At 39.7% G+C, this 72,089-nt stretch overlaps 2 protein-coding genes and 1 long non-coding RNA gene across 4 annotated transcripts in view; 1 reads left to right on the top strand and 2 right to left on the bottom strand.

The window, feature by feature from the left end:
- Positions 1-19,884: 19,884 nt before the first annotated feature.
- On the bottom strand, positions 19,885-35,586 carry cfdp1 (craniofacial development protein 1). The gene is made up of 7 exons (XM_034141060.1): positions 35,254-35,586; positions 34,347-34,473; positions 33,719-33,959; positions 32,596-32,705; positions 28,420-28,542; positions 22,147-22,305; positions 19,885-21,214 (listed from the first exon to the last, which is right to left on the bottom strand). Exons 1-7 carry the CDS (start codon positions 35,321-35,323, stop codon positions 21,124-21,126), a joined length of 921 nt encoding a protein of 306 aa, XP_033996951.1. The 5' UTR covers positions 35,324-35,586; the 3' UTR covers positions 19,885-21,123.
- A 20,210-nt stretch (positions 35,587-55,796) lies between these two features.
- On the top strand, positions 55,797-63,365 carry galn (galanin/GMAP prepropeptide). Of its 2 annotated transcripts, XM_034141890.1 has the most exons (7): positions 55,825-55,862; positions 56,015-56,095; positions 57,389-57,443; positions 59,827-59,898; positions 61,873-61,953; positions 62,259-62,330; positions 62,984-63,365. In XM_034141890.1, the coding sequence occupies exons 2-7, from the start codon at positions 56,015-56,017 to the stop codon at positions 63,043-63,045; spliced, it is 423 nt and encodes a 140-aa protein (XP_033997781.1). In that variant the 5' UTR covers positions 55,825-55,862; the 3' UTR covers positions 63,046-63,365. The 2 variants fall into 2 exon arrangements, with proteins under 2 accessions (XP_033997780.1, XP_033997781.1); XM_034141889.1 differs by lacking the exon at positions 59,827-59,898 and having other exon boundaries at positions 55,797-55,862.
- Positions 63,366-71,380: 8,015 nt separating this feature from the next.
- LOC117491274 overlaps positions 71,381-72,089 on the bottom strand; it is a 3,164-nt gene continuing 2,455 nt past the window's right edge. The window contains exons 2-3 of the long non-coding RNA XR_004556761.1: positions 71,589-71,649; positions 71,381-71,500 (exon numbers count right to left, since the gene is read on the bottom strand). This is a non-coding gene — a long non-coding RNA (uncharacterized LOC117491274). The remainder of the gene's footprint in view (positions 71,501-71,588; positions 71,650-72,089) is intronic.

The following is a 72,089-nucleotide window of genomic DNA, read 5'->3' as shown; positions in this document are numbered from 1 at the left end:
AATTACACTTCTTGGTTGCGTAATGGAAGTCATGTAAGCAGCTACCATTTAGGTTGCACTTGTAAACCGGTACTACAAAAATAAGTTATATGTGTACGTTTTTTCTTACTCTTCAAGTATTGTAACACTACAGTGGTGCCGAAAATAAGCTACCGGTAATTTTATGAATGAGTTAGTATCACACATTTATGTCAGCTATATACCTAACTAGCTAGGTAAACAGCTAGCTATAGCTAGAGAGCTATCATGGATTTGTGGCGCCAAATGTTGGTACTAGCTAGCTAGCTAGGTAGATTGCTACCTAGCTGATGCGATCAGGGGCGCCGTAAGGGGGTGAAAGGTTAGGACGATTCTAAGGGCCCGTGACTGACCCGTGACTGACAGGGGCCCAAACTATTTTAGAACATTAAGAAAAAAATGTTTAAGTAACCAATGTGATTATCTTTTCATGGGGCCCAAAATCCCTGGCGGCGCCCCTGGATGCAATCATCCCTTCTGGTGAGGGCACAGGAGCCGTGTGCGATTTGAGACAACACTATAGACGTTTGGAAATCACACATGTACTGTATTTGCATTCGCATGCTGTGTGCTAAGGGGGAAGTAAGGAAGTAACCAGCAAACGTTATGCCAATTGCTGAGTGAGATATCAAGAAGAAGGAAGAGTGCATGAAGTGAGAGATGATTGATTAGAAGAATAGGGATGCATAACAAGGGATGAGGTAAAAGGGAAGTAGTGAAAGGTGAGTGAGAAAGTATCTGCAGGGAAAATGACATCAAGCCCTCCATTTTTCAGTCCGAGCTCAGTAATATCCACCTCTTCACATCATTAATCCCTCTCCGTCTTCCCTTTCTCCTCCATCCATTTACCATTTCATTATCCCCCTCTCATTCCTTCCTTCCAGTTCTTTCTCCTGCCCCTCCCCTCAATACTTCTCCCTCCGCTGCCTTTCCACACTGTGTAAATCATCCAATCAGGCCTGATGTAGAGCCCATCATGACACAGGCCAGAGGTCAAGCGCAGACAAACTGGGATGAGGCGTGCCGGAGAGAGAGGATGGATGGAGAGAGGGAAAATGGCCGTATAACCGGAGGTATTCAGGGATTCAAAGAGAAAATGAGACTCTGCACAACATGAGATTCATGAAAATCTGTGGTTTTCCTGATTGATTAGGTTGATTCGTTTTTTGATTACTTGATAACTATTCAGTCAATTCAAATGTAAGAAAGTAGTCAAAAAATAGAATTTTCAGTTCAGTTCCCTGGATTACTTGACTATAGTTGAGATCAGAACATGTCTTCTATATGGGTTATCACAGACTGGAATATGTTATAATTTAGTCTGGTTTCTGTTTTGAAATCATTCAAATTGTTTGTATATATTGTAGCACATAATGACACCAGATGCTATTCATTTTAAATAAAACACAGTTTTAATTCATTCATTTAGCTTATCATTGATTTTTCTAGCGACGAACGTAGTATGAAACCCTCCATGATATTTTTGTGGCAATGAAATTGAAATAACCTCTTATATATATATAAAAACTTTAAGAAACTGTTCAGATTTGACCATAGCACAACAGGAGGGTTATGGAAAGAAATAACTAATGTTGAATATATCGACTTATTCACAGTACCTTTGAAAAATATATAACAAACTGATAATAATCTGAGGATTTCTACTAAAGAAAAATTATCTTTTTTAAGTCGTTACCATTTGTAGGCCGGGACATCTCTGCGGCTCAACAATATTTCTATCAAAATGTATTTTAATACATTTAGCACTATTTCAATATTGCACTTGCCATAATTCCAATTTCCATAACATTTTCATTTATTATGCAGCCATAATCAAAACGGGCAAATGCTTTTTTCATGTCATGTCGTATTTTAAATGGGTCATCCAATAAACAACAACAAGTTAGTTGCATTTTCTTCTGTCTAAGTTGAAGCTGAAGGGCGGCGGTGGATGAGAGAGCAGATGAAGGAAGTTAAGGAAGGAACTAGATGAAGGAAGCAGGGGGGTGACGGAGAGGTGAAGGGCAAACAGAAGGTCAAACAGCAGGGAGAATGAAGCAGAATGCTACCTCTTTGATTTTCCTATTAGGCAAGCTAATGTCTTTATAAATGTATATCTGATTCAGGTAATGCATACAAAAAAGCCCTCAATATTTATACGTGTAATATTTGTCATTTAAAGTATTCATGAACAAATGTTCTATTAATTGCAAGTCTTTAACATTTAAATACAGATATGAACCCATGTGTCTGAAATAAAGGTACATTGAATTAAGGCATGCAGTATATGCATTCAGAAAGAATTACACTGTAAAATATATGATTCAATAAGCTTTTCAATTTACATAAACCTTTTATAGATTCCTTCCAACAATCAGAGGGGATGCTATTAAAAATGTTAATCCACCCTTTAAATGAATGTCAGCAAGACACACACACACACACACACACACACACACACACACACACACACACACACACACACACACACACACACACACACACACACACACACACACACACACACACACACACACACACACACACACACACACACACACACACACACACACACACACACACACACACACACACAGACACACACACACACACACACATACATTAAAGCTGCATTTAATGGAACACTCAATATTATAAACTGCCTCATTGCACAAAACGATCATTATAGCCAGCAGGGTTTTGCAAGCGTTGTTGATCAATGGCAGTTCACTATGACTGAGCTAGGCTAGCAGTTTCAGTTGCTCTTAGTATTTGTGTTAGGCTAGGCTAAAGGCCCAGGCCAGGCGACGCGCCTGGTTACGGCAACATCGTGTGTTTTGGCGAGGGATACGTTTCCATGGAAACGGCATATGGTGAGATGTGAGATTTGGCGTAGAGCTGTTGAGGCATGTACCGGTGATATACAAGTGAAGATTGGGGGACGATCGGACCGTGTAAATTGGAGTTACAGCGACATCGTGTTTTATGGCGAGGGATGCGTTGCCATGGTAACACCACATTATGTAACATCAGATTTTACGTAGAGCTGTTCAGGGCCACAGTGTTAACCATCATGTGATGTTTGGTGGCGTTCTGAGCATGTCAGTTGGAGTTATGACATCATAACACAGGTGTTTGTGTTATGAAATACCTGTGCTTGAGCCCAGAGATCAAAGGTTTCCATGGTGATGTGCAGTAATCAGTGAGAGGAGAGCCTTTCCATTGATCTGAATGAGAGATAAACCTCTTACATGTGAACGTTTTGTTGAAGAACCGTAGCAGATATCTGTGAAATTTCAACGCGTGAAGCGTCTCAGGACCCTGACGAGCGTCTGAGTCTGCTTTTTATGTACTTTCGGGTCAATAATGTGGTATTTTTGGCAGTTTTACCAAAGGTGTGCAGCTGGTGCTGTGATGAAAGATGACGCTGCATTTACAATGGGCCTTAATGGAGACACGTTGAACGTTTTTGTCACTTCATGCCCTCAAGAGGCATTTTGTTTAATTTTTCTGCTTAATTTTTATTTATTTTTTCAACGTAGGAGAGTTTTCTTTTACGTTTTTCATGAAAAATGATGTCCAAGGAGTGTAGGGTTTGGGAATTATGGCAGGTTTAAAACATTGGGCGAATTTCAAGCACTCCTCCACTCTGTTTTGAGATCAAAGCACTCTGACGTAACGAGCTGCGCAATACACACTAATGTTAAAATCTGAAGAAGGCCTCTTTGCCAAGCTCCAAACTAAGTTAAATATCTCAGAAAATATAAAAGATATTCTGAAGAACAACCTAGCTGAAGGTCTTGTGATCATTTTAAAGTTGGAATGAAGTCTCTAGCTGAAAGTATGTGGAAGGAGAAGCATTTGGCGCAAGGTGTAGGTAAAAGAGGATTTGAAGGTTCCTCCCATTGAGTTACATTTTTAAAAAAGCCATTTGAAACTTTAGAAATATATCAGATGTTAGTAGTCTTTGAAATTCTTCAATAGCATAAAAACACATTTTGATAAAGATCGCTAGAAATTATTTTATTTATTTATTGTGACCTAGCAGTCTAATGGACAAACTACCCATGGAGACAATTGTTTCTAAATGACCTGTGTGTGACATTGTTGTACTGCAATATTGTTTCTTATCGACCACAGCTCCTTTTGACAATATTCTAAACTAGCATTAGCGTCCAGTAGCGGATGTACTACAGAAGCAATCCACATGAGCTACTGCTGCCATGTTTTCAGAGAAAACAAGTTTGTTTGAAAAAGAGAAGAAAAGCTGGGGGTCATCAGCATAATTCCCAATATGAAGAAGAAAAGGAGTGGGCCAATGACGGAGCCTTGTGGAACCCCTGTATTCAGTGACAATTTATTAAAGATGTGTCTGAAAACACCAACGTGTTGACACAAAAAACTCACATATCAGCCTCAGGTAAACACAAACACACAGTGCATGTATGTGCATATGTACACACAAGGCATCACACTGATGCATGCTCAGCTAACTGTAACAGTCGGCTCACACCCTGCTGCCGTACCTGACACTGTTCCAACTGACAGACAGTTTACCCAGAAGCAACAAAGTGTGAAATGTGCTGATAGTACTGACAGCTCTGCACCTCGATGTCTCTGTTTTATACACACACTGCTATCCTGCTCATGCTCTGCATATATTACCTGCCTCTGTCTAACAGAAATACCAGGAATTCTAGGCTTCATCAGATGCTCAGTGGAATGACAAATGTTTCACAAATCCAGATACTAATATTGTGGAGTTGGGGAGGAAAGGTGCATCTGTAGCTTTCAGCTCTTAGTATATTTTCATATTTTATTCCAGTTTATGATTGGCTTAAATGTGTTTTGTGCTTAATGCTTAGCAGAGCTGCTTCAATAATAATTATCATTTTGCCTTACATTTATTATCTATGTGCTACAATATATCTAAATTAAATTATTTTAACTTTCTGGCAAGTTAATATGATACAATCCACTCTCTTATCATATAAAGATTCACAGTAGGGTAACATTTTCTTAGAAACAGTGTTTATCTCCAGGTAAATGTCACACATCTCACACTGAGTTAAACACATACACACAAAACTTGACTAAAGCCAAGCATTTCATATTGTATTTTGGCCAATTTATGATAATTAGCTCCATATATAATTGAAGTTATATGTGATATGAGAATTTAGGGTGGCAGTAGCTCATTGGGATTGCAATGGATCAGTCTGCAGGAGCTTGGCTTTGGAACCGGATATCCACTAGTTCGTGTCATCGTATTGACCAAAATAAAACATTTAAAAAAAAGTAGGGGCCAGGGGCCTCATTTATAAAGCCTTGCGTAGGATTGACGTGGGAAGGTTGCTTACGTAGGACAAAGCAAATAAATACGCACAGACATTTTCCGATTCATAAAAGACTGCGTACCGGCGCAGGACTTGCGTACGGCACATCCTACGCCGGTTTCCCTTTATAAATCACAATCAACTCGAAATGCGGCGCAGCTTTTGCGGGCTTCACGTAACGCCCATATTTGCCTATATGAAGAAGATCGCAGGAAATGACGACAGAACAGCTAAAAAAGACATCTCAAACCGTCAGATTTTGGTTATTTTGGGGAGGTCGAGATAAATCATATTGTTTGGTTGATGCAGTTTGAACCAGAGTAGCAGCATGGAGGTCGGATCGTCACCAAAATAAATAAATAAGTGGTCCAAAAAAGGTTAATGACAAAAAAAATACACATAGCCTAACCTTCCTCATGCAGTGTAAGTAATGATATCCTTCTGTTTACCGCATCATTTATGAGAATACATTTCTTAACAAGAGAACATAATCGAGGGGTGATCAATAACATTTCCGTATTTATTTATTTCTCCAAGTTATGTTTTTGTGTGCACTGAGCAGTCTCAAACAGGCGTTTGTTTAATCATTTTAAGATTGGCTTTAATCAATTTGTGAAAATTAATTCTTCATATATGATAAATGAGAGGTAACATTCTATTTATGGTATTATTTCTACATATTTCTCTCCATTCTTCCTTCTGCCAACGGTGCCGCAGTTTCTCGTCTCTCCCGTTTTTGTGCTTAGTGCGTACGCATGGGTCAGAGTTTGCGTGGAGGACCGCACATTTTCCCGTCAAGTTTGTTTTTTATAAATCGCAAACATTGCGTAGAAACTGGTGTACGCCATCTTTTGAGTGTACGCACCGTTTATAGATGAGGCCCCTGGCCAATAGGTTTTTGAGCATGACACCGTACCACAAACTGCTCCAGGGCTCCGAAAAATGGAAGCACCTTTGTTCTAACAGCTCGTTATTATTGTTTATGCATGTATGCATTGTGTACATAATGTGTATCGGTCCTGTTTGCATGTGCATTTAAACTGTAAATGTATAACAACAACAGAGTGAAAACTGAATTTCCCCTGGGGGATTAATAAGGTATGATTTCTTCCGAGGTGATGGCTGTCATTTAAACAAATATAAATAAACTAAAAAATAAGAAGCTTACATAATGTAAACCAATCATATATTATTAACAGCCACTTCGCTGCCTCTGCCACGAGAGCCGTGCTGCAATTTCACTGAGGAATGATGAGAAGGAAAGAAGAGAGTTGCTATATTTTGTATATTACTTTTGCATGTCATGTTTCCATATTGTCTTGAAACAGAGACAATTACCTTGTGTGATGTTAGCTTGGTGATCGTGCAAACTCAGCAAGTAGTAGACGCAGTAAAAAAAGGCTGCTGAAGTCTCAGATTGAGACAGGTCAGACCTTCAGTTTGGATTCTGCTTTCTTTCATAGTTTTGTCCATCATTTCTATCAGGTCAAACCGAAACTGAAGACTAAACATCCCTCAGTGCACAACTACAGTAAGTACAGTACGTCAGAGTTGAAACAGGAAGTCAATCTGTAAACTGTGCTGGATGTTTATAACAGACACTTAACTGTTTCCTTTCCTTTTTTCATTCCAGTTAAGCTGACTAGCCGGATTTGTAAGCAACATGTTTTAGTGAGGCTTCGAACCTATTTTTAGTGATGTCACCATGTTTCAAGCTGTTATTTTGATTGGTTGATATAAGTGATGGGGATGAATGACCTCAAGTTACAGTACAATAAATCTGAATTATCCTAAATATATTAAACAAAATAGTTTTCTTCTTTTGTTTTTACTGTGCCGGATTGTTGTATATGGGCTTATTCATCTCACTGTCCTTACATCACAATGTCACTGAAAAAGCACACGGCTCCCGATGTGACTGAGCGGACCCTGCTGTTGCCCCTAGCAACTCTCAACCAACGTGAAGAGCTGTGGGAAATTGAGATGCAAGGTGTGTGTGTGTGTGTGTGTGTGTGTGTGTGTGTGTGTGTGTGTGTGTGTGTGTGTGTGTGTGTGTGTGTGTGTGTGTGTGTGTGTGTGAGAGCACTGAGATGGAGGAAGGGGCTTATATCTCTAAGCAGCAATGATTAATATTGAAGTGAAATGCCTTACAATTGCAAATACCCACACATACCCACACATACACAGACACACCCACCCACACACACACACACACACACACACACACACACACACACACACACACACACACACACACACACACACACACACACACACACACACACACACACACACACACACACACACACACACACACACACACACACACACACACACACACACACACACACACACACACACACAGCACTAGGAATGCACTGGCTAAGCAGTCCCTGTACATCGCCTCAGGAAACCCCACCTATCCTATAGCAGGGTATTTGAAGGTGGCATTTGTTAGTGTGTTTGTGTGTGTGACAAGCACAAACATAACGTAGCCCAACATGGTGACACACAACACACACATTTAGCATTGTAAATACTAAACCACAATCAGCTAGGATGAACACACACACACACACACACACACACACAAACACACACACACACACACACACACACACACACACACACACACACATTTATGTATGTATTTATGTATATGCCCCGCATGCGCTTATTGAATGAGATGCATGAATGATTGTGTCTGAGTGCAGACACAATCACACACATGCACACACACCTGAATCATGCATGCATGAATGTAAAAACTGTTTGCCTGCATTACATTTTAAAACTGAATTTATGTATTCCACATGTGTCCATTTAGAGATCACACAAACGGAGGAGGCAGAGAGGAGAAAACACACAGTCAGCATGACAAGCACTTAACCTTCTCCTCTGTGTCCTCTCACACACTCACAGTGGACACGCTGCTTTAAATAATCCACACACCCTTCAGTGTTCAAATTGAATCAGCTCAATATTTGTGTGTTTTTTTCACCTTTTAAATAAAATATCCAAACATGATTCTTTTTTGTGAGACAATACTGAACCGTAATGTTATATTTAGATTTTAAAATGTTGTACACATACACTGTTGATTAATAGCTTGATTAACAAAAACTCAATGATTCTAATTAAACATGTCGTAAGTTTAAAGTGACTATCTTTGGGACTACAGTTGACAAAACATCTAGTAGGCTTCAGTGAAGGTCATTTAAAACATTTTCTGACATTCTATTGGCAGATGATGCCAGTAACACATTATTACATATGTGTGTGAAACCCTGAGACTGACTCCTCTCATCAGTATGGTGATTGAATGTCAAATGTGTATCAGATAACAGTGAGCTTCAAACTTTATAAAGTTCAATCTGAATGTTAATGTATTTTTTAGAGGCCATATTTTGCTTGTTGTTTGTGTGCATGTAAATGGTCTGCAAAGGCTCAAATCCCACACACTCCCCTCCTGCCGGAAACGCCTCCATTGGACTCCTCGGTTTACTTCCGCAACATAGTGACATCACTATGCAACACTCACGCTTCTATTCGCTAGCGCTAAAACACATTGATTTGTGATAGGCAGGACATCTCTAAGCGGTTGACCAATCAGAGCAGACTGGGCTCTGGTTTCAGACAGAGGGTGAAAAGAGGTGCTGCAGCACAGGCAGTATGAGACGAATAAAGAGCTTTTTGAACATTAAAGCATGGAGACATGTCCCAGGAGAGACACTACATACAAATATGAACCTGGAAATTAGCAGAATAGGGCCCCTTTAATGTGTTCTGCTTTGAGCTTGTGAAATCAGATTTCTCGCTTCCAATTCTATAAATATCTGACCCAGCCCTGCTCTCTACTGCTACAGTAGACATGTGTGTGTGAGTGTTTGTGTGTGTGGTTTTGCACAAAACACATACTGTTTCTTTCCCCCTGTTTGATCAGAAAATTAAACCATGCTCAATTGAACATGCTCCAGAAACACACACACACACACACACACACACACACACACACACACACACACACACACACACACACACACACACACACACACACACACACACACACACACACACACACACACACACACACACACACACACACACACACACACACACACACACACACACACACACACACACACACACACACACACACTCTGTTTCTAGGAACAAAACTGTCATGTAACATGTGCGTCATGGAAAGCACGGCTGTGTGTGTTTGTGTGGGATGTGACCAGGTGAGAGGGATCATGGGAACGGTTGCTCAGGCAACTAGGATTCCACTGGCTAATATGCAGGTGTGCTGATGTCACTAGTTTAAGTACAGTTGACAGAATAAGGGAGCAGTACATGGAAACATCTGCCACACACACACACCAACAGTGACCCCACTATCACTCAGGTAAGTAAACAGTAAACACATTTAGAATTATTTGTTTGTAACCATGTAGCTGAGCCAACACTAGCACCATGAAATCTTATACCGCAGCCAAGAAAAGAAAGGAAACACCTCGTGTCCTGTACTGATATATAAAGGTCCAATCCAAAATTCCATTTATTATCAGAGAACAACTAAATTAACATTAGCCGATCACTGGCGTATTATACAGCAACAATTTGGGAAATCACGGCAATGGCAATCCATCCAAAGTTGTTGAGATATTGCCGTCCATGGAGCCTTAAGCATGACTTAACACACCAACACATCGAAAAGGTCCCTTATGCAGAAGCTCTGACTCCAATAGATAAAAGCCAATAGGTGATTAGTATCAGATCAGCTGATTAGCCGCTTTGCCGTACTTAGTTCCCAGCACTTAGTTCCCCCATGGAACTAAAGAGCAGATCGCGTTCACATCGGAATAAGTCCCTGAGGGAAGATTACGCAAATTAAGCCGCTGACGTCACTTCTTCTTCTTCTGATTTGGGTTTACTGGCAGGCCGCAAACAACTTCACGGTGTATACTGCCACCCGAAGTCCCCGGCCGGAAGTCCCTGGAGTAGGGGACTGGCTTCAGTAGAAGCTGCTGGGACTCCTAGCAGCTTCTACTGAAGCCTTCCGAGTAAATCGCCAGAACGCCGACACCTCCTCATCACTCCACCGCTCCCATGTTTTCTTTTGTGTTGCCATAAGTTATTCTCTCTCCGTTGGTGCGCGGGGCTAATGCTAATGCTAATAATGCTAATGCCAGCAAATACAATGGCGGCTTCACAAAACTTTTCCGAGTTTTATGGGGCGTGGTTTGCAATTCGCCCAGCCAATCAGAAATTGGAACTTTTTCTCCCCAGGAAAGTACCTGAAACTATCGGAACTAAAAGGTAAAAGTACGGGGAAAAGTACTCCGGTGTGAAAGCACCTATTGATATCACTTGAAACCAGTGATCAGGGTATCCCTAGCCATTTTTGGCCAAATCAATGACCAATTAGCGCACTTCACAAGTTACAGAGTGGTGCAGTGATCACGTATTTTCAACGAGGTAACCGGAAGTGGTTCAATGCTAAAATTCTGCACCATTCTATTGCCACATAACTAATGGAAAACAAACTGAGCACATACTGTGGAACACAATGATCCCAGTGGGGCTATAGTGTAGATTTCCTCAGAAACTACATTGAAATATTTCTAACCACTTGTAGTAACAGTGTGTTCAGGACATCAAAATGAACAATCAACATTTTACCACTGAGATTTCACAAGCTTGTGGAGAGAAGCACCCAGCTGAACATTTGCTTATATATTTATATCCAAACTTCTGTGAGCAACACACAGCAAATTCTTTGGAGAATGCAGACCTACTTAATGTCTGCCTGCCGGACTGAAAGCTGTCAGAGAAGATGGGAGCTGTCTTAAAATACGCACACACACACTTTCCCCCTGTTTGATCAGAAAATTAAACCATGCTCAATTGAACATGCTCCAGAAACACACACACACACACACACACACACACACACCACACACACACACACACACACACACACACACACACACACACACACACACACCACACACACACACACACACACACACACACACACACACACACACACACACCACACACACACACACACACACCAAAAATAGATGCATCCAATTAGGGCTGAACGATATATCGTGTCATGGCGATAACCGCGATATGCGCATGCGCGATATTCACATCGCAGGGACGTGCAATTTTATTATTATTTTTTATTAATATATATTTTGTTTTTTCATTTTGTTTTTTTAGGACGTGCGATATTAGGTAAATTAAATCAAACACGTCATGTTACAATTATTTTGCTGCTTGCTACAAAAGGAAAACTTGCGCGGCTCTCATGTCAGGGGTACTTGAGTGAGTGACATGCAGGCTCTGCATGCACAGCAAACCACCAATCACAATCATTCTTGATCAGATCACAGCAGGCCCCGCCCCGCTAGTTTGCAGACCATCAAAAGACCGGTAAAAAATGAGCGAGGCACAGGAGGACAATACCGGCGAGAATTAAGATTTACTTCCAAAAAGAAAAGCAACATCTGCCATCTGGAACTATTTTGGATACAAAAAGGTTCTTCTCTTCTTCATTCACAGATGAGCCCCCTTATTTGAGGGTAAGCAACATGCATTATCATGACATGTTAGATCATGACTTAAGGTATGATGAGTCAACCAGTTAAGATCCAGACGTCCGTGACTAAAATCCTTCATCCGGTTAAATATAGTTAAAAAAAACGCAATATATATCGCAGGGGAAAAAAATATCGCAATGTCAGTTTTTTTCAATATCGTGCAGCCCTACATCCAATACATTTTGGGTGCATCACTTTTATGAAACACAGTTTCTGCCTTTGCGTTACACAATCTCCCGCTCTGTGGCAGGATCACACATGCTTTGCTTGAAACAAACCAACACACAGACACACAAACACACATATCTTCAGTGTGCCTCATGAAATAGCAGGAGGCAGCAGGTCCATGTGTGAAAGCCAAGTTTAGCAAATCAGAACACATCCTGCCATAGAGAGCGGGAGCCGCCTCTGCACCTTCCACACGGCATCTCACATGAGTGGAGACGACAGCCATGGAGAGCAGCCACATGCACACCCACTGCTCTATTTCCAACAATAATCAGTTACACCTCCATTAAAGAGACAGGGTCGACGTTAACCCATTCAATGCAGGCCTTGATAAAAGAGCAGCAACCACCACAGACAGCTGTCAGTCAACCAAACACCTGAAAACATACCTGTCTACGCCTTAATATCTTAATATATTAGTTTTATAGGGCCAGGGTTTACTAGCTATTATTGGAACTACAAGCTATGGCCAATACAATCCAAGGACAAAAGATGACTGCATGTATGGAACGGTTTTATTGTTAAGGGTGTGTCTTGGCCATCTTATTAGTATAGGGCAGTGTTTCTCAAAGTGGGGGGCGCAGAGGCATGACAGGGGGGGCGCGAGAGACCAGGAGGAAAAATGGTTATAAAACAAAAATTGAAATAAAAAAAATAATCATAATTTGGAAAATTATTGATTCGAAAATAATATGATACAGTACAGTACAAGTACGCCTGGGTCTCTGTGTTTCATTCAAGCTCTGCTCTGTGTGTGTGTGGCACGAGCCATTTTGTGTGCGAGCGAGAGAGAGAGAGAGAGCGCACCGGTACCGGAGATCGTTGTTAGCTTCTGGTGCTAGCGAGCTACGCTAACGGATATAAGGAGCTTTTTCCACAACAAGGTAGAGGAGAGTCCTCTCTTGTCAGACTGAGAGACTCAGTGAACTAAAGGACTCTCTGAGTGTTTTTAGATAGTTAACTTCAGTCTAAGTTATCTCAGTGGGTCTCAAACCGTTTGGTCACGATTAATGTAAACAATTATTTCCGAGGTACACGTTTATATGATCATTATAGTTATAAAAAAGTAAGAGAATAAATGAAAAACAGGTATGAAATACTATATGAAAGTTTAAAAGGGGAGTGATTTGTAAAATATCCATAAAGAAAAAGTAAATCTGTTTATAGTTCTGTTTCATATGGGTGTTGAGAGAGGTATCCATAGATCTCTTTATTTTGCTCTCAAAGTGCACCAGATTGATGCATTTAACTTCAATATTTAAAAAACAAATCTTCCCGGGGGAGCTTGCCCCCGGACCCCCCTATGTGAGGTCCACACACCACCTATAAAAATAGCACTTTACCCCTGCTTACACCTTTATGCCGTGAGCTGATTATCGAGCCTTCATTGTAACAGTCGTGGGTACACTGTGTATTTGCGTGGGGAGTGTTGCAGTAGAAAATTCCACTGTAGCGACCGGTACATTAATGGGAAACCCTAAATGTTTGAGCACCCTCTATGAAACGTCAAGCTACCCCACAGCACCCCCAAAAGAAATCTCTGGCGCCGCCACTGAGCCTGCAACCCCGTTTTGAAGAAATGTGCAGTGCAAAACAGGCTCATTGCAGCCACTAATGCTGCGATAAGACACACTTTTTTGCCAAATATCAGCATTTTCTTTCTTTTCATTTTTTTGCACAGATTGCAAAGTGGCAAATTGTTATAATTTATTGTTCTAGCAAAGGGATTGTATAATTGTATTATGTATTTATTTTTTTGAGCACACAGACTTATGGAGCATTGTTTTATTATCACTGTTCTAGCAAAGTGATTTTTTAATTTTTTTTAAAGGAATGCTCACGTTCATATCGATGTATTTTAATAAATGTTAACTTGGCCCATTACGTGACTATTTGTGTTGGGGGGGGCCCGACTTTTTTTTTTCTCCAAAGGGGGGGCCTGACAGAAAAAGTTGGAGAACCACTGGTATAGGGTAATAAATATATTTATGACACTGCTAAGTTGAATACTTGATGATGATTGGTCAATTTCAGCATTCTGCTTTCAGCTATTTTTCGCTAACAGACCGTTGCTGAGGAGAACAGACCATTGATAAGGACGCTGCAGTCTAACAATCCGCAGAAAGATGTCTGTTCAATTGAACGTTGCTGTGGCAAAAAAAAAACACTAGTTTTACTCCATCAGGAAAAAAAAGAGGAATAATTTTTTATTTTTTATTTGTATATTTGTGGAGAACACAAAACAGGTTTCAATAGTGGCAGAACTGTCAGAAAAAGAGAACAAAAACAAAAAACTGCACAAGGGAAGGAAAGAGGTTAAAAGACAGAGAGCTGGGCATCAGATAAATCAGCAGAAGTAAACACCATAGGGAACAGCAGAAGAAGACAGACAGGAAGTAAACACTAAATTACACTTCGCATCAGGAACCTGCTCGTCCTATCTATGTTCTTTTTTTCATTAATACCCAGCTCTCTGCACATTATCCCTTGCTTAATCAGGATAATGTGTGATATCTAAATCATGTCCAAAATATACTTAGCAATATTTCATTATGTGAATTATTTACATGCCACTAATTGCAGTGCACAGCCATGATACCTATAAAAGCTCCTGTTCTAGTGTTGAAGATAAAACTTTGAATGTACTTTTTGGCTACGATTGAAAGTACAGATTTAACTAATTCTGACAGCATAGTACAAGAAAGATTTAAAAGCATGTAGGACAAAATGGAAAGTGCAAACATGCAGAATTCACTGTGAAATCCCAATGAAGATCTCTAGCATTAGCAATGAATCAGCACATCATAAAAGCTGTGCTCATCTGCTTGTTAATCAATTATTAACAACCAAAAGGACCGTGCTAATCATCAGTTATCAGATCTTGCTAGCAATGTCAATATTGTGCATGCCAAAAAATTGGAAGTAATACAATAAATGCAAGCCATTGCTCATGTGTACACACACACAAACACACACACACACACACACACACACACACACACACACACACACACACACACACACACACACACACACACACACACACACACACACACACACACACAATCAGGGTCCTCCAGGCAGTTTGTGAAACAGATCCTCAGGAATGTAATAAAGCACAATAGCAATAATTTCCTACAGCATTTGCAACACATCTGAGATGTTGTGTAAAAGCAACATGACATGAATCCATCCCTAACACACAGTATCATCAGCTGTCTAAAAGTGTTGACAGGCCGGCCTGCCGAGAATAGCTCTGGCTCTACACAGGCAGAGACTGTATAAAGGTGCTTACACCAAAGAGCCCTCACTAAACTGGCACATGAAGTGGAAGTACTCTGATCCTTTATTTTAGTAAAGTAGTAATACCACAATCTCAAAATACACCATTGCAAGAAAAAGTCCTGAGTTGAAAATGTTATTTATGTAAAAATATAAAGGCATCATCACTCAGCAAAGTGTATAAAGTATCAACAATTAAAGTAAGAACTATGCTAAAGAAAATGTACTAGTCAAAAAGTTAAAGTACGTATTATGCACAATGACCCATTTCAGAATAAAGTACAGAAATATTATCAGCTCAATGAACTTCAAGTGTCAAAAGTACTCGTTATGCAGAATGGCTCTTTTCACAGTATTATATTTATTATGGTTATTATTTGATCCTGTTGTTATACATTTAAGAGAATGTTAGCAATGTAGTTGGTCAATGTGGACCAAATTTAGATAATATAATTAGTGTAGATTAGTAGTAAAGCACTGCATTATCAGCATAGCATGTGTAAAATGTACAATATTGGCCTCTGAAATGTAGTGGATTAGAATAATAAAGTAGCATTAAATGTAAATACTCAAGTGAAGTACAAATATGTAAAAAAAAGTACAATACTTTAGTAAATGTACTTAGTTACTTTCCACCACTGTGTATAACTGGGTGTGTGCTGCATTGAATAATGGACGTGTTAAGTCTTGCTGTGCTGTGTAGACAAATAGTCTCTAGTATGAAACACTTGCGGACATACAAATAAGATATGTTGGGAGCCCCAGGGCTGACATACTCACAGGGACAGACATCTTGCTGCTGCTGTCACTCTCTGGCTTTCAACCGCACGGTGGTCCTTTTCCCAAATTGCTACTTTTCCACAAGAACGAGGGTTTCTTCAAGTGTCAGTCCTGCTTCAGCCAGTCCATACTGCACCCTGTGTGAGAGGCAAACATCCAGCTGTAGGGCGGTGTGTGGCTCTATGACTTCAGAGAGCTAGCATATGTCTCATCAGCAGAAGCAGCAGTGCGGCCGCCTGAACGTGCAGCACAGCCGGCTGTCTCTCCTCCGTTATGGGGTCTCCCGCCTTCCCTCTATCTCAGCCGCTCCTCGCTTCGTTCACGAATTCCTTCACGAAACCCTTCAGAAATGGTTCAAGAAAAGCTTGTAAACGACGAAGCGACGAGTCTGGAGGTCAAGCGACTTCCACCGTTGTATTGACAGCCAGTCTGAACCGTGAGTGAGGCCGGAGAGAACCGCCTCTGTGCCGCGGTGTGCTGCCGCGCGTGCCCCCACAGGGATGATCCAGTCCAGCCTTAAAGAGACCGCCTGCTAACCCGCCGCTACCTACACGCATACACTCAACATCCTGCACTTAAAAACCAACTGCACGGTCCCCCCTTAAAGGAACACATTAATGTGTTGCATGCTCATGTATTACTCTTGATTTATATTGCAGACAACTATTTTGCTAATGTATTTAGGGGATTTGTATCACACTACACTATGGATTATGGATTATATGCACAGAATAACAGTACTACCCTAAACATGATAGGGGAGACTGGGGACGGATGAAACACTTTTTGCATTTCTCTCAGTTTATCTGAGACTATTCGGTCTAGACCGGTATATTTAATTTAAATATCTGCTTATTTCCCATACCATTTATAAAGGATAACATATAACATATCATTCAGTATTTGTCTGCAACTGACCCTTACCCAGGGGACAGTTGCAACATGTTTAAAATACATTACAATAGTTGTAATGAAATCATTATTTCACTTTAACATTATATCGTTTCCTTACCACCCAGGTCACGGAAGTCAACAAAACTATGATTCCTACTAAGTAAATTAGGATACATTCATAAAAGGTCACAACAGTATCCCATAAATCTGGTTCAGGGAAAAAATGTTTCTGTAACGCTAAAACAACTTTTTTTTCAATATGTGCAGCAGCAGTCATTATTCTGGCATGTTTCTGGTTGGAGGAATAAGACCTGTTGGAACCGTCACCAGTCTCCTGTACAATAAAAGAAGAACACGTTTTCACAAACAATCTAAACATTTAAATATGAAATAATAGGCCTATACTATAGGTTTATAAGAAGGGGTGAGATTGACAACTTTAAAGAGAGTATATTTTTAACAATCACAGCCAGTGGTTTCATTAAAATGTTATAATCTATTAGCAAACTCTTGAAAATGGACTGAACTTTGTGTTCCACCAGTTTTTAAAATGGTTAGCTGTGATGTTGATTTGCGTTACCTTCTACAGTGTCTGACATTTATTTACAGTATAAATGATGAACTACCTTTAATTATTTTCTATTCCATCCCATCTTTCGACGTGGTGCTGTTGTTTGTAAAGTCAATGTCTGAAGTTAGTTGCATGTTTCTGCTTATTTTAACAATGTGTCCCAGATTCATTTAGACTGACACAAATCATATTGGGTTATTAATAATCCCTCCTCTGATAACATGCAGGAGTGTGAAATCAGTAAGTCATTATAATAATTGGAGTATCTAGATAGGTTGTCAGAATGATGTGTGGTATAAATAGTTGAGCCTATACTGCTTTCTGTGTGTGTGTGTGTGTGTGTGTGTGTGTGTGTGTGTGTGTGTCTCTGTCTGTGTCTGTGTGTGTGTGTGTGTGTGTGTGTGTGTGTGTGTGTGTGTGTGTCTGTGTCTGTGTGTGTGACACATCCAGGCTCCCTGCTGAGGGTTAAATAAAGGCAGCTATTCTCATTTCTATTTGCCCAGTAACACCAGTAGCTACATGCAAATGTGTACTGGAGTCTATAGCGCCTACAAAAAAAAACATGAAAGTCAAAAAACAATTAGAATTACAATGTGGTTCAATAACAACATGTGTCCTCTATTAATACAACACTATCACCGATAGTATTTTTGTTGACAAACCCGAAAGTTAGCATGGCACAGGGTCTCTCGATAAAAATCTATTGGATTTTTCAATTGGATTTCTGAATATTGCAGAAAATAAGTTATTTGACAAACAACATTTTATGATACGTTATGTTTAGCAGGATAATCTCCACATATTAACATCACTTTTATGATTTGTGTAAATGCAATCACCAAAAGTAAAAAGCTAAAGTTAGACCATAAACATTTACATGCCAGTCGCATGGCCACGCGTCACCACGGCTAAGCTAAAGGTGGCTAATGTTTGTTGTTAGCAGCCGCCCTTTTTGTGACACAAAGATGCTACGGAAGTATACGAATGGAGTATTTATTGGCCTATTTTATGTCTTAAAACAAAACTTGAAATTCTCTTCAACTTGTGATAACCACAGGCTTTATTTCAGGCACTTAACCAAAAACACTTTCAAAAGACAGAGAAGGGAACCAGATGTCGTAAAATGCTGACTCATTTCCAGGTTTTTAGGAATCATTCCTGCACCACTCTATTGCACTTTGTCTTAATTGGCAGGTGTGGTTCTGACCAACTGTGTATCTTTGGGTTGTGTCATAAATGATCAATTACATTTTTTTATTTGATGCATGTCTTATCAAGGAAATGAAACTGTCCAGTGCACATCAATCCCTCATAACTGATGGTCTGTATGAAACCCAAATCCACCTCTACTGCGCTGGAACAGGTTGCACACAAAAGAGATTTAGTGAAGCTATCCCGTCTCTATAAATAGTTACAGCTTCATGTTAAAATGATCATCCCTCTGGCTATCACGCAAATAAAATAAAACATGAGGCAGAGGTCGCAACATCAGTTTGCTGATGTAGTGCTCATATCCTATAGTAAATCCTAATCTGCTCCAACTGGAACATATTGCACCTTGTTGATTGTTTCCATTATTATAAGAGATTATCTCCACCGGTTGTTTATAGGAAGCCGTTACAGTGAATGACCTCTGCTGAGATGTTTTGATTGGAGTGGACTTTTAGTGTCCCAGGATGATGTAAATGCTGTTTCAGAATAAAATGATGACACAAGAGATGCCTACTACTACAGATGCGTGGGAACAAATGTGAGGGTAATCTCTTGTCAACCATAAAAACCTGTGTGTATGTGTGTGTGTGTGTTTGTGTGTGAGGAAGGAAGGAACAGTAATGTAGTTAACCAAAAGCCTTTTTTCATTTTACCACACTAGAGGCAATAAAAAACAGACGTAGACTTACTTTGGTTAAAGAAATAAAATGTCAGGACACCTTACAACAAAAAGGCTGCGTAACATGTGTACTTATATGGAATTTTAGAATATTGAAGAGTTTTGGTTCTTTTTACATTTTACACAACTCATTTTTATAATTACTCATTTCATTATGTCTTATAATTCATTGTTGATCATTTCGGGGTTCCATATGTGATCTATGGAAGTCAGCTTCACACTTAGAACAGAGACTCTTCACTTTCTGCAAGCAACTCAGAAAAGAAGAAAATCAACCTGCAAACTTAAAATGTGTTTATTGAATATCTAATATTTACATGAAGAAACAAGATGTCCTCCTCTCAACACTCTCTGTCCTTGTGTGTTCCTAAAAGACAGATCGGCCCCTGAGGGACAGGAGTCAGTGTGGCCCTCTCATCTGATGGATAACAGGCAGTTTGATTGATCACACCTCCATGGTGGTATTGATCAGAAATACAGTGTTCTGTACAGTGTCCCCAGAAAGATGGTCACCTGTGTGCATGAAACCACGTGGTCATAATGTCAGTGGAGCAGGCAGATTCAGTGTCCCATGTTAATAAACATTGAAGTCCTCCTTAAGATCCTTGTGATTGGATCTCAGTTTTTTTGCTACAAAATGTACTCTCTGCTAGCCTGGCTAACTAGAATCATGGTACTTTTTGTTAGAAGGTAACATAGCCAGTTTAGAAGCACTGTGCTAGCTTGGCTACCAGCGTCAGTCACTTGGCAGTTGTCCCTCAAGAGTTGCTGTATGGATCTACTTTTCCTTTGCAGAGGAAGAAACGGCCTGCAGAAACTTGACAAAGCAGGAAATTGTTATAGGGTTATAGGTGACTTGTCAACCATTCATCAGGATGTGTCACACTACCCTGTACAGATGTCCTTCAGACCTAGCTGAGATCTGATACATTCTGATTGCAATGTGTGGTACATGATTTTACACCTGTAATGTTTTCTCTGATCCTGGTAATCCAGATTCCCTCACTCGTTATTACTGAAGTTTCACACAACATAACAAAACCTAGCCACAAATCCCATCCATTTACTCAACCTCATGTTCAGTTTCTACTTAAGTAGTAAATCATCTGGATGTTTCTTGACCTCAGACTTCTTTTTAATGATGTCACTGTGATCCAATACCTCAGCAGTTAACGTGGTGAGTAGAAACAGAAAAAAACAAATACATTAAACCAGAATTATTCTTTAACCCCAAAACTACGTCCTAGTTGTAAAACAGCCCTGTGTGGATGACAGGAAAGAGTGACCACTTTCAGAAAATGCCCTTAGTGTGAAGGTTTGAAGCTCTAATCGGCTCCCACAGAGATGGAAGAACAAGAACTCAGCAACCCATCGTCCCACAAACTCAGCCTAATAATATCCGTCCTGAAATAGAGTGGAGCCACAGCACCGGTTTGAGCTCACTTTACCCGGGAACAGCAAGTCTGTCATTAGAGAGAGAGAGGAACATCTGCTCCGCTCTGAGGGACTGTGTCATTGTTTCACGTTGCTCTGTCGCACTGCTTTCTCTCTCTCGAACTGCCGGTGGTCGACGCGGTCCAAGAAACTCTTCCGCTCCACATACCTACACACACACACACACACACACACAACATTAGACCTACTTTTGTCAGAACAAGCACAAACTGGAAATGGGTGTGTTGGTGTGTGTAATGACTTGAGTTCCTGTTGTGTCTAAGTGTTTTTAAATTAGCCCCCATCCGTATGCTTGGTTGGAAGGTAAGTTACAAGTACATTTTAAGTATGTATCTGTGTGTGTGTGTGTGTGTGTGTGTGTGTGTGTGTGTGTGTGTGTGTGTGAGTGTGAGAGTGTGTGTGTGTGTGTGTGTGTGTGTGTGTGAGAGAGGCACAGAATGGCAATTAACAATTTTAGTCTAAATTTCAAGCTACTGTACAAAATGTTTTAACGATACAGTACACTATGTTTATATGTTCAGTAGATTGGTATTTTAGAGAGTATTCTAATTGATATTGTATATTTTATAATGTGTAGATACTCCTGTGAATATAGGTATTGTTTACTTGTTTTAAAGTTGATTCAAAAAATAAAAATGTTTTCAAATGTGTTTTATTTGTATTGTATTCTTCTTATTTTTTAAGTAATTTTGTAGATTGACAGTCAAAATGCTGCATAGACAAAATTATTTAAAAAAACTTGGGATAAATAAAGTATCCATCTATCTATCTATCTTAGCAGTGCACAAGGCATAGACTCATGTTACTTATATTATTATTGAGCTTTTCGGGGACTATTGCCTCGTCACATTTATAAAAAAATTGCCCCTTCGCAATTTTCACCAACCCGATTAGGCACTTTAATCCAAGATAATCCTAGTAAATAGATACTCTTGAATTGAAATGTAAGTTTTATTTTAATTGTTCACAGGTATTCCTAAGCCTTTCTCATCTGGGAATTCGTGTTGTTCAGAGATCGTATCTGCCTGTTTTACACTCTTTGACCATCAGAGGGTTTTTCGTGCTGTGAGGGTCTCTTACCCCTCTTTTCCACGGTTGTGGATGGCCAGCTCCTCGGTGATGCCTTCCTCCGATTTAAAAGCGTCCCAGTCCATCTTAGACTTCTCCAGCGTGCTCATCTTCAGTTTCTTTCCGCCCAGACGATTCATGATGCTCGACATGCCTGCAGGCCGCTTGACACTGCACACACAAGGAGGGGGGGGGGAGGGGGCTTTAGACGTTCTGCTACACATGTTCAAAATCATGCTAATGAGATCAACAGAGATCAGAGGAAATAAGAACCATGTAACACTTTAACGTTTTTTTTTTTAATATACATCAACTGACACTTTTAAATGGCCTCCGACTCACAATGGACCAGCTTGATCTGATCAGCTGTAGTGCCTTTTTTATATTTTGTGAACAAAAATCCATGCTGCCATTTGTAATAAATATAAGATTTACTGTTAAACCATCATAATGAGGCTTTTTTTGAATGAAGACTAAAATGTCATAAGTCAAAGATTGTGTTATGAAGAACTCTGTCAAATACCAATCAATAAAGACATGCAGAGATACAAAACAAACTAGCCCAGCATCCAAACATCAACTGAAGTTTAATGAGATACAATGTTCCACTCTATAGAAATGCTGGTATTCCATGCTGCACAAACACACAAACTAACAGGTCTTCCATAGAGTGGTGCAGGAATGGGTCCTCAAATGCAGAAATTACCGAGTTGGCTTTGGTTTTCAAAAACATGCTTCTGGTTAAATGCCTCAAATAGGGCTGTGGATAACACACGCCCAGGAGATTTTTCACGTTTTGTTTTACGATAGTAAACACACAGGTAGATACTCCACTGGTGAATATCTGAAATGTCTATGTGTCATAAAAACAGTGGTTAACAAGTGACTAAATGGGACCACTAAACGTCATCATGGCGAATATAGCTCTTTAGCTTAGCGGTGGTGACATGATGTCATGCGACCGTGATGTAGTTCATTTATAGCTGTTGCAGTGTTATTTTTTTTTATGAGATCCATTTGTGGCGGACGATATTTAATTGTATGGGAAACACTGTATTGCATTAACTTCCAAATACATTACAATTGTTTAAATATGTGGAGATTATCCTGCTGAACAAAATGTGCAAGTATCATAAACGTTTGTTTAGCAAAGATCTAACTTTCTGCAATATTCCAAAATCAAAAAGTCAAATCCAATGTATTTTTGTCGAAGGAGCGCTTTTGATGCTTACTTCCTTCTCCCTAATCTTAGCCCCTTAAACCTCACCATCACAACTTAACACCTAACTCAACTGCTGCAAAAAAACTCAACTAACCCAATTCTAAGCTGCATCTTAACCTTTTGCAGTGCTGTGAAGTAGTGTGAACCGGCCAAAACGTCTTCAAAGGTCCTTACTAGAACACACACACACACACACACACACACACACACACACACACACACACACACACACAACACACACACACACACACACACACACACACACACACACCACACACACACACACACACACACACCACACACACACACACACACACACACACACACACACACACACACACACACACACACACACACACACACACACACACACACACACACACACACACACACACACACACACACACACACACACACACACACACACACACACACACACACACACACACACGTCAGGTGGGCTAATTGAAAGACTCACTGCCCTTTCACTTACTGGATTGATTTAATGAGATGGGCTGTAAATGTCACAACAAAATGGAACGGGTCTGTTAAACACTTAAGCCAACTTCTATTAACAAAATGTTATTAGATTACAGACGTTTGCTGTATAAAAATCTATTCTGCTGCTCAGAAAATAATATTTTTGTATTGTTTTCAGGTTGCCTCATGACTTTCCCTCTCACTGATCACTGCTCGTCGCTAACACCGCCAGTCTTAAGATGGCATACACTCTGTCCTCAAGTGATGTGATTTATACAGTATCAGAGGAGTCTCTAGAAAAAAAGAAGAAGCTATTAATCACTTTATGAAAGCATAATGATGTTCCCCTGGAGACCACAGCAGACTGGGCTTTTCATTTACTGCTGCATGACTGGACACAGACGTCGTTAATTACTGTGAGCCATTTAAACACCGCTCATTTTGGCGTTCCACAATTACATACAGCCACTCATAGTAACGTGCTCAAGTTGCAGTGTGAAGCTCCAAAGTCCAAGTTTCCCTTTATTCTCCCTCATATCAAAGGTCTTTCAATCATTTCACATCAGGCTGAGGCTTCCTACCTGTCCATGAATAGACCCATAAATTAAAATAAATCATAACATATATAAAGAAATGAATTCATGTTAAATGAATTATATAAAGAAAGTATTTTCTAGCTAATGTCCTAATGTAATACTGTGTTTTTCATCAATTATCCCTGACACAACTTCCCTTTTGTCAACCTGTTGCAGTCAATGAATACATGTTGAATAGTTTTAGCTCCTGGATCTGACTCCAGCATTCGACACTGTCGACCATAACATCCTCCTTCAGCGCCTCAAACACACCATCGGACTCTCTGACTCCGCCCTGAGCTGGTTCCAGTCCTACCTGTCTGGAAGAACAGAGAACGTCTCCTTGGGAGGTGCGAGGTCCCAGACACACCCTGTCACCTGTGGTGTCCCTCAAGGGTCGGTCCTTGGGCCCACTCTGTTCACCCTGTACACTCTTCCCCTTGGCCGTGTCATCAGCCAGCATGGAATATCATTCCATGCTGGCTGATGACACACAGCTATATATAAAGACTGACCCTATCCCACATGCTTCCTCACTGTCACCATCATCGTCACCGTTCCCATCAACATCCCTTAACACCTGCATTGAGGAGATAAAGGCTTGGATGCAACAAAACTTCTTGCAACTTAATAGCTCCAAAACAGAAGCTATTTTAGTTGGCACACCAAACCATGTCCAGTCATCCCCCATAGCCCACATTACCTTTTCTTGCCAAAACATACCCCTCTCCACAGCAGTTACCAACCTGGGTGTAAGATTTGACAGACATCTGACCTTTGACACCCACATCAAACACCTGTGCAAAACCTCCTTCTACCACCTCAGGAACATTGCAAAACTCCGTCCCACACTCTCCCTGTCAGATGCAGAACAACTGGTCCATGCCTACGTCTCCTCAAGGCTTGATTACTGCAACGCTCTCCTCATTGGGACTCCTAGCGGGAGCCTTCAGAAGCTCCAATATGTACAGAACAGTGCCGCTAGGATCCTGATGAGGGTGAGAAAATACAACCACATCACACCCGTTCTTCATTCCCTCCACTGGCTTCCTGTCTCATTCAGGATCGAATACAAGATCGCACTACTGACCCATCAATGCATCCACGGGAACGCTCCTCCATACCTGAAAGAACTTCTCACATCTCAAACCTCCACACGCAACCTCCACTCCACAACCAACCATCGGCTTCGCCCCCCGAGGACCAAACTCCGCACAATGGGGGATCGGGCTTTCTGTGCAGCTGCTCCTCGCCTGTGGAATTCCCTCCCAGACCACCTGAGGACTCCACAGACCACCTGAGGATTCCACAGACCACCTGAGGACTCCACAGACCACCTGAGGACTCCACAGACCACCTGAGGATTCCACAGACCACTGACGCCTTCAAGAAAGGCTTAAAAACCTTTCTTTTAAAAAAAGCTTTTGATTAAACTTTTTGTTTATTTTTGTTTGTTTTTATTATGCCTCCTGTAGCACCTTGGGATTGCTGTTAGCAATGAAAGGTGCTTTATAAATCGAATTTATTATTATTATTATAGTTTATTACAGCACGTGCATGGAGGGGCCTTTCTATGGAGTGTTTGAGTTAATCCTTTGAGTCCTGAGGCCTGTACGACGAAGCCGGTTCAACATAACCTGGATATGTTTTGAGTTATCCGGTTTAACTAATCCAAAACAAACTCGCTCTCGCTAAGCTGTCCTACGACGCTGGTTATCAACTCGTTAACTTAAGCCAGCTTTGCCCTATCTAGTTAGGTGCGCGTTCACATAAAAGGGGTGGGTATTTGGAGCATTCGACCAATCACAAACATGGACAAGCGTACTGACAGCGCAGCGTCATACTTCCTGAATGAAAAGTGAACTTTAATATTAGACAAATATGAAGACGTTAAACTTTAAACATCCATGACTTAAACACTTTACCCAGGATAAAAGCCACATAGCTGCAGCTGCAAGGTGAATACAGCTGGTAAAAGAAAAAGTGTTTGAATGCGTACATTAACAGGTTTATGAAATCACTGCCCCGTCCAAGACACGAGTGGATCTGACTTTAATTACATTTGACTCGAGTGTTTCGTCAACTTAATGTGTTGCTTAAAATAATACTTCTGCATACAGTATGTGACACTGTGAGTGTTGCACGGCCAGATACGGCTCAAGAAGCTGACTCAAATAAGGAAATATATGATACATTATGATGTGATATGATATGAATGATAATGGGACACATCGACGTCTGCACTCACAGTGCCGCGGACTGTAGGCTACGTAATGTTACTCTGATCCGGTTACTTATGTCGTGGCAGATATTTAATTAAGCTTTCTTAACGCTAATGTTATAATAGTCAGATTGCTCTGAAGATGGGAGGGGATATTCTATTAATTTTCACGTTCACACAGTCAGTTGATTTTTGCCGGCCGTCTTTCCTGCAACGGCAGTTTTTCTGTATTTCCTCTATCCTGTAATATGACTTGATAGCTTTAAACTCCGCACACGGAGCTCTGATTGGTCAGCAGGCGGTGCTTTCACTGAGTTGATCTCTTAGCCTGCAACCTAACCTGCTCCGGAGCAGGTTAGCCGCTCAGCATAAGTTACCATGGAGATCTAGCCCGCTAAGAAGTGAACCAGCGTCGTAGGACCGGAAACCCAGAGTTTTCCCTGAAGTTAGCTCGCTAAGCGAAAATCCGGCTTCGTAGTACAGGCCTCCGCTCTCAGATGGGTAATGACCCTCTCTTCCCCTGGGCCCCTTCTCCGTCTTCTACCTACGCCTACACGTTTCTGAATGATTTAAAGATGTCTCGCTGGTTCACTTATATCCAGAATTCCTGCCAAGTTTTGAGCATATAGTCCTTTATTCGTTTTTGTATGTCAGTTAACTTTCATTTGAGTGATTGTTCAGCCAGTCTACCTCCTCATTTCCCGAAGGAAGGAGATTTAAAATCCCTTACAATGTGATCTGAGCAGCAAATGCACCTTTCCATACACAATATCTTCCTGCATGACTTTCTTTTGTTAAATAAAACATACAGAGACGTCCCTTAGTGGCCAATAGCAGACGTGTTTGCAGTTTTCTACAGAACAACTGATCCAAATAACATGTAGGAAGTATCCTCTCTCAGATCCTCAGCAGCACACGGCAAAATGTAAGTGTTGGCGAGATAATTAAAAACGCAGATATGCAATTATGCAGGTAGTAAAATGAACAATTCCAATAATTGTAGTTACATCTTGTGTAACATCATGCCATAGAATAGATGGTATTTTAGAAAAAGTAAAAAACGAATGTGTGTTTAGTGCTAGACCCTTCTGTAGCTCAGCACTACCAAATTCCAAAGAATCATTTTGTATTAAGGCTCAAACTGGTTGCTTCAAATGATATGCTTATATTATGTTTTAAAAGGCCTTTATCCTGCAGTTTGGAGATGTCTAAATGTGAATGTGTTAGGTCCAACACAGAGCTAAACATAATACTAAAGGAGGAGTTCACTTTCCTTTTGGAGAGTGAGATGAAAAGTTGATGGATATCTTGTTTATGTCTGTGTGTTGAGTTAGGAGTTGGAGCCAGGACGTGGTTAGCCTAGCTTAGCATAAAGAGTGTGTGTGTGTGTGTGTGTGTGTGTGTGTGTGTGTGTGTGTGTGTGTGTGTGTGTATGTGTGTGTGTGTGTGTGTGACGCTGATGGCTCTTTCCCATTTTACACGCAGCTGAGATAAACAGGAAATAGCTTTTGGACACACTGTACTTCCTGTCTGTTGGAAGATGATTTCCTGTTTCCTGTCTGGGGTTTTGGAGGGAAGATATGCCCTTTCCCAAATGATTTCAATTGCCATGGCAACGAAACGTCATAACTGAGGTAGAGAAAAGGCACACACGCACAGAAACTGAGTAGAGTGTAGCTTCAATAACACAATATTAAATGTGATTCAACCAATCCTGGGGCTCTTTTAGGCAGCAATCACACGTGTCAGTGTTTGGGGGAATGCTGTATGTACAGATGTGAGCGTACCTGGGGCCAGGCAGAGGGGGCTGGCTGCCGCCTGAGGTCTCCTCCTCATCTTCTTCGTCCTCCTTCTGGCTCTCCAGATACATCTTAGCTTCTTTGGAGTCAGCTGATACCACTTTATTCACCCTGACAGAGGGAGACAGACACACAGCGTGCTCAACTGTTTGCACATGAATAGAAGTAATACAGTATGTCTATGGAGCAGTTTGAAGCAGCCAGTATATGATGGTGAAACTAGCCTTACTAGCTCGGAAAAACCCTGAAAACTAAATCAAAACAGGTCAAATTAGGGACTTTGTGTCGTTTTTTTCTTTTGTGTTGTTATTCTGGCTGTCAACGTTAACACTCTGGAATCACCTGGAAACCTTAATGTGTAAAAAAGTTCAACCCCAACTTCATCCAGTAATACCAATGAAGATTTTAACCATGAATTGCATGGTAGTGAAAATGCAAAGAAAGCAGACGATGAAGAATGGTTACTGCACTTGTTAGCTTTACATGTAGATGTGTTGAAAACAGAGTAAAGGAACTTTTTTCTAAACATGCTTGAGGTTCTTGAAGTGCACAAGAGTGTGAGATAGTGGACAGTCTCCACTGTAGGAACAGATAGAGCTGCAGTACGATATCAATCTGTGTAGCTCACATTATACACAGGGGGAAGTGTCCATGCTGTAACTAAGTGTCTGAATTTTCTTACCAGTTTGACGTGCATTTCCTTATTACAACATCAAACATGTTTAGATTTTGACTCCCCCCAAAATACGGGTAAAAACAAGTATTTTAAACTTTTAACCATGATTAATCCCTAATGCAATTATTTTTCATTGCTTTACATCTCCAATTATTTGTATTCTTAATATCTGACACCCATGTTCTACTCACACGGCATACTGACCAATCCCACAGTCAAGAAACTAGGTTTCATTTCTCTGGTTTTAGTAAGTTTACTTATTTGTATGCTTGCTCAATGTTTTGTTAACCCCTTACTTTTAGTAAAGCACTTGAATCAACTTTTAAAAAGTAGAGAAAAAAAGTCCACTAAATTTAAATCATAGTCATTATGTTTGAGTGTATAAAAGGGCAACAATTCAGAGTCTATTGAGTATTAGATTCCTCACAGTTGAGGGGAAAATGTGGAGTTTCAGTTTCCCATTGTGCTCCAAATGATGAGCTATGAGAGGAAATCTGCTTAGGGATGCAGAACACTTTTTTAATTTAGCAAGTAAACTAGTTTATATAGAAAGTTGTTGATAGATTTGGCACTTCTTCATTCAAATGTGGATTAATGTTACTTTTTTAAACAAATTAATATATAGAAAGGGCATATTTTTTGTCATCAATATAACTAATCTACACAGCCCATTCTGCATCTCAATCCTCTCCCTCTACACATGCTGTACCACACACTCGCGGTCAGAGGAAAACATGTGTGTGTGTCTCACTGTGGGGTTAGATAGGGAGGCTATATGAGGAACAACCGCTGCATCCTCTGGGAACATCAGCTCTGCACAGACTACACCACCACTTGCATCCATCATGGCGGCACTAAAAGGCTTTCCCTGTTATATATGCTAATTACATGCAGCCATAATTACACAGAGTACACACTGAGTCTCGTCTCAGGGAGGGAACAGAAACCTATGGGAGTCCCAGAGAGCTGAAAAGACACGAGGGCCACCGCAGTACGGATACTCTTTGAAATATGTCAGTACTTGCAGACAATAGCCACAATTATTTCATAGAAAATCGATGTTCAGACATAAACTCAGTACAATGTTCACTTCAGCAGCATTTATTGTGGCTCTGGGGATGTTTTGAAGAGCAATCTGTTTCAGTAATTACAGAGCACGAAGCTTCATGCATAATCATCCTTATGAATTATTATACCCAGAGTCAAAGCTGGTTTCTGAGTAAAGACCGCTCAGATGTAAACATGTAGGACGGGACATTACATGCTCCACATTCAGACTGCAGGGGCGTGGCTGTCTGTGGGATATACAGTTTGGTTCTGTTACACAGTAATAATGAAACTGTTTTGATGGGAACATACAATCTCATGAGCTAGGATATTTACTTGTGCCTGGTTAAAGACATGCAAACTGAGTCTGTTCCAGGACCTTATTTAACTGTTCATTAGCAGCTACATATAATTAAAGATATTAGTGCTTGCATTGTAAAGTCTGCCCTTAGATGCATAAGTGGGTCTTTTTTGACCCGGTGAGGTGGTTTTCTTAGAGTATCTTTGTAATTACATTTCATATTCCAGCTATTCCTCAAAAAACATGTTTGGATATCATGCCATTCAAATTTGAAATTTGATACATTTTAAGAAATTGTAGTTTTCGTATTACTACCCCAAGCTTCCATAAGTGGGTCTTTGTTGACCCGGTGAGGTGGTATTCTTGAAGTATCTTTGTAATTAAACCTGCATGCATTTTCTATGGAATTCTTTTTTTTTTTGTAAAATAAATGTCTAAAATTATAAATAGTGAAAAATTAAATATAAAATATTTCTAGTGTGAACCAAAATATAATACTAAATATTATAAAAGTGATTTTTCTTAACCAAAATGCCAAAAATGGCATACAAACACATATTATTCTAATACGGGTCCTTTTTGACCCACTTATGGAAGAGTGTAGGGTCCAGTCACTCGTGCATCTAAGGGTTAACAACATGTTTTATAGGGGTTAATTTAAGTCAGTATTATTTTTCAGATCACCAAGCAGTAGTGCAGGTTATTGTACACAAATGTGTGCTAGGTAATATAAATAGGACCAATTTAAACACAGTAACTCTCAGTGTCACATCTACATATTAAAATAAAGAATGCATGTTTCTAGCTGCTGGGTATTTCAAACACTGTGTGTAAAATGCAAATCCACACACGTAGAATTGAAAGCCACAAAGGCCTTCTTGTTAATGTGTGTTGTAAAGGTGATACAAATATATTCACAAATACTTATAATTGACTTGTAAATCAATGTACTCCCGACTGTGGGGCGACTGTGGCTGCGAGGGAGTGACATCGCCTTGTGGGTTCAATCCCAGCCCGTGCAGTCAACATGTCGATGTTTCCTTGAGCAAGATACTTAACGAATGAATGAGGTGTGAAAGGGTGAATGACTCGTAGTATGTAAAGCGCTTTGAGGGGGTGGAAAATACATGTTTTCAGAGATTTTTGGGGGATTTTGTGGGTGGTATTTTTGTTTTAATTTGCAGATCCGTTTTATGTTAATAAACTTTGTTTGTGGAAAGTGTTTTACATTACACACGGATTGTCCATCAAAGAATGTTAAGACAATCCTCCATAATGACCCAGTGTTCTGTGTGGTACATCTAAAAATGAACGTGACAGCCTATGAACAGACAGAATGAACAACACACTGATGCTGTATATAAAGTTGGGCGCAAGGGGGTGGGTGCAGGGGAACTGTTGTATTACACCAGAGCCCGGTCCAGTTTCTTTTTTGTATATTATGATGGTATTAACACTATTGGAGATTGATGACTAGACATCATGTTCTTTCTCTGATGAGATATTTTCAACCTATTCATTCATGGATGGTTATGATCCATTTGAATCATCATACATTAGCTGAAGGTGTTTAATGTCTGAATGACTGTAAAAATAAGCCTTTGTAAGGGGACACATACTGTAGTACTGCTATGCTTTCACAGAGTTCACGAGGTTACGTGTGTGTTTGGCACCGCCTACTGGTCAATGTGTAAATAGTTAAACCACTGAGACTATCAACATCATTTATAGAATTGTGTACAATTTGGAGATATCTGGTTATTTACAGAATGTCAGGAACTTGTATTCACTGTAGAAGGTATATCCTTCATCTACTACATTATAATTAAGTTTCAATTTGTTGGAGAGATATCTACCGAAATTAGCATGCTAACTGACTAGCCCCTGCCCGTTCACAATGAGTGAAGGTTGGCCCGTCTTATTACTGTCCTGCCACAGCCAAAGTAACTGGATTTTCTTTTTTGTCAGAGCATTTGATTTACTAAATACTCAACCCAACCTAGCTTTTTCTGTAAACTTTAAAGCTCTGATTTTATTTTTACCAAATGTAACTATTTGGCTCATCTTCCTACAAAATCTCTGTGGTTTATTAAAAGAACATTTTAAGTCTTAAACTGTTGATGAGTGTTCAGAGGCATACCTTACTTCTTCTCCAGCGAAGTCAAACACTTGGGTGATGGTGACTTTAGCAGGTTCAGGAGCTTTGGTGTCTTTACTCGAGGGAGCAACCTTCAATACTGAGGAATCCTCCTGAGGAGGAATACAAAGCATCAGTATATGGGAGGGACAAGGATGAGACACATAATCAATGCTTTACATGTGATATTGTTATGCAACTTTTTTAAGTCATATCCTAAGTCAGGGGCCGGAGGAACGTGGAACAGACCATAAAACCACCACTTTGTTTCCCTCTCTATTTATCCAGGTTTATAACCATTTTAAACATGGCCTTCTGTGACTTTATTTAGTTAGTTTATGTTTAGTGTATGTACACAACAAACTATGAACTATGGTGTGTGATAGGAAATATGGAGAAGGGTGAGCATTTATTATTACAATTTATTTCAGACGAGTTCTTATTTGTAGAAAAAGCAAGCGGCTGTTCTAGACCAATTTTAGTCGGGGGGGGCCGTGATGGGGGCTGTTCTGTATGAGGGTTGCACATTAAATGCAGGACAAAGGAGAAAAAGAGCATCTTCTAAATGTTAACATTTTTAGTTCAGCATAAAGTCATGCTGCACAAAAGAAACATAAAATACCATGATTGGTGTTTGTTTCAGTTACAGAATTTGCCTCAGTAACTTAGTGAAGAGGTATTTAATGACATCATTAAAAACTATTTCCAATTACTTTCATACGTGACACTGTCATAGACTATTATATCTGAGGGGGGCCAGAGGGGGGTCCAAGCTCAGTGTGGCAGGGGCAATGACTGGCCCCTGTTGGCCCCAAATTAGAACCGCCCATGGTAAAAGCCTGTTACCAATTCATGAGGAATTATTTGATTGTTAATCTTCTGTTTGGCTTCATAATGGTTGAAAGGATGATCAATATTGTTTCACCTCAGTTTATTTTATTTTTTTAATGTTTGTTGTGTTTGAGAGTGTGTAATGTGTGTTTGACTGTGTTTAGATTAGCTAATGCTGATTCTTATAAAGACAATATAAGACAAAGCACCATGTGTAAGTTTGGTTAGGAATTGGGTTTGAGTGTTAACCAATTCAAAATTGGTACATTCTTGATTGGGTTTAGGATATATTTACCTTCTGTGTGGAACCGGACTGAGCGGACTGAGCGGCCTGAGCGGCCGGTGCGGACTCTTTGGGTCTGGTTCCAACGTCAGACAGGAAGCTGGCCCACAGGTCATCAGATTTCTTCTTCAGTTTGTCCTCAGCCTTCGGCCCTACCTTGGTGAGTTGTTCCACCTCTTCCTGTGGCCGCTCCTCTGCTTCTGCTCCGTCCCCCTCTTCATTATCTATTTTCAGTACTCCTTTCTTCCTCTTTCTATAAAAAGAATGGTTTTCATCATTCACATCATCTTTTTAGTAGCAAATAGGGTATTTATTTATTTGTCTGTTTAATATAAGATATAAGTGTGCTGAAAAGTACTAAATGTGGTTAATTCAATCAAAATGGCGGACATTACTGCACAATAATTTTAGATGCTATTTAACATGCCTGCTGATAAAATGCTGCTTATCCAAGATGTTGGAGTTGTGGAAGTTGTGATGTGGAAAAGGAAATGGAAAAAATAGATCCTAAAAACGTGTTGGACTGCTAATTGACCCTTTTGGCTTTTTTTTAAAGATGGATATGGAAAGTTTAGCCCTTCATCTGATATCATTCCGTCATTATTTATTTCATCTTATAACTTGTTTATTATTTTCTCACCTCACACTGATGTCCTTTTTTATCCTCTTCTTCTTACTATCGCTGCCATCATGTGGCACAGTATCACTCTCGTTCAGAGGGTCTTCCTTCTCACACTCATTAAGGTCATCCTCACTCAGGTTATCATCTGAGAGAACAGGAAGCAGACATGAGAAGGAAAGAATGTGAATACACAGATCAATAATGTAGTTTATTAAAAATTAGCAAAATCATATTGTTATGGTATGATTTAATCATGTTATCATTTACCCTGTAATTAAAGCTTACACAAATAGTTTGTTTGATTTCATGTTATGCAGTTTATTTGCACAGTTCATTTTTGACATATATTATATATATATATATCAATAATTCTGTTTTAATTACATTTAATGTATATGTTTGCATTAAGACCATTGTTTGTGGTGTGGATATTATACGAGGTTATAATATGTTTAAAAAATATATAATTTAATGACATTTTAACTAAGTTGCCATTACAAATTCTGTACCTGAAACAAACACAAACATGTTTTTTTTTTCTGCGCTATGACTTTATACTGAACAAAAAACACAAATCTTGAACACTGTCTCACCCCCCCTGATTAATAACTCGCCCCAACATGGCCCCCAAGGAAAATTGTTCTAGAACCGCCAGTGGTCTTTAGACTCCAGGTGTGTACTGGAAGAAATTCAGCCTTTTCAATTCATGTCCTTATTCTTGATGGACTTTAGCTCAAAGTCTCTACACAGCGGTGTTATCGTTTTAAAAGCGTACCTTTTGCTAGTTATAGCTAATAGAGCTAATTAAATCTATCTTATATAAAAAGTCAATTAATTAGCTACAACAACTAAAACCACAACAGTCCTCCTCCATGCGGTGTGTACTACGCTTCTGATAAAGCGCAGCTTTGTTTACCGCCCTAACCTGAAGGGACGTAGTCTGCATCTTCATTAGACGAGTATCCGTCAGAGTCGTAGTCATCGTAGTCCATCATTTTGGAGAAGCTTCAGACTGATAGTGAAGTCAATAAAGAGGGCTACCCGCGACAGTGGGTTTGCTACTAGCTTACTTCCAGGGGTTACGGAAGTAAACCTAACCGGGTTTAAATGCCTCCTTTCTAGCAGAACTACCGTTTTAATGTTGCTCTTTTAGAGCTTTAATATATTTAAATACATTTAGTGCACGATATGTATGAAACTGGGTACTACAGTTAGCCTTTCTGAAATTGAATGTGAAGACAACGGAAAGCTCAAAGGCTCAAAATGTTGGACTGTTGCTCTCTTCTGTTGCAGCGACCACCAGGCGAGTGTGTCTGCATCAGCGCCACCTGCAGGGGGGGAGGGTCAATACAACAATAATATCAGCACAGCGCCAATCAGTCAGCCAGGATAAGATTTATAGGCCTACGGTACTGTATAGTACTTGATAATAATGGTAATAATCTTTTATTGAACTATCATTTCAGGTCTCTCTTGAGAATGAGACCCTGTGTCTCAATGAGATTTTACCTGTATAAATAAAGGCTAAATAAAAAAATAACTTCTGCTTTCCGTCCACTTTCCTTTATTGTATTAATAAAGCAATAATGTCAAACAGTAAACAGCAGGACAATAACAGTAAGGCCAGGGATAGATTTGATTAGATTAGGTTTGATAACATGAGATTAGATTAAATGTATTTATAATCCCAAAATGAGAAATTGTTTTTTCAAAGCAGCATGTTAACATGGCATTGCACATAAATAGAAACAATTCAAAAAGAAACATAAAGAGTTTATATATACAAATCAACAGTAAAAACACAGATACTCTACAGATACACAATATAAAATTAACAGAATCAATTAGAATACTATAATAGACCTAGCCTCTAGTTAAAACAATAAAAGCTTTGAATAGTATACACATTATGAAAGTGAGAAAAGTGGTTGCAGTTATTTAAATTAAATGTTTTTGCAATGGGGTAGAGTGTGAGTACAATATATACAAATTGTTTAAGGTTATTGAAAGGAAAAAACCTAGTGGAATCTGGGTAAAATGAAACAATTAAAGAAACGAAGTATCCATTATGATATAACAGTTTGTTCAGTGTCCTGTATTTTGCAGCGGATGATGGAAAAACCTTCTTCATCAGTTTATAAGTCTCGCTGGTGTCCCCCTCTCCAATATGTCTTACAACCAGCAGAGGAGGCTCTCTGGTTAAATGAGCTCTAATAACCTGGAGTGAGACAACACACAGATACTTACATCTTCACATCTGCTTTCATGGATATTATCTCACACCTTTTTTGAATGTAGGCTAAAAAATATATTATTTTCATAATTGATAATTTGTTGACTATTTCTCCATCGTGTGACATATGTTGGATCAGAAAACAGTAAGCAGTATTTTTAATGTAATGTTAAGACAATGAAAAGCAAAAATATTTTCCCTTTTGAAAAGCTTAAACAAGTAAAAGTTAAAATTCCTTACTTTTTATTCAATTTAACACACCCACATACAGACACACACTCACATGGATAATGATTTTTTTTATTGATTAGTTTGTTGATAAAATAATTAACAAATTTGTGTTATGATGACACCCTAAAAACGTAGTTAACACAAAAATCATTGCCATTCATACCATCATTGACATGGGGGCGCACAACGCTAATCTTTACATAGAATTTAATGCGTTGCATTATGGGACTCTTGGCCGACTGAAATGTACATTCCTTTGTGGGAAATATTTATACGGTAATATATACTGTATACAATAAGATATTACTTTAGATCAAGTCTGAAATTTGACTTGTGTAACAGCAGCCCCATTTGCATCATTAACAAGGACAGATATTAAGACACAATACAAGAAAAACAAACATTTAACATAAAATCACAATCACTGAGAGAAACATGCTCAAAGACCCTTTGGCGTGCATTTGACCTGGGATTTTGCTGTTAGAATGGACTGGTGCAAGTGGTGCATGAAGGAGTGCTTCAGTCTGACTTTATTAAAACGAGGGACCCTGTATCTCCGATTAGATGGCAACAATTCCTATTCACAGTTCAGAACATGGGTCAGAGGGGATTTTGTTGGACAGCCTCACTAGGTTTTTATGTTATGCTGACTCCAACGGGTTGCAACCGCTGACTCATAAAGTCTCTGACACAGTTGACCTACAATCTTTGAGCAGATTTTCAGCTGGTGGAGCAGTTTTGATTTAAAGCAGTCGACAAACATTTGTACCAAGTGTATTGCAATACTGTAGAATAGTCAGCATTACAGACGTAAAGAACAACAGAATAATTAGTCTACTCGCCCCAAAAGACCTATGGCGGCAGAAAAATCAATTCAGTTTTGTCCTTTTGCAGAGATTTTTAATTTTTAATTTAACCTTTATTTAACCAGATAAAAGCATTGAGATAACATCTCATTTTCAATGCTGACCTGGCCAAGAAGGCAGCAACGTTACATAACACATAACACAAACATATAAAATACAGAGAACACAACTAAGAAAACAAAAGACGAAAAAGCAGCACATTTGGGACAGTAAGAAAGGTACACTACTTATTACTGTAAGAGCAGCTGGTGATAAGGACTTCAGACAACTTCAATTTAAAACATGCTATTGAGACAAGTGCCGTCAGTTTGAGGCCTGATTGAAGGTCATTCCAAGACCAAGGACCATAATAAAAAAGACTCCTTTTTCCAGCCTCAGTCCGCACAGCAGGAACCTGGAACCGTATCCAGGCACTGGATCTGAGGTTGTAAGAGTTACAAACTGGGGCAAATCTGGCACATATGTAGAGTGGAAGCTTACCTAAAATGGCTTTATACATTAATAAAAACCAGTGCTGCATCCTACGCATAGTAAGTGAGGACCATCCAGTTAGGCTATACAGTGTGCAATGATGAGTCCTATAGGGTGCATTTGATATATAACGCAGTGCAGCATGGTAAAGTGGGTCAAGTTTGGCCAAAAAAGTGGGACAGGCAAATCTATAAATGGTATCACCGTAGTCCAGCTGGGACAGGAATAAGCCAGAGACCAACCTTTTACGGGATGAAATTGAAAAACAACATTTAAGTCTGAAAAGGAAGCCAAGAGTGAATTTCAATTTCTTTGTTAGAACTTCAATATGGTGTTTAAAGTTCAGATTACTGTCCAACCAAAAGCCCAGATATTTGTAGGTATCGACAAACTCAACAGAGTCACCATCAAGGGTGTTAGATCAGTGGTTCTCAACCTGTGGTACGCGTACCACTGGTGGTACGCCAGCTCCCGCTAGTGGTACGCGGAGGAATCTGACATACAAAAATATTTTTTGAAAAAAATTAATATATTTTTTAAAATGTTATTTAACCAGATGAAAACATTGAGACAAAATCTCATTTACAATGCTGACCTGGCCAAGAAGGCAGCAACGTTACACGTTCTTACACATAACACAGACATATAAAATACAGAAAACACAACTAAGTAAACAAAAAGACGAAAAGCAGCCACTACATTGTGCACATTTGGGACAGTAAGGTACACTACTTATTACTAGAGAGCAGCTGGTGGTAAGGACCTCAGACAACTTCAATTTAAAACAGGCTACAGGGACAAGTGCCATCAGTTTGAGGCTTGATTGAATAACATTAATTAAAAAATCATACTATCAAAATACTACAACGATTTGACAAAAAACAAATCTGGCGTTGCTAATGACGACCATACTACCCGTGAACGATTAGCGAACGTTGCAAGCAAGCTAAAGAAAGAAGAAAGCTGAATGATGCTGTGAGAGGTACAGAGGAGAATATTACCAGCGAAAGTGAACAAGTGAATGAGGACGACAGTCATCAACCGAGCACAAGCGCAGGCTCCGCCAGCAACGCAAAAGTGATATGCACAGTAACAACGCTGTGATGGAGGAGAGAAGTGACTCAGGAAGAAGGCATTTGCTCAAAGAATGGAGAGAAGGCTGTGACCGAGGTCAAAAGCTGAAAAAGCACACACACTTGTCCTTAATTGTTATCTTTTTTCTTTTCTAGAAAACATCAGCAGACTGAAGATGAGCTATCAGCCCTTAGGCTCATCTGCTTCCCAAGAGGACATTTTCTGTTACAATGTAGGTAGTTGCAGGAGGCCTACATTCAAACTTTGGTATAGGAAATGACATGTGTGTACAGTTGTCATTTGTTGTGTGAGAATAAGTTATTATTTTGTTCTTTATATTCTCGCTTGTCGTGTGTGAGTGAGTGATGAGTGAGAGAGAGAGAGAGAGAGAGAGAGAGAGAGAGAGAGAGAGAGAGAGAGAGAGAGAGAGACTGCCCTTTGTACATGTAGCTGTGGCTGACAATAAATTATGTTATTATGAATACATTTGCCTCCGAGTCCTGCATGAACTGTGCATAGACTGTACTTTAACATTGGTCATATGGTGGTACTTGGAGAGCCAACTATTTTCTCAGGTGGTACTTGGTGTAAAAAGGTTGAGAACCACTGTGTTCGATAATTAATATGGTCTTTCCATGACAGCAGATCATTACACCCAAGTATTTGTATAAAATTATACTTTTTATTTAAACAATATAAAGCATAATAATCACACTTGACTCAATTCACACTCCCCAGTAAAATGTTGTAGGGTTTTCCTAGTGTAGGGTAGATAGGTACAGAGGCTGTGGTTGATGCTGTTTTCTGCCCTGCTTTGGCCTATCACCATTTAGTTTAGTGCGTTTACTTTGAATAACCAATACATTTCAAACTACCAACATGTCATATTCATATTCTGTACAAACTGTAAATTCCACTGAGACAAATGTAACTTTTGTGATATTGGGCTATATAAATGAACTTTGATTGATTGATTGATTGATTGATTCTGCCAAACTGCTCATTGAGGCTCTCATCATAAGTTTTTGCCTGTGATTTAGAAGTCCAAAGTATGCTGAGCCATCCAAGTATGGCGCCATTTTAGCAGTGACATTAGCGCCCACCTTCTCCCGCTCAATCCACGTAAGGGCAAAGAGGCGGAGCCAGAGCGGGCCTGGCTGCTGAAACACACCCACCGAGCTAGCAAAGGCTAACAAGCTACGCTGCTCACCATTGCTAGTCGGCTGACCTGCAGTCTGCTGCTCCCTGTTCCTACACTTTACTCCCAAAACAATCACATAAAAAAATCAAAACAATCAAAGTGTTAATCTTTCTGTGCTTCTTAACTTCCCTACCCTCAAAATTGAGAGCAAATAAATCTACAACAAAGCTTACCAATATACAAGAGACAACGAAATGTAAACAGTCACACTCTTCACTTTCTCAACCAAACACAGGAAGAACTACGGTGTCTTTTAATCATTTTTACGTAAAATGTTAATTAGTACAACTGGCAATGTCAATAAAAGTGTACGAAGGCACCAGACTGGCAGGTTGCTTTAGGTATAGATGCAAGCAACAGAAGCGTGACTTCTAAAAAGAAAAGGGAAGAAGGTTATTATAAATAATGGGATAATGTGACTGACCATATACAGGCACACTCAACTGAGTGTGTTTCTGTGTGTCTGAGTGTGTATGTGCATATGAGTCACCTAATTATGTTGTTGGTTGTAACACAGGAATAAATTGTTGGTCGTGATTCATGATCAGTCCAGGACAAAAAGTGACCAACGATGGCGAGAAGCAAGATAAGGCGTTGAAACTCTTAGACTCCAAAAACCCCAAAATAAGGTTTTAGGACGAGATACTGTTAGTAAAAATGTAGTAGTGGGTTAGTCACTAAGTTTGAATTAATCACAGTTGCCGATTATCGTATAAAGGAAGGACACAGAAAGTGTATTAGACAGTAAAGCTCATAAGAAGCAAAGAGAGATGTTCCCACAAAGAGCAAGGGCCATTATACCTTCTGTACCTAAATAACACATAATTGCCGTGTCACAATGTAATGTGTTCAGATGGCTGGCGTGAGGCTCCATTTGAAGATGACCTAAATGAGGAGTGATTAAGTGTAATTTGCACATATTATTAAAAGCTGGAGGTGACAGAGTGGTGTTCGTCATCTGCCGCATGGGTTTAGTGAGAGCACGGCCAATTAGCTCTGTGATCAAATACAAACCAACGCTAAAGGCTTGATGTTTAGTTTAGTTTTATTGAGATGACCATTAGCTGAAAGAGAGCTCAACGATCAAACTCTGTTTCCTCCTCTCAAAATAATGAAAGTAACAGTGAGGCTAAAATGTGTTAACAAACTAAATAAACTTTGAATAGGACTTATTAATGTCGCAACTTTTTTACACAAATTAAGTTCAATATGTTTGCATTCAGAGTAACCACAAATCACAAGAAACGGATGAGGTAATCATTTAAACGGTTGAGACTTAAAGGTCCCATGTCATGGCCATTTCTACTGATCATAATTCCATTGTTGAGGTATACTAGTATAGATTTATATTGTGCAATTTTCCAAACTCACATTGGTTTCTTATAGCATGTGTATTCCAGTGACGTGCGGTGAGGTTCATGGCTGGTGAGGCACTGACTCACTGAGTCAGATTTACAAATATTATATTTTGACCTTAATCGAAATATTCGGTTATTTTCAAAAGCTTTTTTAGTCTGATGCTTCGATTAATTTTAAACAGACCGTTCAACAAAAGGATACCCAAAATCTAAATATTGGATTGTTCTTTCTTAGTAAGATCCCATTTTCATTACAAATGTGGTCTTACCTTGACTTGAAGATGAAGTCCATGCTATCCTTCTGGACAACAATCTCTGTTACTTTTTTGTAAAACTCCCCCTTATCTTCCTGTAGTTTCAAAAGTCTAGTTTGTTGTTTGCGTCTACCGTCTCTGCGTAGAATTACAGTAGCAACAAGAACCTGTGGGCTCACGTGCGCCCCCTTCAGTGCGGCAGAGGTTATGGCTGCCTCCCCTGGTGCTTTTTTCATTGCCGTTGAGACCAGCGAGCCTAAATATCATATATACGTGAAATAAGTTATTTAGAGACTATGGATGGCGAGGATAAATGTAATAAAGGGATCTACAAACATTACATTGGTGACCTACAGTGAGATGGTAACAGGCATGCGCTTAGGGCCCGCTTTCCAGCCAGTTTCTGTGGGGTGACGCATTCTGAGGTGAGGCAGATCTCATCTGTGCCTCACCTTACCCCACAGTAACTGGCTTGAGCGCGCTCACAAAATAAGTGCCCGTGCTAAATTAGTGCCCGTGCTCCAGCAAGTTACTGTGGGCTTACGAGAGGCAGAGCTCGTCCCTGCCTCACTTCTCATCGCTCCTGTAGCGGAGTTCGGCAAATTTGCTGATTTTGACTATAAAAAGCGATTGGAATCATACATAAATCACACTTACAACACAGATCAGTGGAGACATTTTATTATTATTACTATTTAGTTTTTCTTTAGTTGTTTTTCCGTTACATTGGAGTATGACAGGTGAGGCTCTGCCTCCCCTGCCTCCCCTGACTGCACGTCGCTGGTGTATTCACTCTCTGTCCTAAACGGCTTGTTGGAGCTCCTGCGAGCCCAGTGTGCTCTGATTGGTCAGCTCGCCCACTCTGTTCTGATGAGTCCACCACCGTTACAGCGGAACATCAGTGATTATGTGTTATAATGGCGTTAGCAACCAGAAAATGACACCAGCAATGACAAACAGATGAGAATGCTGCTTGGGGTCTGGGTGCCGTGTTGGCGGGACGTTGCGGGGCTCGCTGCTGGAGCGGACAGTGTGAGCTGGCTTGCTGGTGTTGTTTCCTGGTTGCTGCGTGGGGTCTGCGGGATGGCGGTACACAGCGAGGCCCGGCCCAAGCTCGGCCGGAGCACACACACAGACCCGCAGCCTGGCTGTGGGTCTGTGTGTGTGCTCGGCCTCGCCGTGTCCCGCTGTCTCAGGCTGAGTCCAGGCTGAGAAATCCGTGGAGCTGCAGCTGATAAAAATAAGGCTGGCTGAGTGTGTGTGTGTGAGGAGCTCCGCGGATTGGTCCATTTGGACCAATTGGTCCATTTCGATCGTTGTTACGGCACAGGGTGTACTTTGAGGGTTGTGTGACTTTGCAGACCGTTTACATGCATAAAAAGCTACTGTACATAACACACAAGGGGACGGGTAATAACCGGAAAAGCATGACATGGGACCTTTAACTTTAGGGAGTGAACAACATCAGTCATTAATGTGAATGTTCAGTATCAACTTATCTTTATGTAAGAACTAGTTACAAACACAATAATATGACTGCAACTGGCTCCAGAACAACAGAAGGCGGCTTCACAATGTCTTTGTCTGTCATAATTTTTGGATTTAAAGAATGGCTTTACACAGACTTTCCTCACACCAAGTGGCTGGTGTGCCAAACAAAACCAAAGGGGGAGGTTGGGAAGAAGAAGCAACAGAGCACTCCAAAAGCCTTTTTCTGTTCATGAGAATCATTTAAGTGACACTAACTAAACTACTAACTAATTTACCAACTAAATGTCTCATTTACTTACGAAATTAGGCTAGTTGCTCTCTAGCTAAACTATTTTCTAACTAGCCACATTAAAAGCTAACGTTGTAAATAACTATCTAAAAACTAAACTGCTAGCTCCATAGCTAAACAGCTAGCTGAACCAATAGCTCACTGATGAAACTACTATGTTACTAACTAAATGTCTAGCTCACTAACAAAACTACAGGCTCACTATCTACATTAGTAGCTGACCAACTCAACTATGTTACTAATTTAATGTCTAGCTCCCTTAATAAACTACAAGCTAACTAAATGGACTACTAGCTAACTAGATATTGTTAATCCATTTCTGATTATCATTTTTAAATATATACAGATGTCTTTTTTTCCCACAGCTTCCGTTGAGTGCAGCATTTATAATTGCTACTTCTATAGAGCCTCTACATTTTGAATGCATTTTTCTTAAAATAATTTTTCATGAAAATAAATGCTTAACTATTGGTAGCATCTATAGGCCACCTTCTTCACCTGCAGAGTCTTTTAACCACATCATCGACACTATCAACTCCATTTCCTGTGGAAATGAAATAATCTTGCTTGGTGATTTCAACAAAAATTGGTTGGATAAATCATCTGATAGAGAGAAAAAACTTTTCAGTAGTCTAAATGTTAAACAGCTAATTAATGAGCCAACTCGTATCACTCTTAGAACCCAATCTCTGCTTGACTGGATACTGGTGTCACACCCTGACAGAATCTTAAAAGCTGGTGTCATGTCTGATTGCTTCAGCGATCATTCAATTGTTTATTGCGTATGGAAAATCAAATTAATTAAACTGCCTCCAAAACTAGTCAAAATCAGACAATATAAAAAATGGAATGTTGATTTAGTTATTAATGATGTTGTTGCCCTTAATTGGGACATATTTCAACTAATACCTTTTGTACAAGATGCTTGGGATTTTCTGCATAAAGAGCTCACTGATGTCATGAACAAACATGCACCTGTGAGAACGGTTAAGGTCAAAGGTCAACATCTCCCTTGGATCAATTCTGAACTCATCAGTCTCTTTAGGGAAAGGCATGGTCGATATATCGACATTCAAGAACTATAGCCGATTGGGAAGTATACAGGCATCTTCGAAATCTGAGTAAAACCAAAACCCGAAATGCTAAATCCAACTACTATAAAGAATCTCTCACATCGGACTTTAAGAATCCCAAGCAATTTTGGACTAAAATTAAATCTATTTTAAATAAATCAGGTAAACATTCTATTAATAAAATAAGAACTGCTGATACAATAATTCATGACCCATTATCCATTGCCCAAATATTTAATCAGCATTTCGCTAATGTATGTTCCACACTACTATCTGACTCCTATTTGTCGACTGGTATTTCTAATAGTAATTCATACTGCAACAGTTATTTTTCTTTTAAGAAGATTCTACCACACGAAGTTCATAATGCTATCACAGAATTAAAAGTGGATGGCAGTGCAGGACTCGATGGTATAGAAAACAGGTTCATAAAATTAACGTCACATATTCTCATGTACCCACTTGCTGATTTGTTCAACCTGTCTTTGTCCACCTGTGAGTTGCCGACTATTTGGAAATGTGCACGCATCATTCCACTCCATAAAGGTGGTGATTTACTTGATACAAATAATTATAGACCAATCTCTATAATCTGTTCTATTTCCAAAGTTTTGGAGAAAATAATTTATAATCAACTGTCACATTATCTCAATACTTTTATCTCCGGTTCAATCTGGCTTCAGGCCTAATCACTCCACAACAACTGCCCTACTTACATTTTAGAATGACTTGTACTCTGCGGCAGATGATGGTGAACTCACAGGCGCCATTTTATTGACTTGACAAAAGCCTTTGATTTCGTTGATCGATATCTGCTCTTGGATAAACTTAAAAACAACAGTTGCTTTTCTTGATGCGGCTCGGCACTTCCATAATAAGGAGAAGAAAGAAAGAGGAGAAGTTGATTTCCAGGACACAACAAAAATGAATGAAGAACTCACACAATAAGCAGACCTGATCCGGCCCGATGTCACATTGAGGATAACACTGTTCAGTAACACATGCTCGTCATCAAACAGAAATAGAGTTTTAATCGGAAATTTCTGCTGTTTTTTCCGTTCCTGCTTTTGTGTGGGACTGCGAGAGTCTTCTTAACACCTCTGATGGATTAAAAGTATGTGTATTGGTGTGGATCCCAAGATGATCCCAGCCTCTCTAAATGCTAATGATGTGTGTAGGTGAGTGATCTAGCCCTGCTTTAGACCAGCAGGGAAGCACGAGGACTATAATTGACCTACAGCTATTAGGCCTTTCTCATTCACTGCAAAATAATCACAAGGACCAAGCAAGAGGTTGAATTTTAGTTTCCTATTTAGCAGATGTATAACCTGAGTAGACCTTCCCTAAGCACCTTACAATATGCGTAATTTGTACATTTTATGGACACCCTCAGCTTGATTTGAACATCAAAAAGAATGGTTTGATTGGGTTTTATTTTGCAGTTCTCCATCAGTCCTATCCGTAATCACAACATTGTTCTTTGTAAATTGTAAATCTCTTATATTCACATCACTAAAAATATTGTGATGGGTTAACTAACCTCCAGTTTAGACACACTTATTTTAAGCGGAAACAAAGTAGAAATGTAAAATAATATACCTAACTTGTTGTTATTCAGATCAACCAGGGGCCTATACTATGAATCTAGTTCAACATATCCTGGATATGTTTTGAGTTATCCGGTTGACTAAATCCCAAAAAACCCCGCTCTTGCTAAACTGTCCTACGACGCTGGTTATCAACTCGATCGCTCAAGCCAGCCGTGTCCTATCTAGTTAGGTGCGCGTTCACATAAAATGGGTGGTATCTGGAGCAATCGACCAATCACAAACATGGACAAGCCGCGTACTGACAGCGCAGCGCATCATACTTCCTGAATGAAAAGTCAACTATAATATTAGACATATGAAGAAGTTCAACTTTAAACATCCATGACTTAAACACTTTATCCAGGATAAAAGCCACATAGTTGCACCTGCAAGGTGAATACAGCTGGTAACAGAAAAAGTGTTTGAATGCGTACATTAACAGGTTTATGATATGCCCCGTCTAAGACACGAGTGGATCTGACTTTAATTACATTTGACTCGAGTGTTTCGTCAACTTAATGTGTTGCTTAAATAATACTTCTGCATACAGTATGTGACACTGTGAGTGTTGCACGGCCAGATACGGCTCAAGAAGCTGACTCAGATAAAGAAATATATGATACATTATGATGTGATATCATGTGATATGAATGATAATGGGACACATCGACGTCTGCACTCACAGTGCCGCGGACTGTAGGCTACGTAATGTTACTTTGATCCGGTTACTTATGTCGTGGCAGATATTTAAGTAAGCTTTCTTAACGCTAATGTTATAATAGTCAGATTGCTCTGAAGATGGGAGGGGATATTCTATTCATTTTCACGTTCACACAGTCGGTGATTTTTGCCGGCCGTCTTTTCTGCAACGGCAGTTTAAACTGTATTTCCTTTCTCCTGTCATATGAATTGATCCGCACACTGAGCTCTGATTGGTCAGCAGGCAGTGCTTTTATCCTGGAACCTATCCTGCTCCGGAGGCTAGCCGTTCAGAATAAATTATCTAGCCCGCTAAGAAGTGAACCAGCGTCGTAGGACCGGAAATCCAGGAAGTTAGCTTGCTAAACGAAAATCCTGCTTCGTAGTATAGGCCCCTGGTATAATATCCGTTTGTAAATTCTGTTGTTGAGGAGGGCCAAAAGTTAGACTGAATTAGTTTTTCTGTATCTCTGTATTTAGTTTCTTCCTGAAAATGTGCCACCAATAATCTTGGAGGTCTACTTTGGACTATATGGAAAAAACAAATGTTCTTAAATGTAATGTAATAAAAGTTGATTCAGATGCTGAATAAAAAAGCCACTTAGTATCAACTGGAATCCTTTACAGGTGATTTTATATGAGATAGTGATAGCTTGAAGAGAGACAAGAGCCTTTCCTTGTATGCTCTAACGGATCAAATTATTGGTTTCAATCAACTTATTTTAACGATTACAATGATTAATCATTATGTTTTACATAAAGCGAGATTCAAAATATCAAGAATCCTACAATAGAGGATTATAGCGTACCTGTCAGTGAGTGCTGTAGTGTAATTTCCCTTTAAATAAAATGATAAATTGGAATGCATTATGAAATAACCCCTGACGTGCTGTTTGTCTCTGTGTCCTGCTGAGGCTGTCCTATTGTGGACGTCTCTCCAGATACCTTTTCCTGGATCTGTCAATGATGCTGAAAAAGCTCAATGGTCACATCCTTTTCTCTTCTTCTCAGCAAGACATCTGTTCCTTCTCAGAGAACAGAGGTCTGTTCCGCTCCACTGCTGGCTCTGCTTTGATGCTGAGGACAGCACAAAAAACATATGATCCCCAAAACTCTCACAAATTGGTAGTAGAGAATTTTTTTGGAAAAAGCCTTTTCCCTGGTTTTGTGGGATACTCAGCTCTGCTTCTCATCCCACAAATGCATGTTCCTCACAAATGTGGCACCATTTAAAAGGGAAATAAACAGGCTCTCCAACGGTATAAGATATATTGCCAAGAATCATTACAACAAAGAAGTAATCTACCAAACACACATTTTCTTACTTTTTGTGATAAGTTTATAATAATTTACCCGATGTCTTCTTCTTATCTTTCGTTTGGTAATATCAAAACCCCATGAACATGCAAGAGTTATGGAAGCATCAAACCAAAATACCAAACCTTATTTAAAACATGGATCCAGACAGGTCAATAGTTTACAGTGTACAATATCTATTTATTACTGTCACTCTAACCCAATTTTGACCTATACAGTGCTCTTTATTGACAGCAAGAGAACACGACTGAGGCAAAGCAGAGCAGGATGATCAGGTTCAGATCCCGAACGCAACACTACGACCGATTCTAACTGAATCCACGCAGCTCCACAATGATTTTCAGTCAGGAAGATATACAGCATACCAAAATCAGGTCAGCCTAAAGAGCCAAATCAGTGAACCATAGAGAGTGGTGGAGGAATGAGTCCTGAAAGCTGGGAATTAGTTAGCATTTAATCTACTTCTAGTGCCCTTTATCATAGTCAATTGATTTTGGAATGTACGTCAGTAAAAAAGTACTTCTGTAAACACCCCACTTGTGAATGTCTGAAGCCTTCATGTGTCATAAAAGCGGCAGATGCTAACAAGTGGCTAATTAAGACTACTAGGCGTCATCAGGCTATCATTAGCCGCCTTTGACTTAGCGGTGGTGATTTGCAGTCATGTGACCGTGATGTTGTCCGTTTATAGACAGCATGAAATGTACTTCTGCCGTTTGCATTTACACTTCAAAAATCATAAATGTGGTATGTGGAGATCATCCCGCTGAACAAAATGTGTAAGTATCATAAACGTGATGTTAATTGTCAGCAATATTCTGAAACCTAATATAAAAATCCCGGTGTTTTTCATGTTAAAAAAACACACGTATAACATTAATTGCTTTAGTGCTGTCTTGACTGGAGCAATACTTGCGGCTGGTTGGGTAACTTCCTATACGCAGCCAAGATGGCGGTCATTAAGAGGGTTAGGATTCCAGAGTCCCACACTTTAGTTTTTGACCGTTATGAGTGTACCATCTGAGTACTTAGTGCATTTTGACATGCTTGGCATTGGGACAATTATGATTGATGATATGATACAGATCATTTCAGTACAGAATTACCCACATTGAGACAAATAGACAATATATAAGTACAGTCCATTTATAATTTACGAGGCATTAGAGACTGTCTAGTGAATATAGTAGAGCCTTTAACAGCTCAAGAGACACATTTTCCCCTCAGGAGGAGGAAAGGATTAAACAGTGAATTTTGTAGGGTACCCTTTAGATTTCCCAACCGATTTTAGCGCATTGTTAATATCAACATTTTTGACCTTCAAATTATCAAATGCTGCTCTCTGGGCTTTTCCACTGCAATGATGAGGCACAAGTAGACACATCATCACCACTAGAAGATGCCTGAAAAGTGTAAATACATTCGTCAATGGAGGTGGGGTCAGAATGTGATGTGCAAAGTCTAAGACTAAGTGAAGGGGCTGCTGCCTATAATGGTGTGGAGAAAAGCTTCTCGGCACACACTCACTTCTTACACACAGCATCAGTCAAATTGCCACAGTGAACCATGGCATCGTGTCTCAAATGGGGCAATCAATCGTTTTTGTTGATATTATAGTTGAATATGCAGCTTGATCACTTAGAAATTCACTGGACCACAAGCACTAGAGCCCTATGCATTCTTTTTATTCTCACCAGAATTCATGAAAAGCATGATCATAATTATCCTAGCTAATAACATTACCTTTAACTCTGAGTTTCCTATGGCTTGATGAAGAACGGGGATTTTCATATTTCTGTGGCAAAGCCAGCGAAACAGCAACAGAAAGATAAATGGCAAGAGGCACAGATTAGATAAAAGCAGTGTTAATTGATGTAAATCAATTTACAGAAGTATAACATTGGCATATTTCTTTAATTTATATGACAAACATTTCCTTCTCTTAGCAACCTCTGCCACAGCAACAGCGTAGTGAATTCTCTCAGCACCAGTTTAACAAAGGAGCCAGCTTGCAGGAACACATTAGCTGGTCCTGACTCTTATTGTCACCACCTAGACATCGTGGCAACTCTCATCCCACCAGAGACAGATGGGACTGTTGGTTCCCTGCGCTCATCAAGCTGCTCTCCATCAGCAGCAGTTTTCAGGAAGAATGCTCTGATGATGCTGCTGTACACTTCCTGCTCAGCAGCATGCGACACAGACACTGTTAAATGTTGTGTCTTGATTTGGATACTTCCCTTAGTACACTGCCATGTCTGTGTCTTTAAATACTTTGCAATGTGTGAATTTCCTTTTTTGTTGTTTTCAATGCCATATGGTGGCTTTGCCCATATACAGTCTATGCTTTGCCCTCACCGGAAGTGATGATTGCTGCTGTTAGCTAGCTAGCTAGCTGGCAACAACAGTTAGCAGTACCAAATAATTACAAACTGCTAAACCCTATTAACCCTATTCAATTCACAAACTCTTCTTTTCAACATGGTATAGTAGTATGTTACTTAAACAGGGAGAAGAAAAAAAACACACGTATAACATTAATTGCTTTAGTGCTGTCTTGACTGGAGCAATACTTGCGGCTGGTTGGGTAACTTCCTATACGCAGCCAAGATGGCGGTCATTAAGAGGGTTAGGATTCCAGAGTCCCACACTTTAGTTTTTGACCGTTATGAGTGCACTATCTGAGTACTTAGTGCATTTTGACATGCTTGGCATTGGGACAATTATGATTGATGATATGATACAGATCATTTCAGTACAGAATTACCCACATTGAGACAAATAGACAATATATAAGTACAGTCCATTTATAATTTACGAAGCATTAGAGACTGTCTAGTGAATATAGTAGAGCCTTTAACAGCTCAAGAGACACATTTTCCCCTCAGGAGGAGGAAAGGATTAAACAGTGAATTTTGTAGGTGGACACAATATGGGTGTGTAGGTAGATAGGTATTATTTGTGTGAACAGATTAATAATCTGTGTGTAAATGTGTAATCTGTAAATATTAATCCCCACAAATACAAAAACATTTTGGGAAATGTACAAAAATGTTTTTGCAAATATAAAAAGAATCTGCAAATATGCAAACAAATTCTACAAATAAAATGAATATCTGTGAATACTATACTTCATTTACATACAAAAGAAAAGCAATGTCTGAATGTGAATATCTTTCTAACATTTACAACTATCGATCAGGCATTTGTTGTATTTGTGGATATCAATTCTCTGTTTGTGTATCGGCTTTTACAAACACACAGTTTTGAGACAAACTTCCCGCCGGTCCGAGCGAAAATCTACTCGTGTCACTTGGACAGTATGGTTAATAAAGGCCACACATCAAACATGAATGTTAATTCATTTAACATAATTGTGGTCTCTGGTATTAAAGTCAGACACACCACAACCAACCAACAACCAAAGTTAAAAAGTCTAACTTTAGACATCTCTACATGAAGCAGACACTACTTCCTGTTTGGGACTTAACATTGGCACACGACGCAAATTATGAGATGAAGAATTCTCCAGGATGGACTTAATTGTAGCATATGGGTGATATACTCATTCTCCTCTTCCCTGTTCCTCTTGTTCGGCCATTTTGCTCTCTTTCATACACTCTGCCCTCTCCTCTTTGTTCTCTACCATACCTCTTTGTCTGTGTTCTTTCCCCTCTTTTGTTACATGTCCTTCTATTTCTCTTTGTATCATGTCTCACTGTGTCTCTGCTCCACCATCATCATCTGGTGCCCTGACTCTGTGGTAATTACCATCATGTCGGGTACCACTGACCATCATTACAGTCAGTAACAGTAAATCCTCGGGGGGGGGTGAGGTCAGTGTGTGTTATCACAGAGTGAACATCATGAAATGGCTTCCTGCCTCCCTACTGTATGTTTCATGTGAATATTAAACCATCACCAAGTCTTTATTACCACCACCGCGAGGAAGATGTAAAATAAATCCAATATATTTTAGATGTTTTCTACCTCACTAACATTTTGGATGAATTTCATTTGTGTGTTTTTGTTCCTCTGGGCGTCCGAATGGGGTTAATAACCTTCATACAGTATAACTATGATAATAATAAAACAAATCAATATTACTATAACTGAAGGCTGTTGTGTCTCAGTACAGTAAACAGATATATTTGTTTAAATGTTGCTGTTGGTTTGGTTCTTATCAATCAATATTTGTCATTGTTTACATTGCTTTTATTCAGACTATTTTATACTAATCTGTCTATATAACTGCTGCAATTCTTGTTTAAATGGTTCTATACAAATATAAAGCTTATTATTAATATTAATATTATTATCAAGGTTGAGTCGAGTTCCAAGATCTGCTTTACAAATAAAAACTGAATGACCCACTGTCACCATTTCAGGCTTATTTCAGTTTATTTAGTGGTTCCCAAATCCACAGAAACCTTATAAGACATTCACATTCCACTGACCTAACTAAACCATCACTGTACTGAATGACTTTTATTCCATCAGTGCGCGAGTCCCTGTCGAGTCACGAGTCCTGAAAATCGGGGACTCGTGGCAAACACTTTTTTTCTCAATCCACTTTCTACATGAAAACTCAAACTTGAAAGTTGGACCAGTTTTGAAAAGTCACTTGAGATATTTATCTATTTGTTATGTATTTGGTTATTAGCAGATCTGAAAAGCTGCTGTATCAATTGCGGGAAACAGGTTCAACCGGTTCTTTAAACGCCTCATTTACAAAACTTTGTGACCAATCAGGAACTTTGATTTATCATCTTGCAAATGATCAGATTGAAGTAAGCTTTGATACTGATCTGGATGTTAAAAAGAAAAGTAAGCATGGTGCAAATATATTACACCAAAAACAATTCAAGCTGCACAAAATAAAGATCAGTGTACACACACACACACACACACACACACACACACACACACACACACACACACACACACACACACACACACACACACACACACACACACACATTTTCACCACTACTAGACCTTGTGATTTGCCTCATCTCAAGAGCTTTTAATTGTGTATTAAGATGTTTAATGTGTTTGATTTGCAGAGATGTGCCAGAGGAGCCAAATAACAGGATTTTAAGTATCACGGCCAGACTGGCTCCCAGCGTGGTGTCCAGGGAATTCTAAAGCTTCATGACACATTGTTTCATTTCATCGTCTGCCACAATGTTATCAGGATGATGTTTTTCAGTCCTGGTATAGAAGGAGAAAGCTGTTGCAGGATTCACTAACGCTACAAATATGAAGGGTGCATCAAATCATACCAAATCAGAGGACAATCTGTTGGACAGCAGTTACAGGGGCTGTGTACCCATGCACAAGTATTTGGAATTGGGAGGTTTTAAAACATCACAGTCAAATGGATGGTTTCACATGTATGTTACAGCCTGTAGATTACTGATCATATTTCTACATTTTCCCAACTGCAAATGAAACAAACTGCAAAACTCTTCTCCAGCACACAACGCTCTATCAACCTATTAGTCTGTATAATTATATTACCATATACCAGTGGCAGAAGGTGTACTAAGATGATCTTTAAAGAGGACACGTAGCTATAGACCGTGGTTAATACAAGTTTACGAGAGTTCTATGTTTTGTTTTCCGACATAAAATATGTCAGTAAGTATCATAAACATGTGTTTGCCACAGATCTTATTTATTGCAATATTCTGAAATCTGCACTCAAAATCAAATCAAAAAAGGATGGTAAAAAAGAATATGCACATTTGGTATTAACTTTGAATTTTTTATTTCTCGCTGTGCTTTTTTTGTCTCCGCAAGAGCAGTATGCTGAACCATCTTTACAGCTCCTGCTGCAGTGCTGCAAACACATTCATTCATGTTCTTAGTATGGTCTCCCCTTGTTAGAGTGGACACTGAAACAGCTGTGACAAAATAATATTTACCAGCACCACAAACTGCAGCCTCTCAAATGACTCTACAGTATCACTCAACATTTGAGCCTTCATGAAGGAGGATGCACGGCAGCACTTTAACCAGGTGGAACTCATAAACTCAGTGTATATCAACATGCAGATCATTTATTGTTTATGTCTAGGTCAAAACAAATTGTTATCCTAATTTAGGACAAAAACTATGGAACAAAAGTGTTTGTTATGTAGGGAGCAGCTTTATGCCTTTTAATGGAAATAGCTTTGCTCTGTCCGTGGTGTTGAAGCATGGACCATCAGAGTCAGTACTTTCTGAACCTTTAACCGGGCTCACAAGGACTCTTTCTGCTCCGTCAATGGTACTGAACCTTTGGCTACATGGACCAAATTCTGAAAGCAGAAACACTGAACATGGGGAACAGATACGTGCTTGTTCTTTCTTTAGAAAAAAACCTCAAGCTTGATTTTAGGAATGTAGTCAAGAACCCTTTGAACATGGTATAACTTGGGTTTATTCTACACAGTCTCACAAAAAAACGTGTAATAGCTACATTGGTCGACAGGGCAAAACGTAGTATATTCACAAATAACCCTCTCAAGACGTGAGATGGATACAATATTTTGTAAAAAAACAAACATGGAGCTCAAATAATCTTCGTAATATCTATCAAACTATAGATCCTCATCCTACACATCCACTGGACGTAGATTCTAAAAGTAAAATGTAAACTTCTCGCTAGAAATGTAATCAAAAAGCATTATAATAACTATCCTACAATTTAGGATTTTCCACTAAAAATAAATCGGGTGTCTGCCATGTTTTTTTTTCTCATGCTGGGAAAGTTTGCGATCCATGGTCACCGGTCATTAGAAATGAATATAGGAACAAATATTGTATCCATGTCACGTCTTGAGAGGGTTATTTGTGAACACACAACGTTTTGCCCTGTCGACCAAAGTAGCTACTACACGTTTTGTTTGTGAGACTGGGTTGGTTTATTACAATTCGGCCTCTTTACAAAACGGTCAACAAGATCATCAAGCAAGCCACAAAGAAATGTAAAATATATTTTTTATATTAAAAAACAAAGACAACCCATTTGATATGAGATGATACTGACAAGAACATGCCTTATTGAGTATGAATCTGCTTGTTTAAGTCACACATCAGGTAAGGACAGAAAATTAGAACAGACGTATTTTTTCCCTTTTTAAATGTAATCCCATGTCTCCAAGAGCGACATAGAAATGTGTTGATGGCAGGCATTATATGATATTATTGAATTTCATTATGCGTTGCGCTCGTGACCTGCCATCCTGCGAACGAGAGGGGGGGTTGCTGACGCCAGATCCCAGCGGCGGGGTCCGGGTGGAGGACATAAAAGGTGGAGGGAGTCCTCAGATCCTCCGAACCACTGAGAGTTAAACACAACTTCTCCTGCTGCAGCCCACAGTCCACAGGTCGGTTTAAAGGTGAGTCACTGCTGTGCTTCCTCTTCTTATTCTCCGGGAAAGTTGACTTTTTTCCTCCAAATGATGGAGGAAGTTTACGGATGATGTTTAGATTCCGTAGAAACTGTCTCTAATAGTTTTCTGTTGTTGTTGATGTTGTTTTGTCTCTTTAGATGCAGAGAAGCTTTGGGATTTTCTGCGTGTCGCTCATCTTCTGCGCAGCTCTGTCTGAGACCATCGGGCTGGTCCTCGCGGTAAGACGTTCACATTTCATCTTCGTGCATGTGCCAACATATTCAGAGATAATCAAATAAAATATGCAATTACAATGTCAAAACACCCATATTTAGCATGTTAAATAATATGATTTAGAGTCTGAATACTTGATTTATCCCGAGTTTTGCGCAGTTGATTCATTTTAGAAGGAAATAAATACGACAAAAAAGGGATAACATTTTTTAACAAGACGTCAAAGTGAGAATATGCAATTAAAACATTTAATTAAATAAAGATATAAAGAACTAAAGTTAGGATGTGCATTAAAATATAATTAATAAAAGATATAGGAATAAGATTGATCAATGATAACATAAAATGTAATAAAGATGTTTGTATAACCAAAAAGAGTTGTGCAATGAAAATATAAAATAAAATGTAATAAAGATAATTATATAAACGTAAGAATTTAGTAAGAATGTGCAATAAAAATAAAATAAAGAAGTTAAAGTAAAAAGCATATTAAAATGTAGAATACAAATATGAATAGGAATTTGCAATGTTAAATGACCAATTTGACAACAGGTAATGATAGGATATAAATACCGTTAGAGGTATTAAAACACCGTGCAGATGTTTCTGCTGACACTGCTGTTAGTAATCTGGAGTTTCTTCCTACTATGATAGAGCTGCACTGCTTTATGTATTTCTGTCAATAGTGTTAAGATCTTTGTTTAAAAAAAACATTAGCTCATGTATACATTAACTGTGTGTGCTGGTAGGTGTGGGACTGTTGTCTACCGAAGTGAAATATGCTTGATATCCACACAATATTCGGACGTTAAAAGCAGATTTAATATCAATGTCTATGTCAGCAGTGTATGAGAAGTGAATTGATATAATAATTAGGGTTGCACAAGTATTTGTATCAAAGTCGCATTATGGACTAGTGCAATATCCAAATTACATTAAGAGCAATAATAATGCAAAATATGTGAACATATCTGTATTCTTGTGCTTCAGAGAAGTCCCAGCAGACAAACCATCTTTTACAGACTTAATAGAAAATCATCTTTTGGTAATCCTCTTTAATACTAATACCAGTATCATTTAAATATATTTTTGGTAGGGGTTACTTCAGTAGGTAGATGTGTAGATCACTAAGGACAAAGAGAGAGACAGTTACACACCTGTGTATTGGTACACCACTGATCATTGGCAGGCTACAAAGAAAGAGGTAGAATAGGAGTTTTTTTAATCATAATACTTTTTGTTACTTATGAATACTTTTGATATTTTGATGACTCTGATCATGTCTGTGGACCCTGCAGGCGAAGGAGAAGCGTGGCTGGACACTGAACAGTGCTGGCTACCTGTTAGGTCCCCGTAAGTACCAACTGCACACACACACACACACACACACACACACACACACACACACACACACACACACACACACACACACACACACACACACACACACACACACACACACACACACACACGCACACACACACACACACACACACACACACACACACACACACACACACACACACACACTCACACACAGCAATCCGTTGAGCCTCCAACATGTCCAAATAATTTCTCTGCCATGAACTTTGAAAACCTATTGCACATTTAGCCAATTAACAATATGCTACCTTCTTTGTTAAATTATTATCACATTTGAGTAATAGTTCATATTAGGTCCAATTATGTTTACATTTCCTTTGAATTCTAATATCTTTTCTATCCATTTAGTTTGTGCCGGACAACTAAATTAGTATCATTGACAAGGTGTAATTTGCTATACAAGCAAACAACCTGGACCTCAATACATCATCCATACATTATGATTAATGCTGCTGGCTTAGTACTAAATGATCTGTGAACATTTCAAATGTTGTCACCCCCCCCATCTCTTACTCCATGCTCCTATGTGTGCATCATTCTGCCTGTGCGCTCACACGGCATCTGTTTGTCTTGTTGAGTCTTTTACATTTATTCAAAAACAAAGGATCACATTAATTAAAATACAATCCTTATTATACACACAAGAAAACCAAGTTAGTTGAAGCAGGAGGGCACAAATAATAGCTTATTAAAAAACAGCCCTCCCAAGAGTACAAGTACATCGGTATTGGTCAAAGACCTCAGATAACAACGACACAATGTATGATAAATAAGTTACCAAGTATTATTTATATTTCAGGTCTCAAAGCAAGAATTTAAATACATACCACAAATGAGAAGTGAGAGAAAAGAACAGCCAGAAGCAAGGCTCTCTTTTAAAAAAAAAGATTTAAAAAAATGTGTTAGGCTTTAGGAGCTGTAAGCCAGCTGAAAAACACAGCATTATAAAAGAGATGCATTGGCAATATTTTAAGGCACATTTTTATTTGGCAATATTGCCTTTAGCAGAGTTACGATGAAAGCAAGCAGGAAAGCACAGGTGGATTTAATGACACTCTACATTAGTTTACAGCTACATTTCAAGAGCAAGGACCACGCCTCAACACTATGTCGGTTAAAGATTTAATTTAAGGAGATATTGAATGTAAGGGTTGAATAAGGATGAGGGATGCTGTCTGTCAGGCTGGTCTGGAGGACAGACTGAAGTCCAACAGAGAGAGACTCAGGGTGGGGGTTCAGTCTCAGGCGTGTTTCTGCCAGATCTGAATACCAGACCCCAGACAGTAACTAGAATGGGACAAAAAGTATGCACCAGATTAAAGAAGAATAGATTAGGGGAGACAGGAAGAGAGGATGAAGGAATGTAGGGGAGGAGGGATGAATGGATGTAAGGAGGGAGGGGTAAAAGGTCAAAGGTATGTAGAAGGGGCGAGATGGGAGTCTAAGTAATATGGGAATGGAGGGATGAATGGATAAAGGAAGGGAGGGATGAAGGGTCGAAGCGATGTAGGGTTGTAAGGAAAGATGGATGAAGTGAAGGAGGCATAACATGTCAAAGAGTTGTTGGGAAGAAGGGATGAATGGTCAAAGGGATGTAGGGAGGGAGGGATGAATGGGAACGGACACATGAATGGAGGAAGGGATAATTGGGTTAGGGAAGGATAAATGGTCAAAGGGATGAGAGAAGTGGTTTAGTAAATAAGATAGGAAGGGGAGTGGATACATGGAGAGGAAAGGGGGGTGGGTCGTGGATTTAGAGACCACAGAGGCAGGATGTGTTAGCAGGTAATCAGAGGTGTTGTTGAGGCGTGGCCCTGCTCCCCGAATATTAGCTAACTAACTCAGTTGATATTTAACCAAATGTTGGTACGGACTAACGTTTTGATCCAAACCCTGAGGAAAAAGTTTCTTTATATAACGGCGTTAAGTAAACAGAGAACATAATAATAATAATTATCTAATCTCTTTAAAATTATTTCTGTTTTTCTCCTAACCCCTGAGCTCACCTGTATTGTTAAAAAATGTTGCTTTTGTAACACGACTTACAACAGGAAAGGTCAAGCTCATCCTGTGTGAATAGCTGCTGTTCTGTTTCTTTGTCCACTGTCTCCGCTGTCAGCTCATTACGTTAAGACAGCCTCATTACCGTCAACACTGGGTATCCAGATGAGTGTGTGTGTGTGTGTGTGTGTGTGTGTGTGTGTGTGTGTGTGTGTGTGTGTGTGTGTGTGTGTGTGTGTGTGTGTGTGTGTGTGTGTGTGTGTGTGTGTGTGTGTGTGTGTGTGTGTGTGTGTGTGTGTGTGTGTGTGTGAAGCCCAGGTAAAGGTTGCTCGTGCCTCATCCTGTGTTTCAGGTCGTATTGATCACCTAATTCAGATAAAGGATTCACCCAGTGCCAGAGGCAGAGAGGAGCTGGTCGCTCAATGTAAGATAGAAACGTACTGCCGCTGCAGGGCCTTGGTGTCAGGCTGCGAATTGCTCTGTGCAAACATCCTGCATCTCTTAGCTGCTTCTGTCCCACGTCTGGGAGGGGGGGGGGGGGCGCCTTTCATCCCACTGCTTTTTGTGCTTATGCATCCAAACATTGCATTTCTCTCCGCTCTGTAAGCAAACACATCCATGTTGATGTCCTTAGAGTGAATGTTAGCTAAGGCGTTAGGTGGGACTGCACTGCGTTTAACATCATGTGCAAGATATATAGTATTAATGCACTTCAATGTCAGAAATGTGAGGATTCAGATTTCCTCAATCATGTCCTCATGTTTCAATCAAACTGTTGTCAGGTCTCAAAAGGCTCTGCAGTATAATTCAAGAGCCATTCCTTCTGAAAACTCGTCCCCACCCTTCCTGAAGCAGGAGTCTGTGTAAAAGTAAAAACCAAAACAGGAGGGTCCAGAAAAGCAGGAGAAAAGTGGTTTATACTTGAAACACAAAACCATTAAAAAAAATGCTTTAATAATTGTCCCCTTGTGATCACTTGAATGTCATGTATTTGAATTGGACTAAAAGTTCAACAAACGCAGACAGTACAGGGGGAGCAGCTCAAGCACTACTCTACCTAATGAGGAAGCCACCTAATGGCTCTCTTCAAACACACATCATGACCACTCGTAACATAAAGTCAAATGTGAGAAATACACATACTTTAAATGACTGGTGAGTAATGCTGCAGTGTAAGAACACAGATAAGGTTCTGCGGTTCAGTGAATGAATTCATCATCAGCAAACACTGGGTGAGCCCAAGCTTGAACCTCGGCTACGTTTTTAAATAGGTCACAGAGTTAAGCATCTATTTTTCTGAAAAATAAAAATAAAAACATTTAACATTGGGTTTTAATATATTAACAGGAGCATTTTGCTGCAACTTGTGCAACCGAGTCCAAGTTGCAACCTCATACTTTTCATACAAAATTGGGTGTTAAGCCCATAGATAATTATAATATGCTGAGAGGCACAAACTTGGGCTAGTAAAAGCTGTTTGCCTTGATTATAATTATATATGTGGCAAACACATGTTTATGACACTTGTACTTTTCATTCAGCTGATTAATCTCCACATATTAATGTTTATGTTATTGTACCATAAAACCACTTTTATGGTTTTTGAATATTAAATGCAATCGGCAGAAGTACAACTCTATTGGATTCTGAACACCGCTAAGCTAACGGCTGCTACGTTTAGTTGTTTAATTGAGTCACTTGTTAGCAATCTATTATTGTGGTGCTATCTGAGGTGAAACATCGTGGTAATGGTAATTTCTTAGTAGCACATGTTTTCTTTTTCACAGGGCAAGGCTAGCGCTAAGCTAGGCTAAACATAGCCAAGTAAAATGTGTGGTAATCAGTGTTAAGATAGAACAGACTTAAAGGGTGAGGACTAAGTGGTTGCTTTGGAAAATGAATGTCTGGTTAGGCATATAGCTTCTCTATGAGACCTTTTAGTGCTGTGTACTAAAGTGGTGAGAGTCCTTCCTGTACCATGTCTTTGCTTGTCCAATATATATATTTTTTTTTACGTTTTATTATCCAAAGGCGTTTCCTTGTGTGTTAAAACTGTAGTCCATTCTATGTTTTGTACTTTTCTGTTTTACTGCAATTCCATGAGCCAAGCCCTGCAGGTGGTCCGTACAAGTTTGGAAATGTAACCAAACAAATACAAACCAAATACCATGCTGAAATAACCAAGTGTACAACAATGTCCTTTAGATCTTCTTATGAAATCTAGGCAGAGTGGTGTCATTTGTGTTCTCTGTATGTATTTGTCTCTAATATGTGATGCTTCTGAAACTGTGGGATATTTAGGAAATGTATCCAAGTAGCTGTAATACTTTAATCAAGTTGAACTGCAGTTTACACCTCTGACATGTGGTGCTGTATGACTGTGACCCTCCCTGTTCAGACGGGATCGATGGACACAGGACGCTCGGAGACAAGGCGGGGCTCTCTGGGAAGAGGGACATGGAGGAGGACTACAGAACAGGTGTGTGTGTTTCTGTTTGTGTGTTTCTATCTTTGTTGGTCTGTAGATATGTGTGTGCGCCCTGTGAAACAGAAACCTTCCTCTCTTTGTGTAAAGACAAACTCAATTTGTGTTTTAAACCTTAGGTGCGCTGATTTACTTTATATCATTTTTTGGTTCAGGTTTCTCTGTGACTCTCTGCCATGTTGGATAATAAAAGCTTCTTCTTTGATGCAGATATCTTGGTATCTAAAGATATTAATTTCCCATATGTTATTGTAAGCACAGCTCCTGTCAAACTGCTCTTTGTTGCTCTGCCTCCACAGGTGCCCAGAGAATAGCAAATGGAGACATCATCCACACTGTCATCGACTTCCTGTCGTACCTTAAACTTAAAGGTATGCTCATGCTTTCTGTTTCAACATTCCTCAAAGTGAGGGTTATGCTACAGAATGTGGAATGGAACATTTCTTCATTATTAACTTTACCACACAGACTTCCTCCACTACCATTGACCATGACAAAAAGGCAATGGGACATTTCCATTGGATTTTGGAATACTGCAGAATATAATCTCTGTGTCAAATAAACATTTATGATACTTAAACGTTTTGATCAATAGGATATTCTGCACATATTTTGTAAAGGTAAATGCAATGGCTAGAAGTTCAAAGCTAACCTTAGGCTATGAACAAACTACAAACGTCACATGACTTCATGTCACCACCGCTAAGCCAAGTATATGGAGTATGAGACAAAAAATAATACTAAAATTAACCATAAACACAGCAAGAACCCACTTACTGTAAGAGTTTGTCATCTTTCTGCATTACATCGTGGAAATGTTGTGTACAAGTGCAAACGAGATAGTCATTTAAAAATCAGAGCAGTAACACTGACTGTCAAAAGGACACTAAAGTGTTTAAGTGACTGCACCATGGTCAGATATATATTTGGTAGCTATGGCTGGTTTGTGAGTACATGATGAGCATTGTGATTGGCTGACCCTCTTATGTCTGTAGTAATGTACTTGTGTTGGTGTGTGTTGCAGAGATGGGAGCCTTGGACAGCCTGCCTTCCTCTGTGACATCAGATGAACTGGCCAACCCCTAATGGCCCCCCCTCTCCTCCCCTCCATCAGCCCGAGTCATGCTTCTGCTATCCGGACCCCCTCCGTCTTACATGTCCCCTTCCTGTCCCACCATCCATACTCTGACGCTGGATTTGTCCTGGCTCCAGAGATCTGCTTCTTTGACTCTTTGAATGATTGTCCCCCCAATACAAATATGAGATCTGTCTGCTCCTATGTAAATAAAAAGGTCAGCGAGTGTCTGCTGGCTGTGGGACAATCTGTTCACAAACTCACTGTATTGTCATCTTAGTATTCTTTCATCTGATTTAAGAAAATGGAGGGAAATTAATAAACAAATGGCACTGGACTTGAATTGGAGTTTATTTCTTTACATAAGTATCACCATATTAATCACTTAGATTACAGTACATAACGTATCTGATGTTTTTCAAGTAGGTGAGGACAGTGGATTCACAAATGATCATAATAATCAACACATGTCTGAAATACTTCTAACTCACTAGGAAGTAATGTTTGTTATAAAACCTAAAATCCAGCTGTGAATTGAAAGGATTTTATACATGCTGTACTTGTCTTCATCAGAGGTGGGAAGTAACAAGTCAATTTACTCAAGTACTGTTCTTAAGTACAATTTTGACAGACTTGTACTTTACTTGAGTATTTCCATTAAATGCTACTTTAACTTCTACCCCACTACAATTCAGAGCTAAATTGTGTACTTTTACTCCACTACATTTATTTAATACCTTTAGTTGCTTTACTGATTTGGATTAATGATGTGAAATATAATCAACTATTAAATCAGACTTTAGTTCCACCTGGAGTAAATCTGCACAATGACTACTTTTACTTTTGGTACTTTAAGTATATTTTGATGATAATACTGTTGTACTTTTACTTGAGTAACATTTTGAATGCAGGACTTTTACTTGAGTAACATTTTGAATGCAGGACTTTTACTTGAGTAACATTTTGAATGCAGGACTTTTACTTGTAACAGAGTATTCCTACGCTCTGGTACTTCTACTTTTACTTAAGTACAAGATCCGAGTACTTCTACCGCCTCGGGTTTTCATGCAACTTTCTACTTCACTACATTTCAGAGAGTATGTCAGGGACCAAGCAGTAAGGCAACAGGACACAGGAGTGGTTTAAATAAACTGGGTTTTTTATTTACCAAAAAGTCCAAAGAAAACATCATAAATCAATAATTTCTAATAACTAGGCCTATAAAAGAGGTCAACAGAAAATACCTCAAAGAAACATGGCATCAACTTAACAGGTGTTAACTCAACAAACTGACCTGCTACAATGAAAAACCAAGGAACCTATATAGTGCCTTGGCCAAACCAAGTTGAAACCAAGGGATAATTAATAGTAACAGAATACACAAAGGACACTGACAAAACCCAAATCCCCCCTTTGACATGGAAGCAGGTGGTTTGTCCCAATCTGTCCCAATTGGCTCCTTGCAGTCCTCAGCGCTCGGCCTCACCAGCGCCATAGAGTGGCGAAGTCCCTCCCCTTCCGGTGGACCTCCATGGTGTAGTATATAGTGCCGCGCACATATACCATCAGGACGTTACTGATGTGGTGCGGCTGCGGAGTGATACTGTGTGTATGCAAGCCCGCATCTTGAACGCATGTATGTATCATGGCTGAAGACCTGCTAAGTAAATAAAGATGCCTCATACAAAGGTCTACGGATACCTTATTACTCTCCATGACCTGCAGTCAACTATATAAAGGACTATTACATGGTGTCAGAAGTCGGTCCAGTTCGTCATTTTGCCGGAGGTAAACAGATGAAAGTTTTGTTAGCCTAAAGCCTAGCTAACAGGTGCGGTCCCCAGAGAGCGGGAGTTGCAATATTTTTTTTGGAAGAAAGAAAAAAGAGAGAGATGGATCGATTCGAATTACCATCTCCACTGGTACTCACTGGCAACTTGGGAGAAAACTGGCGACGATGGGAACAACGCTTCCAAATCTACATGACCGCGAGTGGTGCAGACGGTGCAGACAAGAAGATTAAAGTGGCTATACTGCTGCATGCACTAGGAGAGGAGGCTCTTGAAGTTTACAACACGCTAGACATCGCACACAGTGAAGATGAAGGTGAAGAAGAAGATGAACAGACTGTTAATGATATTCTAGCAGCATTCAGAGCCTATTGTCTGCCTAAGAAGAACACAGTGTTTGAGAGACATCAGTTTTGGGCACATCCTATGTCAGGTAACACCACGATTGAGAAATATGTGACGGAGCTCAAGCAAAAGAGCAAGGATTGTGAATTTTATACCACAGAAAATGACATGATCAGAGACAAGAATGTGTTTAGTATGAATGACCAGAGACTGAAAGAGAGACTTTTAAGAGAACCTAATCTCACATTAGAAAGGGCCATAGACACCTGCAGAGCTGCTGAGACGGCCAAAGTTCAAATGATATAGCTATGAATGCAGCATCCCAGGAGATGTCTGTACTTGCAGTGCACAAGAATAGTCGACAAGGACAAAAGACACACACACCGCCTATACAACGTACACAAGACATGGGACAAAGACATGAAACATGCAAACAATGTGGTAAATCACACCAGCCAAGACAGTGTCCAGCATATGGAGTATCCTGCCATAATTGTGGAAAACAGAATCACTATGCAAAAATGTGTAGGTCAGCTAAAGCCCAAAATCACAAGACAGTACATGATGTTTCTCCGGAAATAGACCTATATATTGGGACAGTGAACATTGATCAGCTAAAGTGTAAAGGTGACAAGTCGTGGCATTCTAATGTAAATGTTGACTGCATGTGTGTCAAGTTTAAGTTGGACACAGGAGCAGAGGCCAACGTCCTGCCACTGAAAGTATTCACAGCGATGACCCGAAAAGCCAGACGTGAAAGAAGAACACATCTCAAACTAAGACAGTGCTGGTGGCATATGGAGGGATGAGATTGAAGCCGGAAGGGGTGGTAACACTCAAATGCTCCACTCCCAAAACACAGGCAAGTCTGACATTTTATGTTTCCAGGCACTCATCCATTCCCATATTAGGAGACGAGGCATGTGAAGAACTGCGCCTGGTGAAAAGAGTGGACATTGACTCAATAGAAGTGAAACATCCCACAACAAAAGAGGAGCTCATAGCTCAGCACCCAACTGTCTTTGAGGGTTTAGGTGAGTTTGCTGGAGAATATCACATCCACACTGACCCCAAGGCCACACCTGTCATACATGGCTGTAGGAAAATACCACTGGTAGTAATGGACAGACTGAGAGACACTCTCGATGACTTGTTACAAGCTGAAGTTATTGTACAGGTAACTGAGCCTACACCATGGGTTAATAGCCTGGTGATCACAGAAAAAAAAGACAGAAAAAAGTTACGGGTTTGCTTGGATCCCAGTGACTTAAACAAAGCTATACTCAGGCAGCACTACTCCATTCCAACGACCGATTAAGTTCTGTGCAAACTAGCTGGTAAGACACTTTTCACAGTGCTGGATGAAAAAGATGGATATTGGCAAATAAAGCTAGATAAAGAGTCCTCCCTACTGTGCACATTTAACACACCATGGGGGGGGGGGGAGATACCGCTTTAAACGTCTTCCATTTGGGATCAAGTCAGCAAGTGAGGTTTTCCAGCAACGCAACTGTGAGACATTTGGAGATATCCAAGGGATCCACATCATTGCTGATGACATGATAATTGCTGCATCGTCAGAGAAAGAACACGATGAGATATTACAGAAAGTGATAGCCAGAGCAAAGGAGGCTAATGTGAAGTTCAACAAAGACAAGATACAGTACAAGGTGAGCAGTGTCAACTACATGGGCCATACTGTCACTTCAGAGGGTGTTAAAGCAGACAACGCTAAGATCAAGGCTATCACAGGCATGCCAACACCAACTGACAAAACAGGACTACAGCGATTGCTGGGCATGGTAAAATACCTAGCTCAGTACATCCCAGGTGAGGCCACCATATCAGCACCACTGAGACAGTTGTTGAGAAAAGACAGTGTGTGGCTGTGGCAGCACGAACATGATGAAGCAGTCAAAAAACTGAAAGATGCTCTCATTACAGCTCCTGTACTCAGTTATTTTGACCCAAAGAAAGAGCTCATCATACAGGCAGATGCATCCAAAGATGGTTTGGGGGCATGTCTAATGGACGAGGGCCACCCAATTGCCTATGCATCAAGAGCACTAACACAAACAGAAAATAACTATGCTCAAATAGAAAAGGAACTGTTAGCAATTGTCTTCTCTGTTAAGAGGTTCCATCAGTACGTGTACGGATTGAAAGTGGATGTGCAGTCAGACCACAAACCTCTGGAAAGCATTCTGAGAAAGCCGCTTGGAGCAGCTCTTTCCAGACTCCAACGGATGCTCCTCCAGCTGCAGCGATATGACTTGAATGTCATCTACACACCAGGTAAATACCTACTGATTGCAGACACACTCTCACAAGCTGTCACACATGATGAACATTCAACAGTTGATGACATCACAGATGAGAAAGTTGTCTATGCTCTGGAGCCAACAGATGCTTTGAGTACTGAGATGCTGCAAAAGCTCAAAAGTGGAACAGCTAATGATGAAATACTACAGCTGCTGCAGGAAACACACAGACAGGGCTGGCCACGACACAGAAAACAAGTACACACTAAACTGGTTCAATACTGGCCTATCAGACATACTCTGTCAGTAATAGATGAGATAATGTTTGCAGGTGACAGGATAATCCTCCTGAGCCCGATGAGAAGTGACATGCTGCAAACATTACATGTGGCTCATCAAGGAATGCAGCGGACAAAACCACTTGCCAGAAGGCACTGGTACTGGCCAGATATGTCAAGAGAGATAGAACAAATGGTCGAGAATTGTGGGACATGTCAGCAGTTCCAGCCCAGAAACCAGAGGGAGCCTCTGATATCACTGTACGGAGGCTCAGTCACTGGTACATTTTTGTATATAAAGCCATGTTAGGGAAACTTCCATCCTACATCTGCTCCCTGATCTCACGGCGAATTGTAAGTGGCTACTGCCTGAGGTCGCATGCTGTGGTTTTATTAAATGTGCCAACTGCTAGGACTGTCTTTGGGAAAATAGCATTTAGATGCGCAGCTCCACTGTCCTGGAATAGTCTGCAATTGAAATGGAAACTGAGCAATCTGGTGCCACTAAATGTTTTTAAAGCTCGGTTGGATGCTACTCAATCGGAAGCTGTTGGTACCTGTTCATGTGGATAGTTATGTAAATTGTAATCCCTGTAATGATGCTGTATGATGTCCTTTTGTTGTTCTGTTTATGTTTTTAATGTTTCATGTGGAACCACTTGAGCAGGTCTCCCTTGAAAAAGAGATCAATGATCTCAATGGGATACAACCTGGATAAATAAAGGTTTGAAATGAAATCACACAACATTCCTGAGCTTCCTTGGCTCAAAATAAGGGCTGACATCTTTGAAATAAAAGGACAATCATTCCTATTGATGGTCGACTACCTGTCAAAATATCCTGAGGTGCTTAACATTAACGACAAGACATCACACACTGTCATTAAGAAAATGAAATCAGTCTTCTCCAGGATAGGAATACCAAAAGAGATAGTCTGTGACCATGTCCCATTCGCGAGTCAAGAAATGAGGAACTTTGCAGAATCATGGGGCATAAAACTCACTCATTCCAGCCCAGGCTATGCACAGTCCAATGGCCTAGCTGAAAGGACCGTACAAACTGTTAAACATGTTCTTAAAAAAGCACAACTAACGGACACAGACCCTCATCTTGCCCTGCTCATCCTGAGAAACACACCTGTAACAGGCATGCAATACTCACCCACACAAATGCTCATGGGGAGAGTGCTAAGGAGCACCTTACCGAGCTCCACCGTGGTGGAGGATTCATGTTTATATGAGGATGTTGGAGTGATATACAGTGATTCTAAGTTGACATGTTAATGTTCATACAAAATATAATTCCATATATTCTTATGTTAACAAGTGAACAATGTTAATATTGCGGTCAACTAAAGGACTATTACACATGGGATCTTATTTCGGAAAAAATATGTATTGAAGTCAATGGAGAGAGAAAGATTATCTTTCGATCCCGTTTGAATTGTGCCACGAATTACACATATGATGTTTGTCAATTTAAAAGATAATTTTGCAAGTCAAAAAAAAAAAAAAGTGTCGTAAAACTGTGAAGTAACACATTTTCTTTTGTGAAACGCTCAATGAACTACATCTCTTGCACAACAACACACGTCACCAAGATGGCCGTCACTACTGTCTTGTCAAAAAAGGGATTGACTACCCTCACTATCATAGATATATATAAACATATATATATATATATATATATATATATATATATCTGTTTATATATATCTATGCTCACTATCACCACAATGAAACACGTCCAGAAGAATGTCATGCAAAGCTGCCTGCCTTCGTTTGATTCTCTCTGAACTGCCTGATCTTGTGTCAACCATTTGTGCAGATAGCATGAAGGAGAAAAGATCGCCGATGCTAATGTAGCGTTAGCGTTAGCCTTTCTCCCCCGGGCTTAAATGGTGTATTATAGAATGATCACACCGGTGTGACAGTACTCTTCAAAGGGTTCACGAAATATGACTACTACTCTTACTGTTTAACATTTTGGGTTACTTAATGTTACTTCATGTTAAGGCTAATAAAAATGACAAGGCTAAGCCGGCTGTAATGCTAACTAACGTGCTTGCTACTAGCTAGGTAGCTAACTTGATCCAGCCACTCCTGGTCCTTTCATCAGACGGGAAGCGAAAGAACGAGCAAGACCCATTGCTGGTATGATAACAACCTGGTACTAAGCACACAGGCATCTTGTTAAAGTTATCTTATCTTAGCTATCTCTATTTTAGTGGAGGAAAACAATTGTGTCATCAGTTATGAGTGACATCACTTACGCGACTCTGGGATTTGTAGTCTTTCTAGTTGCGTATTTTTCATAGTCTTATATTTCAACAGTTTTACGACAAACTGTGACTTTTTTGACATGGAAATTATTTTTTAAGATTGACAAACATCATATGTGTAATTCATGGCACAATTCAAACAGGATCGAAAGATACGTTTTCTCTCTCCATTGACTTCAATACATAATCTTTCCGAAATAAGGTCCCATGGACCGGAAGTAGATGGGCGTGACTTCACGACAGCGGAAGTCCAAAATGCTTGATCGTCACGTGGTTCATGGAGACTCAGATTGTTCCCGGAAGTTTGTGGCGGGCCGTTTGAATGCATTAATAACAGGAGATAGAACTGCGATTTTTGGTAATTAGTAGTCAATAAAGGTTTTGATTTGCAATATTTATACAACATATCGATATGTGTATGTAGTTACATCAATATGTTTAAAAAAAAAAAAAGTTAAATTCGCTAATATTTGAGGATTAAGATAAAATAAGAAGTACTTTATTGATACCAATTTGGGAAATGTTTGCTTTGCAGCAGCAAAAGACAAGGCATTGTACATTAGACAGTTAAAAGACTAGAATTAAACAATCGAAAATGTAAACATCATAAATAGAAATAAAATAGCAGAAAATATAGATAGTGTGAACAGCTATTTTACCTGTCAACATATACATGTTAGGCTAACGTTGCCTTGGTTAAAGAGCCTGTTGCTGTTGTTTATTGCTTTGAATTCTTTAAAACAAATATTATCTTCTTAAACTTGTATGGTAGTCAGGAGCATCACTTCCTAATGTTTATTGATATATTTAGAGGGAGGGGATGGTAAGGAATGCTTCAAAATTTAGATTAGATTCATTTCTACCATTTTTTTAATTCATGGTGGTTTCAGTAATCCCATGGTAATTGAGGACATAAGTAATCTAAATGAGTAATGTAATCTTTATGACTTTCAGAAAGGACAGGAGACCGACAGGTGCCTATCAATGATTGTCAACTGACAGCACAATGAGTCAAAGGACTAGCAGCAGCAGCATGATGATGATGTTACATGTGTTGTTTTAGGAACATCCATGTAAATAAATGGAATTCAATAAACATTGAATAGGATATCATGCAGTTTGTATGCCTTTTCCTCTGTGTTGTCCTGGCATATACAGTAGTCGCCCCCATGGTTTGCTGTGCTGCCGGGGATGCTCCAATCGCTCAGAGAAAGGAGGACGAATGTAAGGTTTCCCCACTGACACAGAGAGAAGGAAAGAATGGCTGGCTCAAGTCAGCAGGAGCAATTTAACTATCACAAAAGACAACAACAGCAACAAAATATGTGAGGTAGGCCTAATCATATTTTTCACAAAACGAAGACCACACCATTGGGAAGCTTAATGTCTGGTTTAATAAAAATAAGGAACAGGGAGAGGCTTGCAAAACTCTGGGAGTTGAGACTCAGGCTCAGGGTGAGGGTCTCATTGCAGGTATTCAGGCTCCATTGAATCCCCCTGGGGTTCTTGAGCTGAAAGAGGGAGACAAAGACAGGAGAAAGGGTTAGATACATCTAGCAACCTATAGGATGGGAAATTGCTGACCTATTTTAAACTTACCTTGTGTTGTCACTCTCACTTAAGTCCATCTCCCTTTGCCATCAATCCAAAATCAGCTGAGCTGCAACATAATACAGACAGGTAATAATCAACAGAATCACAAGGACATAATATGGCTCTGCTAAAAACACTCACCCATAAGTTACGTTTTTGTTTACTGTCATCACAAAAATAGCTCTCTTCCTTATTATTGTGTAACGTTAACTATAATATACTATCTTGAACTCCAAAATGGATATCCTCATTTCACCACCTCCACCCACTACAATCACACGCCCCAATGTTATATTTAAAGCTCCCATGTCATGCTTTTCCGGTTATTACCCGTCCCCTTGTGTGTTATGAAGGTTTTTATGCATGTAAACGGTGTGCAGAGTCAAAACCCTCAAAGTACACCCTGTAGCGAGTAAAACTCTAACACAGAAAATACCTCCCCAAAACGCCTCGTTGGAGATACGTCACTGCCCATTTGAGTCTTCCATTTAGTTCCGGGTACGGCCT

Source organism: Trematomus bernacchii, unplaced genomic scaffold (assembly GCF_902827165.1).
Source record: "Trematomus bernacchii unplaced genomic scaffold, fTreBer1.1, whole genome shotgun sequence".
In the NCBI taxonomy this organism is placed as follows: domain Eukaryota; kingdom Metazoa; phylum Chordata; class Actinopteri; order Perciformes; family Nototheniidae; genus Trematomus; species Trematomus bernacchii.
This window is presented reverse-complemented; position numbering and strand designations above follow the sequence as displayed.

Coding starts and splice junctions, on each gene's coding strand:
- cfdp1 (XM_034141060.1), bottom strand. CDS start 35,323: ATGATGGACTACGATGACTACGACTCTGACGGATACTCGTCTAATGAA. Junction 28,543..32,595: donor TTCGCTGGAGAAGAAGTAAG/GTATGCCTCTGA, acceptor TCCCTCTGTCAG/GGTGAATAAAGTGGTATCAG. Junction 21,215..22,146: donor CACAACCGTGGAAAAGAGGG/GTAAGAGACCCT, acceptor GTGTGTGTGTAG/GTATGTGGAGCGGAAGAGTT.
- galn (XM_034141890.1), top strand. CDS start 56,015: ATGCAGAGAAGCTTTGGGATTTTCTGCGTGTCGCTCATCTTCTGCGCA. Junction 57,444..59,826: donor TGGCTACCTGTTAGGTCCCC/GTAAGTACCAAC, acceptor CCTGTGTTTCAG/GTCGTATTGATCACCTAATT. Junction 61,954..62,258: donor GGAGGAGGACTACAGAACAG/GTGTGTGTGTTT, acceptor CTGCCTCCACAG/GTGCCCAGAGAATAGCAAAT.